The sequence below is a fragment of the Hydra vulgaris genome, chromosome 10, assembly GCF_038396675.1.
Source record: "Hydra vulgaris chromosome 10, alternate assembly HydraT2T_AEP".
Lineage (NCBI taxonomy): Eukaryota > Metazoa > Cnidaria > Hydrozoa > Anthoathecata > Hydridae > Hydra > Hydra vulgaris.
The window spans coordinates 18,990,727-19,062,815 of NC_088929.1; the positions used below are offsets into that span (position 1 = coordinate 18,990,727).

The following is a 72,089-nucleotide window of genomic DNA, read 5'->3' on the forward strand; positions in this document are numbered from 1 at the left end:
GCCTAATAGATGAAGAAGGGGTGCGAGGCTGGTCAACAGATAGAATCTGTTTACCCCTTAAGTCTTTGCCTAGGAGGCCTTCTACAAGACAGTAGCTGGGTGCATTTAACATCTGCCCAAGATGAGTATTTTTATCGAGACACCATCTCTAGCCTTTACTCAACCAAGAGCCCCAAGGCAGGGGGTGTTTTAAATCGGAGTTGGCATCTGTTAGCCTTTGCCTAAAAAGGCGTATCCTACAAGGCAGCAGGACATGAAGCAGATTGTACTGGGTAGCTATTCCATAAAGCTATTCCAAACTCTAATTTGGTTGTTAACAAGTATACTGTTATCTGTGAGTTACACTGACCTCCAAATTTTGACACAGTTTTAGTGCGTGGAGGAAAATAATATCCAAAAAATCCTCCTTCTGTTTGGCTGGGAATACCTTTATCTCAGATTTCAACTAATCCAACTAAAAGAACTACCAAAATATTTTTAAGTGGCATTAGAAGTACATTAGATGATAAACTAGACACATTTCTTAAAAGGGGTAAAGCTAATTTTTGTGACATTGAAAACAAGTTTATCGATAGCAGCGATCACCAATATCCAGTTATATTGTTTATGTTTGATGGGTATGTTGTTATACGGTCTTTGCAATTTTTTAATGGAATGCCTTTTTTTGTACTTAAAATTTATGAAAATCTTACCTTTAAAATATTTCATTTTGGGATTAAGTATCACATCTAGCTTAACAGTGAATCAAATCATAACTGTTGACACCTGGTCTAAGTTTGATGAGATACTTCGTTTTTTAAGCTCCTTGAAAATGGGCAATAAAAAAGAAGTAATTTTGCAACATATTTCAATTTTGGGACCAAAAACAATTGGAGATTTTTTATACACCTGAAATAGTAATACGCTCTTTTGTATATTTTTCAACACCAAGGGCATTATATAATCGCTTAAGAAATGATTATCAACTTCCATATATTTCAACATTCACTCAAATTACTTCAAAAATTTCTAATATTGATGAAAACAAATTTATTTATTCAATTTTTAACTCTCTTCCGAATAAGCAGAAATTATGTATCATACTACAGGATAAAGTATATGTTAAAAAAAGTTTGCTTTACCATGGTGGAACTGTTTTTGGTAGATCAGAAGATAACCCAGTGAAATTGTCCAAAACATTGTTAGGGATTATGGCTGTTTGTTTAAATGGGGGTCCAAAGGTGTTAATTAAAATGATACCAATATCAAAATTACGATATGATTTTTTGTTTGAACAGATTAATTTAACCAATCAAATAATTTATTCAGTCAGTGCAAATGTAAAATCTATTATAATAGATATTATAATGTGATGGGAATTCTGTCAATCAGACTTTTTTTTAAAAAATATTTCACACTCGTTCCAAGAAAACCATGGTTAACAGTAGATGGATTTTGTACACCTCATAAAAAATATTTGTAATCTTTGGTTAATTGAAAAAACTAAACCAGGATTGCAAAATGGACTCATTTAAAGCAGCTTTACAGTGCAGAATCCAGAAGCTTTCTAAAGTTATCTGACCTGAATGAAACTTTTATTTCTTCTAAACTTGTTGAACAACAGTTTGTCTTGATCGTGTTAAGAGTATTTTTTGAAGAAACTTACGCTGCTTTTTTGTAACATCCTGACATGATTCATAGTGATGTTAACGACACTGCTATATTTATCAATAAAGTTATTATTTGGTGGAAAATTTTTAATGTGAAAGCCATTGGTGCTGATAAAAGGCATAATGATCCTTTGCAGGCTGTTATCAATAATCCTGATGGCAACCGTTTAAATTTATTACTACAATTTGGTGATATGGCACTTAAAATGGCAGGTCCAAAAGGTAAACGTATTAAACAGTATTCTAAAGATATTGCAACTTGTATTCACCAAACTTGTTATTGACTAGTAGATTTATGTAGATATTTATTTAACACTAAGCAAAACTATGTACTTCTTGCTCAATTTACATCAGATTACCTGGAAAAAGAATATAGTATACTTCGTCAAGGTTCTGGTGCTACATATTTTCTTAGTGTTTAACAAGTTATTGAAAAATTATATATCAAACATGCATCTTTACTTTTGAAATTAAATGTAGATATTAAAAATTTTAATGTGAAGTCTGGTCATCAATATGCATTATGCCGATACAAATTGTCTGAAGACTGCTGCGAAATTCTTGATAACTTGCAAGATCTGGAACCTCCTATTGCTGATGATGTCAAAATGTCACTTATTCACATTGCTGGTTATGTTACACGAAATGATAAAGAGCAAACTAATTATGAACTTTTAGATAAAACAATGTTCTATTATCAGAAATATGGTCAGTTTTTCTAAATTTTTGGATCCTGGTGGATTAAAAATTCCAACTGATAATTCGTGCTAATAGACATTTTTTTGTTTTGTAATTTTTCAAATAGTTAAAAATCATGTTTTCAGAAAATCTTCAAGTAGTATTTTTATGCTTATATCAGACTATTATTTATTAGATATGGAAGAACACCATTGTGTATTATTGAGCAATATTTAAAAAAAAATTATTAAAAGTCTACTAAATTGTCTACTATTTATATTATATAATTATGTAAATGTGTGAAGTTTTGAATTAGAAAAAATTTCTTTGCATTTTATTTACAGTGTTTATTACTGAAGATTATTTTTTATTTCTTTTTCTTTTTTCATCAAAAAAAATTATTAGGCTATACAGAGAATTAAAAATACTTCTTAGTTTTCAAGTTATAAATTTGTTGTTTTTTTTGCCATAAAAAAAGTAGGCCTCCACAAAAAAATCCGGTTGCGCGATGAATAGGCCTCTAGTAGAGAACACTATGTATGAAAAATAAAAAATTAAAATATAAAGTTTATATACAATACTGAATTAATTAATAACTTTGGAACAACTAAAATGATTAGAAATTAAATGCACATAAAATACAGGTTGGACAAAAAGACTGATAGATGTTGTTTTTTGCCTGACAAGTGCCAGACAATGTCCGGTGCTTATTTCGAGTCCTGTATATATATATATATATATATATATATATATATATATATATATATATATATATATATATATATATATATATATATATATATATATATATAAATTATGTCAGTGTATTTTACAAATAGAGTGCTCAATGTTCTTAAAGAAAAGAGCAATAATAAATTATTAAAAAAAAAAAGATTAAAATCTAACTTTTATATTCAACATAATGTTTCTCCATCAGTAGGTTCATCAGGAAGATTGTCTAAACATCAAAAAGTTCATATTATAGAATAATTATTTCACAGGAACTTCCTGTGAAATAATTTTTTTATAATTTGAACTTTTTGATGTTTAGACATTCTTCCTGATTAACCTACTGATGGAGAAACATGTTGAAGTTAAAATTTATATAAGTGTTTTTATTAATTTAATTTATATATATATATATATTTATATATATATATATATATATATATATATATATATATATATATATATATATATATATATATATATATATATATATATATATATATATATATATATATATATATATATGTATATATATATATATATGTAAAATATAATTTATACATATATATATATATATATATATATATATTATATGTTGTCTGAAAGTTTTCTTCCATATTTTTTTGACAAAAAGTAAAAGTTAAAATGCAAGACTGGATTTTTTTTTTTTTATTAATTGATAGACTGCCTGCCCCAACCAAACCCTCATGAGATGTAGGAGTACTCCCTTGCAAGTCAGGCTAAAAGATAGTAGATGTAGCAGCACTCCGTTGCGAGTCAGTCTATTTGTCAGTCGATATAGCAGCATTCCCTTGGGAGTCAGGCTATTTGTCAGTCGATGTAGCAGCACTCCCTAGCGAGTCAGGCTATAAGATAGTCGATGTAGCAGCACTCCGTGTATGATTTACAGTAAAAAAAAAAAAACATTTTAATAAAAAAATAAAAAATAAAAACATTGTTTATATTGTTAAAAACATTCAGAATGTTTTAAAAAACATTCTGGTCAATTAAATTTGCGTTTTTGCGGCTTTTTTAAAAAATGATTAATTTGTTATTAAATTAATGGTTTTTACTTTCTGACAACATGCAAATGTTGGATGAAAGTCAAAAGTAATTAAAAGTGACGTATGTGTTGGCGTAAGAATCACTTTTTTCCTTTTGCTCTTCCCAAAGACAACAAACTATAGATCTATATATATATATATATATGTATATATATATAAATTAGTGGAAATGACTTTGGAAACACACACACTCACACACATTGGGGTTATGACATTTTTGCAATCTCATATGGCCATGGTCCTGTAAGGTGAGTTTTTGCATAAAAACACTTAAACACTCATTTATGATTTCATTTCAAAAACTTCTCCCAGGATCTGAAAATATTCTTTTGGAAATATTGTGACTATTGTAAAATTTGAATAAATTTTTATTTATGACTGCAATATTATATAAAACACAATTAAGAAATAGTAATTGAATAATATAATAAAATACAATTCTTTTTTTGATAAAATAAATCTTTTTGGCACTTTTACACTTTATTTCATGATTTTAAATACTCTTTTGACACAAATGTTTCTTCTTTGTGTTTGAATTGCTGTATTGTCTTTATTCCAATGAAATTCCTGAAAACTGTTTGTGTTTTCTTATGTTCCTTTAAACTGTTGTCTAAATTTTCATAATTGTCTTCTTTATAAAAGTAGACACTAAACCAAACATTAAATTAAGTTCCACAATATAATTCAAAAATTCCAGCATGATCTTGGTAATATTGGTATGCATATCCCAATTCATATAAAAAATACGTTTTGTCATTGGTACGAAATTCCCAATTCATATAAAAAAAAACATAGTATCATTTGATGTTTTTTAATTTACATCAGTAAATTAAAAAACATCAAATGATACTATGTTTTTTTTTATATGAATTGGGAATTTCGTACCACTTTTTTATATGAATTGGGAATTTCGTATCACTTGGTCGAATTTCTTATATTTGTATAGTTGACACTGACTTCTTGCTCAAAATCATATGATATATTGGAAAATGTTGTCTTTCCACCACGAGTTTAGTCAATTGAATGCTTTACGACTAAATCCAATACATGATGTTGACATCTTATTTAATGAGGTATAGGAATGCCTTTTCTTTAAATTTCCATTGAATCAGTACAACAACTCTATTTCTCACTCCAGTATTGACACTTGTGGTATTACAGATTATAACTTTAATGTTTTCCCACAAATGGTATTGGCTTAACACCTCAGTTATTCCATTAAATATTGGTAATGCTTTTCCATCACTAAGAGTTAGTGTTGCTAGATGAACTTCACGGTGTTGGTTTTTTAATACAATTTCTTGCATTCTTTCTTGTTTGCTATTCTTTCTTTTTTACCATCAAAGTATAATAAAAAATGTATAGATTTTCATTTTTAAAAGATTCTTCAAAATTCTGCTGCATTTTCTGTGATTCTCTAATAGATACTTTATGTAGAGATATCAATACCTTGGTCACAAGCTCTTGCTGATTTAGAAGAACTTAATTTACCCTGTTTCACTAGATGAACTGCAGTTTCTATAGTGAAATATTGCTTGGTTTTTCTTTTTTTAGTGGAGGTTTCAACGGTATATTTACAGTTATTAGTATCATCATCATGTTTCTGGATATTCTGATATATATATATATATATATATATATATATATATATATATATATATATATATATATATATATATATATATATATATATATATATTAGATTCTACATTTCTATTTAAAGAAGGAATTACGTGCACTACTGCTTGAGGTATTTCCTTTGTCAACTTTTGAATGGTGCACTTAAACTTGTACTGTTGTTGCATAGCAACTCAAACTTGTGATTTAATATGCATTTCATAAAAAAAATTTTCTTCAGTTGCCAAGCAAATGCCATCTGTTTTTGTAATATCCAACACATTTGTAAATTTAACTTGATCACATTCCTAATAAGTTATCATGATTTTTAATCCATTGAGTGGATCATTGATTGTTGGTAACAATTTCCTTTGTGTGACACTCTTTTGGTATAGTGAAGTTTTTTTCCAGGTATCGGATATTTTTCCAGGTATCAGATATTTTTCCAACAGCTTCTAGGCTCTTAATATGTAACTTTTTGCAGAAAAGGTAACTTAAAAGTAAACACACAGAAAACAATTCCAGACATGCAACAACTATAAGCAAAAACAGATAATATTCTAAAGAGCAAATATTCACTGAGAATTAATAGTTTCCGAAAAAACTAAAATTTTTTCATGTTTATTTATAGTCCCGCATTTCTAACAAAATATTCAAATCTGTATCCTGGGTGAGGTTTTTGTAAAAGCAAAAACATTCTACTTATCTCTTTTTGACACTATTGCTCATCATGTAGTGCTTGGGCTGTATTAAAATTGAAAAAAATTGAAAATGTTATAACCCTAATATATATGTGTGTGTATGTATATATATATATATATATATATATATATATATTTGTATATGTATATATAGTAAGCGACTAGGGCTATGACCGGGGCTAGGTTTGATAACACATAGCCACGACTGGGGCCAGGTTTATGACCAGGGCTGCATAAATATTGATAGAACCTATAAAAATGTTATTTTTAATTAAAATTTACGACATGAATTTTATTTAAAAACAATATTTTATAGGATTTATCAATTTTAATGCAGCCCCGGGCGTGTTATGAGCGGGGCTGCATTAATATTAATAGATCCTATAAAAGTATTGTTATTTATATGTTGAGCCTCATTTACCCATATGTTTCTAAATAACAAATGAATGTTGAGATTAGTTTTAAATTCTTTTCTCTAATATAAATATTTTTAATTTCATCAGGTATGCACAACTAGTAAAGTCATCTAGCTGTCAAGAAGCTACGGTTGCATTTGAAATTACGGTAAGAATTATTAAAGTATTTTTGAAAAACAAGAATTCGCAGTTACTTATGAAGTTATGATAAGAATTATTAAATTATTTTTGAAGACCAAGAAGCCACTGCTACTTATGAAGTTACATTGAGAGTTATTAAATTATTTTTATAAAAAATGGCTTTAGTCCTTGCTAAAAGTTAAACACATGACTCCGGTACTCAAATGTTATTTTCCTGAAATATTTAGCTTAACAGTACTAATTTTGTAACGGATTTGATATATGGTTTCCAAAAAAAATCGGAAGTAAGAGTTAATCCCAGAAGATGAAGGGTAGATGACTCATTGAGTACATTACCATTCATAAATATAGGAAGATCTAAAATATATTCCTATGTAATTTTCCCCACAAGTTCTGTATCAATTTATGTTTGTTCAATAATTTAGTTTAACAGGCTGCAGCGCTTATAGAACGTAGTTACACTGGATATAATAAATACCTTAGTACTTCTTTTAGTTTCTTGAAATTTTTAAATCATAAAAAAAGTAAAATATCTGAACAATGATAAATTAAAGATGCCATTTCCGAATTGATATATATTAGAGGTAGTCATTTTGAGGGAATTTTTGAAAACAATTTACATGCATTAGAGTAAATGTGCTAAAATTTTTAAGATCAATCAGATGACTTTTAAGTTCCCCTAAAGACAAGGCATGTTAAAATTGCTGACTTTTTAGAATTATAAGGTGTAGTGATCTTTAGTAGGAAATATGTTGCCTACAAAAATTAATGTATCCATTCCAGTAGGGAGTTGAAAACTTTAAGAAAAAAGAAAAAAATTTCAATATTTTTATTATTAACAAAAAATTTAAAATTTAAAGCAATTTATATATTTTAAATAAGATATGTACAAGTCTATTACAGTAGCGGATACAAAGGGGAGGGGAGGGGGTAAGGGGTAACTACCCCCTCTCCCTCCCTCTAAGAAATGTCAAACTTCAAAATATTATTAAAAAATTTTTAAAAGAAATAACAAAATACAAAAAATTATTCTGAAGATAACTATTTACATTTTTTTATTTATTTGCAAAATTAAAACTATTTCAATGCATTACAAAAAGCATCTATTGTTGCATTTTCAATATTTTTACAATATTGACAAATAACGATGAAAGTTTCTAAACAATTTAATGTTATCATCATTCATTCATTCTATTATATAATTAGATAATAATAAATAAAAAAAATTACTATCGTTCTATTTTGAAAAATTTTTTAAACTGTTTTTAAAAGCTATAGATTTGGTTTTAATGGTAAATTTTTTTTTTTTAATTTAATTTTAATTTGTAGTATAATTTATATACGCGATGCCGTATTTAGTATTTACAATTTCAATAAAAAAAGTATTTATTTTTCAACAATTGAAGTTGTAACATTTCAATTTATTTTACACTTTTATACACTTCAAGTTGTATTTAAAATAAGATACAAAGAGTTTTTTTTTATAAATAGTAACTGAATGAATTTCTTATGAATTAGTTTCTTATTTAGAAAACAAAAGTGTGTTTATTAGTATTTTAAATAAATGAAAAATGATTTTTACTATTTTAAATGAAATGATTTATATTAGCTACAATGACCAACAGGGTCAAGAGGACAAGCTCTTTAGATGACTACTTTGTCAAAAGAATTAAAATTTTACCAATACATGACCATGGTGGTACTATCGTTTTGCCTTTACCTTTGGTGTCATCATCCGAACGATTTAATTGTGTATTTTTTGGCGGGGCTGAAAATAATCAAATTACAATGAAACTTAGTCCTTTTTCTCCAGAACCTGGGCTTGGTATATAGCTGCTAATTTTACAAGTAAAACTAATGCCGAAATTGATAAAGAAGGTTCAATACCCACGACAGATGATAGCTGTTTACCTATAGACATTGGGGCATTTTTAATACGTCAGGTAACTGAACAAGATAAATACCAAATATTGAAATGCAATTGGTTTCCTGGTCCAAATTACAAATATCCATATAAGAATGTTAATTGTAAGTATGTTAATTACATAATTTTCCGTGGATAATGATTTCAGAATGCCTTTATGGAATTTTTAGTATGTATTGCTTTCTTTTTGCAAAAGTTGGGGGAATACACGGTCAAGTGCAATTACTCAAGCTAGTTACTTTACCTCTTAAAAGTTATTCAAAGCTTTTGGGTAAGGACATAAGTAAGTTACACGATTGCAATGCATATCACAAGTTACTATGTTGGCAGCATCAGACTTCATCAGAACATATGAATGTCCATCTACAGATGTACGTAATTTAGTTAAAGAAGGAAGACTTAAACAGGCTAAAGAAAATCGAGAACAATTAAAGCCTATAATTGAATCTATAATATTTCTTGGTCGACAGAATATTACTCTACGTGGTCATTACGATGATGGGCAGATCTTTAAAATAGAACAAAACTCTTCAGTAATTAATGATGGCAATCTTCATGAATTGAGTGAGTACTGGGGACAATATTTTAAAAAACCATTTAAATAACTGTAGTTCTAAAGCAACATACATAAGTAAAAGTATTCAAAATGAAATAATTGAACTATGCGCTCAACAAATTCAGGACTTAATTAAAACAAGAATTTTTAGAGGAAAATTTTACAGCATTATATTTGGTGGAACAATGGATACCAGTCATAGTTCTCAAATGACAGTCGTATTAATATATATTGATGTCAATACCGGTGAGATCCGTGAAGATTTTATTGGTTTTGTAAACTACCATACTGAAAATTATTCTGATTTTACTTATAAACCTGTATTAACTGGAGAATTGCTAGCAAACACAGTTGCAAACACATTGACAAAATTAGGCTTCAATTAAAGGATTGTGTCGATATAAGTACTGAAGTACTGATGGATGCAACCTTATAGTAGGTGAAAACAACGGAACCAGAGGCGTGGTGGCCCCAGAAGTTATGCAGGATTCCCGCATGGGTTTTTGACTTCTATCTAAATATGGGCCTTTTGGCAAATTTTAATTTTTTCTACATTTTAAAGAAATTCCACAATCATTTACAATATTTTGCACAAATTAAATTTTATTAATCCCTTGATTTTAAGTCTTCAACTTTGTGTACAATTATATTAGTATTTTGCATAATAATAATATTGCTCTGAAAACGAAGTAGATATTTTAAGACGTATTATGATATTTTTTTCATAGGAAAAATTATGAACCCATAAATGGTTTTTAACAATCGTAATGTTGACAAAATAAATTTAAAAAAGTCCGCAAACTCATATTATTATTGTTTGACTTGAATAACTTAATTTAAAATTTAACCCCAAAATATTTTTTTAAATGAATTAAAACGCAATACAATTACTATATAGTAATTGTATTGCGTTTTAATTCATTTAAGAAAAATGTTTTGGTGTTAAATTTTAAATTAAGTTTTATATAAATAAATATCATGTTTTGCATTTTGTAACGTTTCGAAATAGATATAAACTTGTTTTATAATAATTAAAGTTTTTTATTTTTATACAGTTTATATTATTGTATGTAAATAAACAAATCACTCTGTAATATCCTGTCCTAAGGCAGATTAAAAAAAGGATGATGGTTGTGCAAAAAGTACATTTAAATAAGATATGTTTTATGCAAACTTTGAATTATGAACTATATAAATACACAAATAAAACCTTTTAAAAATAGCGTAAAACCATATTATTTATTGAATTTATTTTAATTGAGGTGTGGGAGTGCCGCAAATATTTTTAAATACAATTTGATATTACACCTTAACAATTTACTTATTTACGACACATTTTTATTACTTTTAATTATAGGTAAGTTTAAAATAATTTATAAAGATTCCATAGCTTTAAATTTTTTTATTTTCATTACTTTAATTTGGTTTTATTTTTGAAACAAAAAAACAATAAAATAGCATTTTTGGAAAAAATATGAAATACTTTCAATTAAGTAAATGCTAAATGAAACCACGTTATAAAAACTTTTATGTTTAAATTATGTCAATAACAGCACCATTTTTAGAGCGGCATTTTTGCTGTTGTGATTTTATGCGAAAATGTTAAAAAAAGTTAAAACACTGAATAAAACAAAAACATAAACTATCTATAAAAAGAATTTCTTATTTTTGAAGATTTTCAATATTTATTTTAGAAAAAAAGTTATTTAAAAAAATTTATATTATTATATAATAAAATATATATCATTATATAGTAATAGAAAATTAAAATCTTTGATTTTAAATTGTGTTTTAAGAAAATCAGAATAAAAATGTGGTCGCTGCATCGTATTGTTATCATTTATATATTATCGTATTGTTATCATATATATATACATATACATATTTTTTTTCGTATGGGCCTTTACATCAAGCATATATGGTAAAATACCGCATATATAGGCCTTTTAATAAAAATCCTGCATGGGCTTTTTAGAGCCACCACGCCCCTGAAAAGAGCAGTCACAAAATTACAGAAGATCCTACCAAACGCAATAAAAAGTCCATTTTACAACCATCTTTAAACTTATCAATTTCCAAATGTTCATCTGTGCGAGCTGTAAGAAAAACAAATGGCACAAAGAAAGAAGTAATATCATTTTTTAAAGCTTCGCCAAAGTAACGTTTCTAAATATATAAATAAGGGAATGCTTACAAGCTTATGCGAAACAAGATGGATTGAACGGCATGATTCTGTGTTTAGTTTTAAATCTTGCTTAATAAATATAGTAGAAACACTTGATTTGATATCTCAGTTGAATGAACGGGGTTCTTCAATAAAGGCCGCATTACTAAAAAATGCAGTATCTGAGCCCTTATTAATAATAAAACTTTGTTCATTAGCCAATGTGTTAAATACCACAGTCTCTTTAAGTGAGACTCTTCAAAAAAATTATTGGATAAGGAATATGCCAAAACTATTCTTAAACATATCATAAAGGTATTAAATGAAAGACAACAGAATGAATAAAACTTTAATATTATATTTATGACTGCATCAAAGTTACTAAAAGACTTAGGTTTAAAAATCAAGATTCCATGAATTACAGGGAAACAAACTAATCGCACAAACCTCAATACCAATGATCCTCTAACTTACTATAGAGTCAATGTTTATTTACCGTTACTTGATAGCATACTTCTAGATTTACAGTTCAGATTTTCTGATGAAACCTTAAACTTTTTTGAATTAAATGTAGCAATACCTAAAAATTTATTAAATAAAACAAAGACAGAGTTAACAGCATCCATAACTAATATACTGAGTTTTATGAAAGAGTTGCCCAACATAAATTCTGTTGATGAGAATGTCCAATTAATGAAAGTTTTTTCAGAATTTGAATTTCGGGAGCTAAAATGGAAAGACGCAAAAAACGACAAAACCTACCTGAATGTGCCCTGGATACATGCAAGCAATGTGATGATGTCTTCCTTTTAATTAAATATATTTTGCAACTGCTTTGCACACTTCCTGTTAGCGTTGCTTTTGGAAAACGGAGTTTCTCGGTTTTAAAAAGATTTAAAACTTGGTTAAGGTTTAAATAGTGATTAAATAGCTTGACTATGATGCATATACATAGAGATTGAATCATAAATGTCGAAAAGATTATTGATACCTTAGCATCTTCAAAAACTAGAAAGCTCAATTTTATATTCTAGTTAGTTAAATTTATAAAAGTCTTTATTAAAAAAAAGAGTATACTAAAGATATTATTTTATCTTTTGTTGCACATTACAAACAGGGCCAGGTTTACTTATAGGCAGACAAGACTGCAGCCTGTGCACCATGATTTTAGTGGGCTTGATTTTTAAATAAGGTATCGTGGGAAAAAAATTGTTGTATTTAGGAGTGTTTTGGGCCCCATTTTCTGCCTAGGTCCCTCAGGGATATAAATCCGTCCCTTATTACAGTCTAAATATTTATTTTCAATGTTTGAATTTTTTAAGATATCTATATACAGATACATTCAATATATTTATTAGCAAACTTTTCTAAAAACATTTTAAATAATCAAATAAAAAAGTGGTTTATCTGAAGAAAAAAAAGTGGATTCTTTTTTTGTTGGTCAAATTATCCCCCCTAGGACAATGACCTGGATCCGCCACTGGTCTATTACATGGCTTTATTTATGATAAAAAGTTTGTTTTTGCTTGATCTGTGAAATTTCCTGTTCCCAATATCTTTTACGATTTTCCTTTGTATTTAGTATTCAATCCAAGTAGATTTAATGGTCTGTGATTAGGTTGACATTTAATAGTGTAGTAATACAGTTTTACTTTATATTGTATTCGATTAATAACGATCACTTAAATATGAAAGGTATTTAAAAAATAATGTAATACAGTTCGACAAATTGTAAATAAAAACTCTGAGCTATTTAAAAATACAGTGCAGGATCTTCTGCATTATTTTCATAGAATTTTTTATCATTAGTCGATTTTGGTAACCTAATTTTTTGTTTTTCCCTTTCGTAAATATTGCTTTTATTGAGAATATGTAAAAAACATGATGACATAAGACTAGGTGAATAAAAAATGTCAATTGCTTTTACTTTTATTTTTATGTGAATAAAAATTTTACCCAACTCGCTCAAATTTTTATTATTCATGTAAAGCTAAGCAGTTTACTCCAAAAATGTTGAGTAATTGTTCAGCTTTACGTGAATAAAAGTTTGAGCCAAATTGCTGAAGTTTTTTCCAATATTTTACATAAAACTGACTAATTACTGAGTAAAAGCATTTGCACAACACAATATTCATGTAAAACTGACCAATTACTGAGTAAAAGCAATCGCATTTTTATATTCACCCAGCCTATACCCTTTTTAAAGGAAAATATAGATAATAAATGACTTTAAAAAAAAATTAATAAAGAATAATTTTTTCATTTAAATTGCCCTCAAAGACCCTGAATACACCCTATTTTTAGGGTGTATTCAGGGTCTCAAGACTCAAAGTTGTTAAGAACTTCTTTTTTTAAGTGAAACCTAAAATTCAACTGATTGATCTAAATAATATTTTGACAAAGTTTTAGCACATTTGGTCCAACTTTTAATCAATATATATATATATATATATATATATATATATATATATATATATTATATATATTAAATAATAGATTCTAAACGATAATATTATAAATGTATTTCAGGAAGATGGTATTCGTGATTCTCAATAATTTCTGAAGAAATCAGGTTTGCAACGCAAGAAAAGTTTTTTCGAAAAAGAAAAAGAAAAATGTTATTACTTCAGTGCAAGATTTCTGCTTCAAAATACATTTCGTTTAAAAAATGATTTATAATATATATATTACAAATTTTTAGAAAATAATTTCAAATTACAAGAAAATAAAAGTTTAATAAAACTTGAATAATGTACTTTATATTATCTTATATAAATAATTTTTACAAATATTAAATAAAGTATTGGCTATTAATAACAATCTAACATGTTTTTTTTTTATATCCATCAACTTTGATTGATATTGAATCCAATGATGGTTTGAGTCTTTTTAAATATAAAAAGTGTAGATTAATGAGCATCCTATTTTCCTTCAAATAATTATAGATATAATTTTTTTTTTTTTTTTTGATACATCTCATAATTTAAAATAATTGTGATGGTCAAAATAACCAATCCACCCTATTATTTCAAACTTCCTTCAAAATAACCAATCTACCCTATTATTTCAAATTTCCTTCAAAATTTTATTTGTCTTTAAGTAAAACTTAGAACTTATTTGCAAATTATTTATAATTATTTGCGAGTATTTATTTAAATTGTTATAAATATTTGAGTAATTATAAGTAAAATAAATTAGAAAAATTAGTATCTGATTAGCTAAAATATATCAGTAATAAATTAATCAAAATGACTAAAAAAAATGACTGGAAAAACTATCAATAATATGACAAAATGTAAAATCATAGCATTGAATGAACAAAACATCTTAATGAGACAAATCGCTAAAACCATTTAAATACAACTGTATCAGAATTATCAACCGATATCAAAAATACAATGCAGTTAAATTTCTTCCGCGTCCTGGAAGACCCAATATTCCAAATGAAAGAAATAAACGTTCCTTGATTCGCAGAGTGAAAAAAATAGAAATTTAACATCTACTGATCTAACTCGAAAATGGAAAAAAATTTCCGATGTTACTGATAGTGCTCGATCAGTGTGGCGAGTGCTTGCAAAAAACCACATCAATCGAAAAAACATCAGAAAGCAAGAAAAAACTGGTGTTTAGTTCATAAAAATTGGTCAATGAGCATATCCAGTACGTTCTTTTCGGTGATGAAATGAACATATATACATATGCATTGAGACATAGCGATAAAAAATTTGTATTTACCCACTAGGGATATGACTTTTTTGCAACCTACTAGGCCTGTATCGTAATTCAATGAACTTTTATGTAAAAAGAACGAATAGATGTTTCATTTTGACATATTTTGAAAAAAGGTCACCCCAAAACCAAAAAATCGAATTTTCAATTGGTACACTTTTGTACAGTAAATGAATATTAAAGGCTGAAGATGTTGTAAGAGTCATACTCCTGTTGTTATTTTATTTATTTATGCAACATGTACTGTGATATAACAAAAAACATATGCCCACTCATATGAAATGAACCTGCAAACCTTCTCCAAATTCTTTCTCGCTTCAGGCATAAGAATGAACGCCAGAATGGCGAGAATGGCTCTTGAGTTCCATCTGGCATTGCTCATATTAGGAATGTTCTGAAAGTGAATCAGAGGGAAGTTTTTTTGTTCTTCATAGAACCTAAACACTCTTGTTAAATGGTACAAAAACTTCATATCGTCTCTCCACCCTGATTTATCAAGAATTTCTACAGTTCCATTCACAAACTTATCCTTCAGTTCATCATACTTATTCAACAGTTCAGACACAAATGGGTATTCAATGTTTGGAGATTTGGTATCACCCCCAAGTTCTTCGTCCATCACCAGACGGAGAATCCTGTCTAGTACGTGATGCTGACAACCGATAAATTGTGGTATTGTGACACCCTTTAATTTAAACATACGTTGCAACTTCACAACAACTCCATTTCTCTTCCCAGTATTGACGTTTGTTGTATCAGTAATGATCATCTTAATTGAATTCCACAAATTGTATTCATCAATAAGTTTGGCAATTTTTTCAGCAACAGTTTCAGCTTTGCCATCTTTTAAACGCAGTGCATCAAGTTTCACGTCAGTTCTTTCATTCTGAAGTACAACTACCTGATATTCCTTATCATCTATTCGTTTGCCGTCAAAGTGTAAGGACCACTGTTCCATTTTAAGTTGTTGTATCATTTCTTTTTTTAATTTACCTGCCTCTTTGAATATGGACTTGTAAATTGCTGATTGACTTGGAGTTGGAATATCAATACCTTGTTGTGATAATACATTGCATATTTTAGCAGCTTTCTTTGTGGAAACTCCACTTGATGTAACCATACTTACAGCAAATTTACTTTTGTAGTGCTTTCTAGTTTTTTTCTGAGTGTCCTCATCATCGTCTTTATCACCGTCGTCGTCTTCATCATCTTCACTCTTACTTTTGCAGTTTTCAGATTCAGTACCACTGTCTGTGGTAGACAGGACTTGTGATGTGGAAGGTATTGCTGTTCCAGACTGGACTTTCCTTCTCTTGGAAGGGTGAATGGTTTCTTTACTTGCCACTTGTCCTGTTGAGTACCCCACCTGTCCTTTACTTTCTTTTTGTAGGTGGTATAGACGTTTATCTTCCGAGGATAACCACTGGCCATTCACTTTCGTGATGTCAAATAATGCATTGAGAACATCATATTTTCCACGCTTGACACATTCATCATAGACCTTCAGCACCTTCATAAGCTTTGCTCTTATCACTTGATCAGACACACGTGGAAAATTCAGTTTATTGTCCCACAATTTTGTAATTTCCTTAGAAATTTGGTCTATTTGTTCTTTTCTTCCTTTAACATATGCTCCGAGAAACTGGTATCTTCCTACGATCTGCAATTGAAGTGGTATTCTGGATTTTTCATCGAGTGAATGTTCTTCTACAGCCACGCTTCCTCTTCTTCTGTGTGACTCTTGAAATCTCACCAAATTTTTAGTCCAAGTCTTCTTGTTCTTTGTTACTGTGGTATGACTTTTCTTGTGAGACATCATATAATATTGTTACGACTTTACGGATAGCTGAGCGTAAATATCCGTTTAATAAAGTCGTTTAATTAATAAAATACTTTAACTGTATAGTAATCCAATCATAGTTCGATAATCCAGTCAATGTTGATAACAGTTCGACAATCCAGTCCGTATCCTAACGATAATGCTACAACTACTTATACTTCGTACACTTACAGCGTCTTTAGTTCGCTACAGTAGTTCCTTATTAGCTCAGTTACACGCAAAGTACTTCATAGAACTATTCACATTATCAACACTGAGCTCTGACAGCAGCTCGATTATATAATTATTTAGAGCTTCCAGAATGTTCTACTAAGTTCTATAATCTTCTACAGTCTGTTACAGTCGTCTATATCACCGTGGTAACACAATGACGTCATCACATAACAATTCCAAGTATTTGCCGGCACACGGCCGTTTCGTTGCCATGGTAACGTGTGGCGTTATATTTATAAATTCATAACAAAATAATAAAATAAATAGAATTAAGCTGAGAATTAAGCTTAAGATTAAAACATCGGTCAAAAATGAATGTATAAAAATGGTAAATCAAATTTTTATTTTGGGGTGACCTTTTTTTGTTGCAGAAAGCTATTTGGACCTTTTTTCATGATTTTAGGTAAAAGTTCATCGATTTATGATACAGGAAACATTTTATTTGAAAAAAAATTAAAAAGTCATATCCCTATTACCCACACAATGTTATAGTGAAATCATAAAGCTGTATATTAATTTAGCTGTACATAAAATTAAAAAAATCTCTGAGCAACTAGTTTTATGGGTGATTAAGAAATTTGTGGGTAGCAAGCCCTATTTTTAGAAATTTTGAAAATTATTCAACTTAACTGAAGATATTGCTAGTTTGACCCATTTGCTAAGGTTGTAGAACTCCCAATATATTCAAAACAAGCCAAAACTCATAAATTTTTATAATTTTGTTTCAGAAGAAATTTTTAAAATATGTGAGAACTAAAAATAATAAAAGATATTTATCCTTGCTTATGTTATGCTTCATGCTTAATAACACGACTAACTATATTGAAAAATATAATAAGCCATGAATAAAATATTTGTATCTCATAAAATTATTTAAAAAAAAAAAACGGTTCTCGATAACAAGACAAGATATTAAATGTTTCCATCGACCTAATAAAATACACTGTGTTTACATATATATATATATATATATATATATATATATATATATATATATATATATATATATATATATATATATATATATATATATATATATATATATATATATATATATATATATATATATATATATATATATATATATGGGTAGAATTCAATAAATACGGCTGCGTATAAACTTTTTTTTAAATATATATATATTTTTTAATAATATATAATTATTTCGATATTTCGCTGATCTATCGTGATCAGCGTCATCAGGTATAATAAATAAAATAGTTACAAAGAAATCGTTATAGTAAAAACAAACCGTTAAAAAGATAACACTAAAAAGCCAAAATATAATACAAAAAATTTTCAGCAGATTTTATTAAAAAATGGCCCCCAGGTTTTAGTTGTCACGTTATCACCTTCATCCCGATTGAGAACCACATCACCATTTCTCAACTCCTGTCGAACCCTCGCTTTGCTTATTTCGAGTGACTCTCTGATTTTCCGAGTTCGATATTCTGGGGCTACAGATAATGTTTTGGGGTGCAACCAATCAAACTTACCATGGCATGTTTTGGAATGTTCAGTTGCACCCGAACTGGACCATTTTTCTTTTAAGCTGTTTTTCTGGTGTTCAATACATCTCGATATTACCTTCTTTTTAGTTTCACCAATGTAAATCGAACCGCATGAACATTTAAGCTGGTATACGCCAGGGTTTGTGTTTAGTGGTAGTCTAGTTTTATTGTTGCAAAAAATATTTTTTAAATTGGGAGTTGATGTGAAAATAACCTTTATGTTTTGTTTTCAAAATTCTTTACGAAGTTTTGGACCAACAATTGGTATCCAAGGTAGTTTTATAAAGGGTTGGGTATCTAATGGTTGACATGTGGTATTTTTTGAACCGTTTTTTAAATAGTCTTTAGTAATATTATTTAGAATGTTCTTGTCGTGGCCATTTTCAACAAATATGTCTATTAGAAAATCAATTTCTTTTTGAAGGTGTTTTTGAGAGCAAATTCTTTTTGCACGATATAAAAATCCTTTGATAGCGCCAATAATAATGTTAGGATTAATGTTCGAGTTAGGTTTAAGTTGAACATTTATAATAGCTTCTTTTCGATGTATTTGAAATTCATAAGCTCCAGAGCCTGTGTTCGTAATATTAATACCTAGGAAATTGAGTTGTTTGAGGTCGTTTTCAAGTTCCACTGTGTATTTTATGGCAGGATGTTGTTCATTAAGGATGTTCAGGAACATTTGTTGTTGTTTTATTGAAGCGAAGCGAGCGTGACAATTATCTACATATCTCTTGTAAGTTTTTGGTTCGGATGTATAAACACTTGCTATGTTAAGGGCCTTTATTTCTATATTTTGTAAAAACGCTTCCGCCATAACAACCATAAAGATAAACCTATAGGACCTGAATTAGGTATTACTCGGATATTGTTTTCATATAAAAAATAGCATATAGTTAATGAAAGTTCAATTAATTGGTGAATGTCTGCAAGAGTAAGCTTAGTTCGAGTTTTTAAGTCATCAATGTCAGCGTTCAATATATCAATAATAACCGGAATTGCTTCGTCAATGGGTATGGATGGATATAAATTGACTATATCAAATGAAACTTGAACTTCGTTAGGATCTATTATCCATTGCTTAGCTTCATTTACAAAACTATTAGAATTCATAAGTCTACTTTTATTTGAGAGATGCATCCTTTTGGTTTAATAATGCGAAACCTGTGCCTTTATCGAAAGGGTATATCTTAATATTAGAATTGTTTTTTAATTTGTTTATGGAAAGACGTTGTTGCTTAGTTATATTATCTTTTAATTTTAATTTTAGTGAATTTGTTAAAATTTGTGAACAGTTTTGTCGTAGAGTTTCTGCCTGTGTTGGTTTTTTAAGTTTTTTAAGTTGTAAAGCGCAAGTTTCGATATTAGTTATAATATCCATATAAGGAATTTTTTTTGCAGTGGTTCAAAATTTGGACCTAAATTGAGTAGCTCAGTTGTTGATTTATCCAGGGTAACATTAGTTAAATTGAGTATAGCAGGTTTAATAACTTGATTGGGAGGATCAAAAGTATTTTTTATATATAAACGATGACTATAATTGTAAAAAATAGTTATTTTAATGCAGATAGAAACCAATACTTTTTATTATGCAAGCAAGAGCAATTAATTTGAGTTAACTGCAAAACGATAACAATAAAAACTTTTTCATTCTATTCGAAAACTGAAAACACCAAATTAGAAAAAAATATATATATTTATTATTACCAAGATGCCGAGCGGATTTGTAGAGAATGAGAAAAAATATCTTCAATTCATTGAGTTCTATAAAAAAGTGTATTCAACGCTTGAAAAACAAAAGCAATATCAGCACGCACAAGAGTTGTGGAATGTAGTAAAAAATGATCAATCCTTGTATGAAAAAAAAGTAAACGAGTTAAAAGTGAAAGCAACAAAATCGAAAGGATCAATTATGTCATTCTAGGAAAATGCCTTTTCACCACCTAGCAAAAAAAAAAAGATATTCATCCAATGCCGTCTTCATCAAATGAAACGCCAAGTTCTCTAAATGCAACTACGATAGAGCCTGCAAGCATTGAACTTGGTAAGCTAATTTCTGTAATATTTTAAAACATTTTCTATACATTGAGTTCAACCAAATTATAAATCAAACTTTATCGTACGACTATAGAGCAGTCACATAAACTTATTTATCATTAGCCACTAGACCTATTTTCTCTATCCAAAATAAATCGATTAGTATCAACTGCCAAGAATTTATAATCATTTTTCAGTATTTTTTAATTTAAATTTAACATCCAACAACAAGAAAAGAGAAAATCCGGCACAAATTAGGAGTCGAACGAAAATCTCAGATCTTGAATCGCAACGTTCATCCTTGATAATCGTACGCGACTCTGGTTTGTCTACCGTATCAAAGGAACAAATAAACACTGTGAAAGAAAGCATAAGAAAAGAAAATACATAATTGGACAGGTGAGATAATTTAATTGTATATAATTTCTTTATTAAACATTTATAATGTCTAACTATCAGGTTTCTAGTAAATATCCAGAGATATATTCAACAGCGCTTAATTGTGCGTATAGAAAAGCGTCTTGGCCAAAAAAACATTTTTCAGACAGAAATTTTCATAATCTATTTGTCAATAATAATTTCTAGTTTGAAATGAGAATTTGCGTACTTTTTCTTTTGCAACATCAGCCAAAGTTCGCAAAACCTTAAGTATAGAAGTTTTTATAATGTAATCAAAGATTTTCAGGAATTTATTTTTTCAGATTGATTCGTGAATCGGCTCGTCAAAGAAAACAAAGACAAAAACCTAAAGAGAGTATCGAAACTGTATGTCAGAACAACCCTGAAGCGTCAAGTGCCTTGAAACAGTTTATTCGAAACCATCCTGGACGTCCGCGTCTTGAAGTTGATCAACCCGAGCTTTTATCAACAATTATAAAAATTGTGCGGAACTCATCAGCAGCTGACGAACGTCGAAAAACAAACTGCCTTCGTAGCGTCTCCACTTTGGATGACCTTCAGACAGAGTTGACAAAAATAGGCTTTACCTTGAGTAGGAGTGGTTTGTACCTTCGTCTTTTACCACGACGTGGAAACACTTCTGAAGAAAAAAAACATGTCAACACGGTTCCAGTGAAGCTATTACATCCAGAAAACTCAATGTGAAAAAAAAACAACGATAGAATGTTTTCAAAGTCATTTATTGACGACATGTTTGAAGTTTGCAAATTATTTGGACCAAAAGCTGTGCTTTTTATTTCCAACGATGATAAAGCCAGGGTTCCATTGGGTCTTGCTGCAGCAAGCCTTTAAGCGCCGTTGCTGATGCATATGGAATACAAGGTCAAATCATCATGGATCACAACTTTGTCGTTGGCCCACAGCACAAATTGATCCCATCAGTGTATGGCATATGCGAAGTTAACAAAACTGGAAATGTATCTTATAGTGGGGACACTTTCATACGCATAAGAAGTGGGAAACACGATACATCAAATGCTTTTACACATGCTTTTGATGTTAGAGAGCTTTTTAAAACCAAGTTGGTTGAACGTAAACCAATTATGTTAATGGAGACTGATGGATCTCAGGATGAGGCACCGCGCTTCCCTAAAACCTTAGCAACTGCTGTTGATCTCTTCCGCTTGCTTGATTTAGATGCCCTTCTTCATGGTGTAAATGCAGCTGGGCTTACAGCCTTTAACCCCGTCGAAAGAAGAATGGCACTTTTTTCTCATGATTTGGCTGGAATAATTCTTCCTCATGATTATTTTGGCAACCACCTTGATTCTTCAGGAAAAACAATCGACCAAAAATTGGAGCTAGAGAACTTTCAAAAAGCGGCTACCGTTTCAGGCCCAAGTTTGGGAGAAAACAGTCATTGATAAGTATCCTGTTCATTGCCAGGCTGTACCAGTTGGAAAAGCATATGAACCACCTACTCCTGATCCTGTTTGGGTAGAAAAACATTTTCAGCAATCGCGATATAGTCTTCAAATCGTAAAATGCCAAGACAAGTCATGCTGCACACCATTTCAAACAAACTGGATGAAAAACCTCCCCCAACGTTTTATTCCATTTCCAGCCATTTACGAATACTGCGAGAGTGGTTATAGAGCAATAGAGCCGTCTACAAATTTTTAAAAAGTATCAAACCAATCAACATTTCCACCACTCACACATCGCCTTTTGCTACATGATATACCTGCAGAAGGAATAAAATACAAAATAATACCATTTGGTCTGATGAAAGAAAAGCTATCAAACGGAGTTTGCGTTAACTGCAATAAATACTGGCCAAGTGAGGCTGCAATGAAACGGTATAAAAAAGCACATAAAAAACGATTGAATTGGAGAGTGAGGAGAGTGTAAGTGAAAGTGAATATATTAATAAAAGTGAAGATGTCAGTGAGGAGGTTGTCGATAAAAGTGTGGAAGCTGAGTTCATGCCTGTATTTGATAATATGTTTGACTTATTTAAGTCACCATTTGTGAAAATATAAAATATAACATACTCGCAAGAATCCTTTTTTATAATATTATTCTTTATTTTTATTATTAAATTCCCGGTTTTTATTAAAGTACAGAGAATAGTCGAAATAACTAGATATATTTTGGTTTTTAATGTTTTATAGCAGCCGTGGCGCAGTGGTTAGAGCATTGGACTCGTAACCCAAGGGTTGCGGGTTCGATCCACGCTCGAAGCAAATAAACGTTATCGGTAAAGTTGGAAACTGAGAGCTAACTTAATAAATGAAATTCTTCTTGTGGCGGTGCTCTGTGATAAAACCATTAGGACTTCTTAGAGCACCTAAATAACTAAAATAAAAGTTATGCATTCAGGAAGGGGGGCTTTATTTTGGAATAAATAATGCGTACGTACGCAAAGGGAGGAGGTCGTCGAAAGCGTACAAGTGCGTACGAGGGGGAGGGGGGGGGGGGTTCAAAATCAGTACATTTACTGCGTACGTACTTTATGGATGGCCTCATAACGTATACATAAAAAATAAAGGAAAAAGAAAACTCTACATTCTTATTTATTATCGGTAAAAAAGATACAAAAATATGAACACCTGACCTTGAAATAAATTTGAAAATGGTGATGTTGAAATTGGTGGCACCATAGTTTAACAATTGTTTGAAAGATTCAAAGAATATTGTCTACCGATTAGAGATCTTGTTTTAGCAAGGAGAAAGTTTTTTATACGAAATCTAGATGCTAATGGTCCCTCAAGTCTGACTCAAATATATAAAAACCGTCATTTATTTTACAAAATAATTGAAGTCTTTAAATCTGACAAAGTCTGAAATATTTCGAAAAGAAGCGGATTTTACTCTTACTAAAATGATTGACATATGCAGAGCTGAAGAGTTTGCAAATGCAAAAATGAAATCATTGAAATACGAAAAAGATATTGAAGTGGTAAAGATATGCAGAATGTCAAGACAAATAAATGCATCAAACGAACAAAAACAAAAATGTTTAAAAGAAAACGTAGATTGGGTTAATTTAAATCAACAAAACTAGAAAAAAAAAACAGTGAAAAAAGACAAATCAAAAAATCAAGACTCTGTCTGGTTCCGAGAGACTTAAATCAAACTGTTCAGCCTCAGAATAAAATATTTAAGAAATTAAAATAAATACTCTCAGCGATGTTACGCTAAATGTAGTTTTATATAGCACAAATTACAAAGTGAATGGATGGCCTTAGGATGAAATAATGGTTGAAGAATCAGTAAAACTTTATTGATCGTTTAAAGAAGAATTGACACTAATCAACGGAATAATTTTTAAAGGAAAAATAATCAAAACTCTAATATCGATGCGAAAGGGCATTATTCAAAAAATACATTTAGCTCACTTGGTAGTTGAAAAGACTAAAACAAGAGCAAGATAAATTGTATTTTTACCTGACATTAATTTATAAATAGAAGATTTAGTCAAGTCGTGTGAGACATTTTTGGAAAACAAGGGAAAAAACACTATGAAGTGAAATTCAAAATTATTCATTTTAAATTGTAGGAAATGGTTTACTTCTCTGGAATAACCAAGGTTTCACAACACTGGTCAACTACAACTGTTGTTGTCAAGAAATTAAAAGATTATACAACATCTAATCACTGACAGTTGAAAAGAAACTAAAAAAAACTTTTTCTAAATTTAGTATACCGTAAGTAGTACTTAGTGACAACGGCACAAAATTTATCCCCTTCAAATGCCAAATATTCAGCGCAAAGTGGGAATTCAAGCATACAACTAGCACCCATCGGTATAAATAACCAAATATAATGGGTGAGAGGCATGTGCAAACAGTAAAGACCAAATCAAAAAGACTAAATCAAGATTTGTATCTAGCTTTACTAGAAATGAAAAACACTCGTGTTGACGGTTTTGCATCACAGCCTCAACTAGTAAGTGAAAAAAGCTTAGATCCACTCTCCCAACTGTCACTACTGCAAGCAAATTCAATTGAGATAAATAAATTTAAACACAATTGAGAAAAAAATTCAAAAAAAGATGTATAACAACAAATGCGAAAAAAAAATTGAAACTATAAGTGATTGAGATTATAAAAATTGAAATTATAAGAGTTTTCAAATATATGATGAAAATGAATGGCACCAGAAAAATTGTCGGATGCAAACAACCACAATGTTCCAATACAAAAACATAAAGCAGAAACGTCGTCAAAAGAAACAAAAGATATTTACTAAAAATAAAGGAAAATAGTGATTGGGAAATCGACGATTCAGACAATGACAGCAATAAAAAGAAATCATAAGCAAAAGTAAACAAGTTGTCTCATCGAATACTGAAAAATGAAAAAAATACTCAAAACAAAACTGACAAACGTTAATTATAACAAGATTATCAAGAGTTTTGAGTAAATATAAACACTATACCGCACACAATGAATTTTTTAAAGAAGGAAGATGTAATGATTACTACATACAAATCCGCACAAAAAAAATTCTCGTATGAAAGCACTTATAACCTGTAAAAAAAAGCACATATGTTAACTTAGTAAAAATCCAATAGTTTGGGTTAAAATATTATTGTTAATTGTTGCTACGGCAACAAAGCAATTAGCCGCGCAAACTTTTAAGTTGGTAAATTGCACAACTGCGAAAAACATTGCACAACAATATGTCCAAGACTTTTTACTCTCTAGCAGTTAAAATTTTAAGCAACAACTTCAAAACAGTTTAGAACTCGATTCTAGTTTTGATACAAAGTTTGTGTAAATTATTTTAGTGGGTGATTCCGGTCAAATTAATTTTATTTGAACATAGAAAAAAGCAACGTAAATTAATTCTTGCATTTTTATATCTAAACAGAAAATTAGAATTGAACCCAAAGTTAAGTAAACTTCTTAAAGTGTTTTTCATAACATCGGTTTAAAGTAAACATTGTTTTTAATAACGGATCAAGCATTTTTTGGTGTTTGAGATTAAATTAACTTACAGACATGAAGCAAACTCCAAACATTTGTATGTTTATACTTATGTCAAATGATGATATTTTGGGGCTTTTTTTGTTCCCAGCCTCCAACCACCGCATTTTTTTGCAAAGCATGATTGTTTGACATAAGTATAAACATACAAATGTTTGGAGTTTGCTCCATGTCTGGAAGTTGATACTAAAAAGACATTTTTTTGAACCTTCAAAAGACGTTCAGAACGTGTTTTGAACGTTCATAAGACATTTTTTTAGGTCTAAATACCGGCTGGGTTAGTACAACTGTCTTCAATCATCTAAAAACTTCTTGAAACTTCAAGTTAATACTTTACATAAGCAGAGTTATGACATATTTTTAATTTATTAATTAATATTTTAGTTGGTATTTAACTCCTAGCAAACATTTATTTTCCGAAGTTGAGAGTGCTGCTTTAGTAAAATGTATCATTTAATTAAGTGATGAATTTCCATTCGATAAAGAAGATTTACGTCATATTATGAATAGCTATCTCATTAGTTTGGGAAGAAGAGCAAAAGAGTCTAAAGTCTTTCCTATTCCTTATTTTATCAACTAATTTTAAAGAAGATATCCTGAGCTAACAAATAAATTTTTGCCAAACATAAAAAAATCTCAAGCAACAATTAATGAAGTAATTTGAAAAATAAAAAAATTGCATACATAAACTTATTTTTGTGTCATTAGTTTTTAATATAGTTGGGTTCATTATTATCGAATAATGAAGAATTAAAATAGAAGAATTCTTTTATCTTTACACGTTAAATTTTTTATTAACCAAAATATTAACAAAATTGATCTTGTGATCTTTTTAGGCAAGCTTTAATAAACATTAGAAAAGTTTTAGGCACATCAAAGTTACCGCAACCATAGAGCAGAGGTTCAGAAGATCCAAGGTTCAATGTCTTTTCCGACCGTAAACGCGACGTCGGTAAGAAAAGTGCCATAAACTTTCCGTTAGGTTCTCTTAAAGTGCATTAGCAATCTATTTGTACAAAAAAACAATTATTTTTTAACGAAGTCTCTTTAAGTTAATAATTAAAAAGAAAGTTGTTTTAATTTAGTTTATTCAGAGTTCAAACTATTGTAAAAAACTGTTCTTTTTAAAAATGCGTTGCTGATACGTTTTTTAAAAAACGTTTATAATAAGATAAACTACTGATAAATAGTGAGGAAATTTTAAAATTTATTTAATCGTTGCTTAAAATGTTGAACATTGATTATTTACAATAAAAAAATCTTCTTAATAAATAAAAAGAGCTGGAGCAAGCAGAAAACATACACTGTCTCATCACCGAGCCCCATTTACATTGAAGAATTGTCAGTTTATATACAGTAATAAAAAGCAGCTAAGTAATTAATAAGAATTTTAAACACGTTTATTTACACGTGTAGAAATATAACTTAATATATTAAAGATTAACAACAACTTAAATGAATGGTAGCTTTTCAACAAAAAATTAAATTAGAATTATTTAAAATTACAATGCAAGAGAAGTATTGTCAATAACTGCTTTTTAGATAACTTTTTAGTATATTATTATAATAATAAGTTATCTAAAAATATATAGTATTATTTAATATTATTTGTGTATTTATTTTAAAAGAGATATTTTAAATCAAAGTTGTTTTGTAATTAGAAACTCTTCTTTCCTGAACTGTTCCAAAGTTTCCTTAAAAAAGGTTCGCAATGAAAAGTTCTGTGGGTTCCAAATACAATTCTGCATGCATGTTTTTGTTTACTATAAACCTTTTTTATTTTACCATAACTTGTACTACCTCATATATTGTAGCAGTTTGAGATAAAATTATGAATATATGAAAAGTATATTTTTTAAAGATTCAGTATTTAGAAATGGTTTAGTTTTATATAATATGGAAATATTTCTTGAGATTTTATTTTCAATATATTTTATATGTGGTTTCCATAACAAATTTTCATTTAGTATTACTCCTAGAAAATTAACGATGGGTTCCCTTTTAATAAATATTTTATTGATTAGGAGATTACGTAACTGCTGCAGGCTACTGAAGTTCACTGCACATAGGTTCCATAACTTAATAAAATTTGCACAATTATGCTAATAAAGATAATGAAAATTAATGAACGTTCATCAAATGTTTTCACAACAGTTTGAAATTTCCTTAGCCTCGTAGTGAACTTTTTCAATATAACGCGCCACGGCAAAAGATTTGACGGCAAACTTTTTTTATTTCGAGCATTCTGGGATAATGTTATCTCGGCGTAGACCTCTAAAGATCGCACGCTGCACCTTGTAACGACAATCATCATATTTTTAAGTGGCAGTAATCACTATGTCCCAACAGTGTAAGGGTTCATGTTTTGTGTTTGTAATTTAATAGTAGTTTTTTAGGTGTTTAAAATTTAAAATAATCGGTTTATCTCGTGAAAATATTTTAGAACATTAAAATAAAATGTTATAAAAGTCAATTCTTTAAAAGAATATTTCATAGGTTTTTTGTGTTAACATGATGGTATATCGTTGTTTTAACACGATAAAAATAGTGAACTTTTTTCAAAATATAATTGGTTTAGCTTGTGAAAAAGTTTTACCTTAAAATAAAATGTTTAAACAACTATTTTTTTTAATTTGGTCTTAATTCCTAACAATCATTATTTAGAAATGACAGTTACAAAGATAGCTGCAGTAGTTCGAGATTTTTTTTTCTAATAAAATATGTGTTTATTAAGCAACCATTAACCGTTTATCAAGTATAAGCGACCAAGAATCAAAATCAGGGTTGTTATTGCTTGAATTATTACTATATAAAGCTTGCAATTATACATAGAGTCTGTAGCAATTAAATTAATTTTTTTTTAATGTTTGTTACAGGTTTTGAACAAACAGTAAAATTTTCATTACTTTGTTTTATTAAATTATTTATATTTAAGCTAATGCATACATGATATTTTAAAATACTATTTTCAGATTCTCCTTATCCACCGCAAGGAGCTGTCCCGCCATCTGGTCCTGGGTATGATTTTTAAATATTTTTAAGTAATATTATGATATAATCACACATTTATATTTTTTGTATATTATGTTTTATATTATATTGTATTGTTATATGTTTTATATTGTATATTATGTTTTATAAAGCTCCGTGTTAGGGTTGTGTCTTTTTTTACTTGTTGAACTCAATAACTATCCTTAAAATTTTTAACAGCGTACCATTTTACTGCTTGCATTAACAAATTTTCAACAACAAATATTATAAATTGTTGAAAAAAAAATCATGATTTATCCAATCTTCGTTAGTGGTTTTCTACTAATTGTGTTCTGTGTTCTTAATGCACTAGCCTTCATACATTTGTCATTGCATATATTCTCCACTAAAATGAGGATTTCATGAAACTAGACATGTTAAAACTTTGTGTAATAATTACCCTTGGATTTATTTGACATTAATAAAATAATTGGTTTAAAGTTAAGATAAGTTTTTTGGTAAGCAATAAACTTAATCAAGTAGGTGTAGTGATCTATTTGATAATTTGACTGAGTAAGACTTAACATTTAAGTAAATTAAATGTTTTATTTGACACTTTTCATGGTATGTTGGTTATCTAGTTACCAAAATGGTATTATAATAGTTATAATAAATGTTTTAATTTGTTTTAAAATTCAAATTAAATTGAATTCTGTTATCAATTAAAGTTTCTCTTACAAAAATCCAGATGCCTTGTTTTGTCAAAGAGCCTACTTTAAAACATTTTTTTTAAGTAGGCTCTTTGACTGAAGTGACTTTGACTTGGCCTAAGATTAAAAATTATATTAGATCAATACTGATTAAATTTCAATTGAATTATTTTTGAATTGACTTCTTAATGCAAGAATAATATTTTAATTACTTGATACTAATGAGTAATTGTATTGATAATTTACTTAATGTTTTTTCTCATGTTTGAAATTATTATCGCACTACAGGTTTTTAATTTAGTTATAAAATAAAGTCTAGTCAATGGCATTTGTACTGTATTTCAATATCTGCAACTTATTATTTTGTAAAAAATTTGTATAAGTTCCCGAGGATATTGTTGGAAAAATTTACTGACTTTTGTTGTTTTTATTTATTATTTTCTGATATTTTCCCTAAGTTGTTTGGCTTTTATCTCCCTAAATTGTTTAGCTTTTGAAAGCTTTATCTTGTTCCTGAAAGTTTTGAGTTACTTATTTTGAACTTGTGCTAATAATATATGTTGCATTTATTTTTTTAATTTTTTTCATTGACGTTTTTTTGTTTTAGTGCTGGTTATGGACCACCCCCTGGTTATGGTAATTATGGTCCTCCTCCAGTACAAAACTATGGTGAGAAAATTTTTTAATCTTTCACAAATATGTTAATCAATGTTCTAGTTTCATCTGATATATTTTCACAGATATATGTTTAATAAGTTATTTATACATTTAATTAGTTACAGGGTTCCTACGCTTGGTAAAAATTTGATTATAGACCACTATTCAAAATACTTAGTAAACCTGGAAATTACTCTGGTGAAAATTTAGACTCTGAAAATATTTTAAAAGATTTTTTTATTATCAAAATATATTTGTTAAAATTATAGTACAGAATATTTAGATAAAACATTTAATACAAAAATATGAGGAAACTTTAGAGCAGCAGCGACTCAGACTTTTCAATTCTGTGACCCCATGATATTATTTGCCAAGTTGTGGCAACAATAAAGTTATTATTTTTATTAGGCTGGGTATGTTTTTTTTATATTTTCAGTGGTGTACACTAGGATTTTGTTCGGTCTTCCGGCGGGCGACTGAGAGTAATAATTTAGGTAATCGTGGTCGCTCTCCATTATTTTGAGTCGTCCGTTATCTTTTAAAAAAGGTTTTATGTTCTAAATGTCTCACATTTATTTTTTTAAAGTGTGTGTTTTCACTATGAATGAAATTATATTTTCAAAGTTTTTTCATTTATAAAGTAGCATTTAGCATTTATAAAGTAGCGTTTGTGTTTCCACTATGAATAAAATTATATTTTTAAAGATTTTTCATTTATAAAGTAGCATTTGAAATGATTGGTATTTTTATTTGCGCCACCTTTTATGTAATTAAACTTTAAATAAATGAGAATTGTGAAAAAACTGTTGACACATTTATATAGTAGTGTTTAAAATGTTTTGGTATTTTTATTTGCGTCCATTTTATGTAATTAACCTTTAATTGAATGAAAAATGCGACTTTAAGGACTTTTTAAAAAAAAGTTTTTTAAAAAACATTTAAACTAGCGTTTTAAACAACTTTTTTTTAAACAACTTTTTTTTGTATTTTTATTGCCCACTCACTCTTTTTTAAAGAAAGAAAAGTTTTTTTTGTAATTAAACTTTTAATGAACGATAATTGAAAGATAAAATAGCTTTCAAACAAAGTTTTTTTGAAGTTATTCTTTAAAATAAAAATTTATCATATTTAAATTATTTTTATTAATATAACAATGGAATGTTTACTCTTATAGAGCTTATAAAAAAACTTTGTATATTAAAATTTTATTATATTATTTAAAGAAGGTGTTTTCAACAAGCGTTTTAACAAAATTAAATTAAAAAAGTTTATTATTTAAAAGTGTTTGATAAATAAACTTTTAACATAAGAAATTTTTATAATTTAATTTTGTAAAAATGTTTGCTAATTAGCAGCAATTATGACTTCAAAACTTTCATTCATTTATAAAAAACGAAAACTGGCGTTCTAATTTAAACAGAATGACATAAGTTAATAGAAAAGAAGGAAAATTTCAACAATAAGATTGTAAAAATATTGGTTTATTGTTACGTTAGATTAAAAAGTAATTATCAAAAGCTGTTTCAATGGTAAAAACTAATATTTTGTTGATAAAAAGTAATAGTCTTTTGAAAACAAAAGAACAAATTTACCGTTAGTGGCAAAAATGTTACTTAGAAATGCAAACTGCAACAAAAAAATAAATTTGAATAATAAGTAACATAAATTTAAGTAATAAGTTACAAAATGAACCAGTTTTAATAGTCGCCTGGCCGGGCAATTCAATTGCATCAAAACATTGTTTCCAGTAGCCCTTCGAAAGATTTTGTGGCATTTGCCATTGGGCGACCGCAAGTGTACACCACTGATTTTATATAATATTTTAAAGATAGAAACTTAACTGACTGGTGTTTAAATTTTTGTTTTTTAATTGTTTTTTTTTTTTTTATCATATAATTAAGGATTATTTTTTACCGGATATTTCCAGAATTTCGGATATTTTTCTTGCCTTTTAGTTTTTACAGATATCCAAAATGTTTTCCATACATACCAGTTTAGTTATATATTTGTTTTTTATGTTTTTTCACTCATTACACTTACAAAAATTAAAAAAAGTTGAGAAAAAAAATTAAAAACAGCCCAGCTAAAAGCAAAATTAAGAGGAATATAAGGGAAAATGTATTCCTGATTTTTTCCGGATATTTTATCCCAACAGTTTTCTGGATTTTGAAAATATGACCTGGATGATCTATGTATAATAAAGTATGATGGTCCTAGTTTTTCAAGTTTCCTTTTGTGTGATTTATATGCCTGTTGTTTATATCTTTGGTAAGTGAAGTTAAAAAAAGATTTATAGTTTTGAGCTTTTTATTGGTTATGCGATTGAGAAAAAATAAAAGGAGAAAAAAACTGGTTTCTGTTTTCATGGAATTTTGTGGGAACCCTGAAGTACTAGTCCATTAACAGGTTTCTGTTTTCAATTTCCATTGTTCTCCATGTAAAAGTCTTGGTAAGCAGATTTGTGTTTTCAGGGAATTTAGTGGGCACCCTGAAGTACCTAGTAAGTAAGGAATAAACAAATTTTTATATTAAACAAGTCTTTATAAAATTTTCAGTCGTTTGACAAATTAATTTGGTGCATTCTAAGCTTCCTAATTACAGGCCTTGTTAAGAAGCGTTACGCAGCTCGCATTTTGGCTGCAAAAAGGTGATTTGCCTACGCATTCAGCAGTTTTGCGCTACGCAAAAACTTTTATCTTAAAGAATATTTAAATTATCTTTTTATGTTGTTAATGTGGCGTTTATTCAGAAGAAGAAAAGTCGTAAGTAAAAGCATTTAACCGCAATTGTAAACTAATAGATTTTTTGTTAAAGAAACAGTTTATTTAATAATTTTTTTGTTGTTATTAAAAATTAGTTAAAAAAAAAATAAAGTGTTGTAAGTTTTATCTTAAGGAATTAAATATATAAATTCCTTTTAAATATAAAAATTATTTTTTGTCATAATAGTTTAAAAATGCACGATTTGTTTTGATGTAAATTTTTTATTAATAAGATATTTTGTTTATTGTTAATTCAATAATGTAAAGTTTTAATGAGTTTCGTTTAATTTATGAAAATAAATTATGATCACGAATATATTATCGGTAACTGATAAATAATAAAAAAAAACTCTTTATTGTTTAAAAACATTATTAAAAAGAGTTCACAAAATAAATAAGAAAAAATTTATTAACAGTTAATAAAATAACAAAAAACCATCTGTAAAATTATGAGAAAATAAACAAATATTATTTTACGTTTCATGAAAAAAATATTTTTTTTTAAATAAAATTTAGTTTATATTTGAAAAAAATAATAATAATGATTTTTCAAACAGGAACTTAGATTTTATTTGTAACTTTTGTTATAGTGAAAAGGAAAAAAAAACTCTCTGTATGGTTTTTAACGCGTTAATAAAATAACTTTAATTACAATGCGGTACTTGAAAAGACGCTAGTGATGCAATATAACTCCTAGCAATACAAATTGTATTTGTTGAGTTGAGTTACTTAGAAATGCGTTACGCGTTTTCGTTACGCAGCAAAATCTCGTAACAAGGCCTGTAATTGCTATAATACACACAAGCTTAAGCAAAACGAGAAGCATTTTTTCTTTATTTATAAAAAACATATAAGCATTAATGGTTGATTTGAGCCTATTTTTCTTTTCTAAAGTTTTTGTTTTATGTAATGGCTTTAACTAAATTAAAAATTAGGTATGGTCGTTTAAAATGAATGCATTTTTTTAAACTTAAATGTTATATTTAAATTTTATTTTTTGTAGGCATGTATTTTTATACAAAATTTAAACATTTAAATTTTTTTTAATGTCTTTCTAAAAATCTTTTAAAATGTTGTTTTTTAAGTTACTTTGAATTAAGAATAAGTTAAATTAAAATCTTCCTGTTGCAATTCAATGATTTGATAGATTTGTTTTATTTGTTTCTATTTTTACAAAAAATTGTTTAAGAGCTTTTTGAAAAAAATGCTTATACAATTTAAAAATGTTATAGTTTTTTCTTTTCAATGATTTAATTTCACTTTACAATAATTTAATTGTTCACATATTAAACAATCATAAGAAGTAATGTGTTAATTGTTTTGTGTAACTTTGATAAAACATTTCAAAAAATAAGTTTTCAAGTAATTTATTTCAAGCACAATTAAAAATGTATCAAAAAGAAATTTTTTCTTCGAGTTTGAGTTTTTTGAGTTTTATTTTAAAGCTTATATATTTAAATCATCACCTCTAAACACTTGTGGTCAAGTTGTCAATAAAAGAATCATTTGCGTGTTCAGCAACAGCGTTCGATCGCACATCATTTCTGTCCAAGCCTGGTTCAAATAATTATTTGTCATGCATCACATTTAAAAGTTATTCTGAAGTTATTATATTAACAGCTTAATGCTGTTTTTTTTTTTTGCAAATACAATTTCTAGCCACAGGATGTTTATGATATATTTTAAATTAAAATGTAAGGAATTTTATTGTTAGTTATACTTTTCTTAAGGTATATATCCTGGTGTATAGACTTTAAGGTTTATTGAATTAAAGATAAACTGACCTTAACTTATACATCAGGATTTTCAAAATATTTGTTGGAGAAAATTTTTTTAATATTATTTTCTCCTATTAAGATAAACCAAATCTTCAACAGCCGCCATTCAACCAGCAGTATCCACAAGCAGTAATGTTTATTATTTTTATTAACTTATTTTTTACTGATTGTTTTTGTTATTTTATATTGTTTTCAATTTACTAAGTTACTGATTTATGCAATTTAAAATCGAATTCTAACATAGTCTTTTTTTAAACTTTAAAGTTTAATGTCCATAGTTCCACACTTGTGTGGTCTAGACATGTAATTTTTTTACTTATATATGACATAAAGTAGTTAGTACAATATTTTGCATCTGATGCCTTCCCGAGTGTTATCTTGTTTTGCAGATCAAAGCTGAGTATTTATTTATATTACCTCTAGGACTATCATCTAAGGTTAACAAGTCCTGCCTCTACCCACAAATAAATTAATGGTTTTATACCATTCCTTTTTTGCCCAGGCTAAGAATCCTCACTTGCTCCACCCTCATTGGCTCTTTTTCCTTCATAGAATTTAATTCTTTTTGAATTTATAGAACTTATATTCGTACTAAAGGTATTAACAGATTTTGTTAAGCTATTTTACAAATTTATGCTGCAAAGATTTTACAGTGATAAACGATAATAGATTTTCTTTTTGTTTAATGGTCTTTTTATTATTAATTTTTCTAATTTAAGAATTCATTAGATGGTGAATATATACAGGGTTGTCGAAATGAAAGTTTTTTTATGGCTTGACTCTGGCTCCTAAAAAATGTCCTACTTTTGGAATATTTTTTTGATCACATTTGCCGACCCAAATTCAAACTAATTACAGCAATTAATTTTTAACTAACTTTCATGATTACTAGGTTAATGTATTACTATCACTACTCTTGCATCTGAAAAAAAAAATGTTTTTGGTAAATAAACAATTTTTTCATGTATAATTACGCAAAACTAAAGTTTTTAATTCTAATTTTAGTTCTAATTTTACCCAGTGGGGACAATACCTAAAAAAAGACGTCTTTTTTGAACGTTTCAAAGACGTCCAAAACATTCAAAAGATGTCCAAAGCGTTCAAAAAGTATTCAAAAGACCACTTTCTTACGTCCCGTACTCACTGGATAGTATTATTTATATATGAATAACCTTTGATAATTAAATTGCGCATCAAATATTTAACAACATAATATCAATATAAAAATGTAACATAAGGCAATATATGTAATACTGTAAGAATGTTACCATATATAATTTACTTGTTTGTTTTTTCTTCATAATAAAGCATATTAAAAAGTGCTTTTAAAAGATAGTATTTTATTGAGTACAAAATTGTTAAAATATTCGTTTTTATTACAATTTGGCAAGACTTTAACTGTTAAAAAAAATATTTTCAAAAAAAATAGAAGTTCAATAAATAATTCATTCAACAAATAGTTAAAAATTAATGAATAGAATTTGTCCACAATAAAAAAAACATACATTCAATTCTTTTAAAAAGCACTTATAATTTAAAAATAAGACAACCATCTAAATAACAGATTTTCACTGATTTCTTTTGGAATCTTTTGTTATATTTTTTTGTAGATTCTGTGGGTTTATTCAAGAAAATAGTAAATAAACCTGAGGGAAGGGAGAGCCGCTCTATTTTTGCGGCTCCAGTTCCGACTCCAAAAAACAGTGGCTCCACAAGCCTTTATATATATGTATATATATGGTTTATTAACTTGATTAGTCTAAGTGTGTCTTTACATCATTCAGTGGAACAATCATGTAAAGATATAACTATCAAAACCTGATTTAAATAGCAATTTAAATTAACTTTTAAATGAAAAAAGTTTATTTAAATAGCAATTTAAATAAACTTTTTTCATTTAGAATATTTAAACAGTCTTCTGAAATAGTTTATACTGAAAACATGAAGCAGTATTTAAACGTGGATAAAAAAATTTTACCGCATTTGTGAAATAATTTACTGCATTTATTTTTGATAAAAAAAAAATCAGACAGTTAAATGATTTTTTAAAGAGAGAAAAAATTCTTTTTACAAATTCTATAAAAATTTTTTTATAAAAAAGTAACTTTTTTATGTTCATTTTAAATTCAACTATTTTGTTTATTTATACAAATCAATAAAAAATTTTCATGCCATTACAAAAGTACTCAGTGTATAAATATAACTGTAAATTCATTGCCAGATAAATCATAATCAAGCCTTTAGGCAAAATTAACTTGGAGAATTTTTTTTTAGTAAAATTTATGTAGCAAATTCACGAAAAGATGTTGTTTTTTTGTTTGTTTTGAAATGGCTTTTATACAAAAGTTTTTTTTATTAGTTTTTAGTTTTTTATTGAGTTTATAGATTGACCTAAGAATAAATATCAAAAAAAATTGTTAACTAGTTCTTTTTACTGTTAAATTAAACAAGTTTTATCATTAACTAAAAATTTTAATTAAAAAAATATTTTATTAAAAATCAATTCAGTTATTATTTTCTCCTTCCTAATTTCAAACGTGATTTTATACTCTCATAAGCTGAACAAGTGTTGCTTATGGCGCCAAGAGGTTTGATCAGAACTTTAAACTGAATTTGGTAGAACATGCTAGGAAGTGCTGCTGCTACAGTAACTAAGGGTTTGGACTGCCCCATCCTCAACTCTTAGTTAAAACAATTAGAAAATCCATTTACTTAAATTTCATAAAATCATTCAACTTTTGAAAATGTTTGAAATAGTTTACAACATGCTACTTTAATTTGCTTTGTTGACAGATTTTAGATATGACGTTAAACTATACCTTTTAATTTTTTTTGCACTTTTTTTTTTTAAATTTATTTCATGCGTGGTGATAAAAATCCTTTTGCGTAAATGCTTGAAGTTCTAAATTTTATTTTTCGAATAAGAATATTTAATGCATCATTTTAATATTATAATAATATATAATAATTATTGTATTTAATTCAGAATATACATATTTTTAATGCTTTTTATTTTTCACTTGTTTTTCTTTTCTTTAAATCTTTTTAATAAAAGTTTTTATTTTCTTGTAAATTTTTTATTTTCTTGTAAAACTTCAGCAGTTTTTAATGACTATAATGAGCAGAGAAATAAGATGTGCAGTTTTTTTCTTTAGAGTTGTTACCTTTAAAGATTGAAATTCTTGTTTTGTTATTATTTGAAATTGTTGCACGTTACTAAACATTTTCTCGCACAACTGTACTTTTTTTTCTTCTTCTTCCTATTTAATCTTTTTATTTAATTTTCTTGAAGCAATAAATAAATTATTTTTGCATAAATTTAAATTTATCGATAGCACATTTGCACTTTTTTTTCTTCTATTAATGAAGTATTTTTTTTTTAATATTTTACAAAAATTGGTTTGATGTTTAAAAAAAATAAATTTATATTAAATTATTTGGATGTTATCAAACTCAACCCTCGGAATTAGGGAAAATGAGGTCGGCAATAATTTGCTGACCTCAATTTTTTTGAGGTCGGCATCAGTTCGGCAAAAACTATTTGATACAAAGGTCTAACCATAAAACATAGAAACAAGGTTGGGAAAAAATTGCCGACCCTAATTCCAAGGGTTGTCAAACTTCATTTTTTAATTAAATGGAAATCTGTGCGCACAAGATCTGTTTTAAACTATTAACATTCGCTTGTAATTTGAATGTTAGTTCAAATTACCAGCTAATGTTAATAGTTAGGATTTCTATTTTAAAATGTATTAAGTTTATTTGAAATTGTTTTAAAATGGAATACAAATTCGTTAATTTTTAAGCGTTGTCCATTATTTTTGTATATAAAAAATTCAGTCATAAAAGAACTAAGGTATAAATTTTGACCATCCAAAAAAAGCAATTGACCCTCAATTTCATGCGTTAGCCGGTCAAATTAATCGCTCACCTTTTTTTTTATTTTCCACGCTGTATACACATATATATGTGTGTGTATGTATATTTGTATGTGTGTGTATGTATATATGTGTGTGTGTCTATATATATATATATATATATATATATATATATATATATATATATATATATATATATATATATATATATATATATATATATATATATCAAAATAACAGTAATAATAAAGTTAATCATAAATTACTTATTTTTAACATTATTTAGGGTAATTACCAAGCTCCACCACAGCAAAGTTATGGAGGCGGAGGAGGTGGTTACAACTCGTCTGCAGGCAATTATTCCTCTAGTGGAGGGAACTACAATTCTTATCCACAAGATGATGCTGTAAGTGGTGATGGATATAATTCTTATGGAAGTAGTGGCATTGGAGGGGGAGGTGGTAGGGGTGGTGGCGGAGGTGGTAGGGGTGGTAGCAGAGGATATAGTGGTGGTTATAAAGATCATTCTGATGGTGATAGTAGTGGAAGTGGTGGTGGCTACAACTCAAGAGGTGGAAGTAACAGGTATTTTTTTATGTATTAAATTTTATTAAACATGAGATTTATTAACCTTTTTCTAATTATAATTTTTCATAAATTAGTTTGTGGTTCCATGATTTTTTAGAACATTTATTATCGATGGTTAAATCTACCAAATATTTGGTAAAATAAAATTGTTTTTTTGTTGGCTGTATTAATTTTAAGATCAATCTTGGGAGACTTAACTTTTGCAACCAAGTTCCTTAAGAAAATCCAAATAAGAAATCCCTTATATGATTATATAAAATAATAATAAATTCCTATAAAAAATTCCTCTCCTTATAAAAACAAAAACAAAATATATCTGGACTTTTTAATAATTGTAAAATAGTAAAATACCATAAATTGTAAAGTATCATGTTGTAAATAGTGCTAAAATGTTCTATGTTAAAATGTCATATGCCCAATGTTATAACTACATATTATATAATACACAAATTTAGTAGGGTAAATAGTAAAGTTGTAAAATAGTAAGATTTCTTTAAAACATTACTATCATATATAACATTTACAGCAGGAATTAAGTAAAATAAAGCCAGTTATCAAGATGTTTATCATACACTTTCAAGAGATAAAAGTAATGTTAAATGTTTGAGGGAGTAGGACTTTGTGGTTTAAAATTTTGGAGTCCATTTTTTATCATCTATAATTCAAAAATTGTTTTATTACTTCTTGGCTTCTTAAAAGATAAGTAATGGACTTAAAAGATAAGTAATGGACTTAAAAGAGACTTATTTTGGAGTTCTAAGTATAAATCACAAGGTCCTAGAATACTCATTGACTGAGCAATTAGATAAGATTTTGGTGGTTCTCAACCCAAGAGTCCTGCTTGAATCTTTTTTATTTCTAGTTTCTTTTATTATTTAATGTGCTTATTTTTAAAAAAGCTTCAAATTTAAAGAAACAGTAATAAGGTCTTTATTTAATATTATTGAATAAATATCTAAAGTTTTACTTGTTTTATTAAATATTTAACTAATCTTTAATAAACATGGTTAAATATTTTTTAAATCTTTTCAACCAAGGTTTTTATTTAAAATATGAAAACATGCAAGTGGTGTTTTTAATTTTTAAATTTTGATTTAAATGATTACATTTTGTTGATAAACAAACTATTTATTTTCATAATAGTTATTAGGTTTTTGTAAATTTAACACATTTGTCTCAAGTGGATGTCTTATTTAACAAAAAAAAAATTCTTTCAATGAAATGTTAGTAAAAGATTTTTTATTAATAAATTTACTTGAGACTAAAAGTCATACATTTAAAATATTGTTTAAAAAAGTTTGTGTGTTAACTTGAAGTCTTATTAAGCTAAATTTGTAATTTTCTTTTTACAAATTATTTTACTAACTGCAAATTTTGAAATTCTCAACAATTATGATATATACTTACTTTTCCTCTGGTAAATGTGACACTTAACTTTTAAAGCATACTTAGTGTCTAGTTTATAAAATGCCTTATAATGACCAATTATAACATTTGCAGAAAATTATATATATTAAATAATCTGCTATCCTATTTAAAGTGATTAATTGATTGTTTTACGACTCAAAAAATGTTTTAACATTTTAAAAACAATAATAAAGTGGTTAAAATAATAACTGTTAATGTGTTATAATGCTATTAAAATGATTTAAAGCAGTAAAATCAACATAAAATTTTCATAACTTTAATTTGGCATAACTTTTGACTTGCCTGTAAAAAATTTCAATAGCTGTGTATAGATTATGCAAACTTTTAAATAAATATTTCTTATCCCCGATTTACTTAAAAACAGTTTAATTTAATAAGTCTACAATTTTTTATTTTCATGTTATCAAATTATGATTAGTAATTCAAAGATAAAGCTTGGTAAATATTTTATGCACAAAGCTGAAAGGTTTTTTAACCCTTACCTGCCTAGCCATAAAATTTATATGTTTTCACAATTATGCATTGGTTTCTTTTATTTGAATGTTGAAACATTTAAATAACAATGATAATGTGTAGTTGTGAAAACATAAAACATAAGTTAAAATATTATTTTGCAGTGTTCCCTTATGCAAATGTTAGGCAGGAAAAGGTTAAAGCTTTTACTAAAGCTGTTTTATAATGAATATTTAGCCTAAATAAAATAAAAGCTATGCTTTACCCAACAAAAATTTTTAAAATGTGATGTTTTGTTTTTGGGAGTTATGACTGTTGAATTTTTTGGATAAAATATTATACTAAAAAGTGAGCTATTTTTGGGTATAAAGTATTTGTTAATATGCATTACAAATTTATAATAATAAACATTACAAATTTTGTTAAAACCAACAAATCAACAATTTTGGCTAGTTCAATTTGTTAACTTTACAAAAAAAGTTTTATCCAAATTATTGTCTCAGTTTATCTTTGTATGGCCTGTGTATTTATACTGACTTAATGAGTTTTAGTGTCATGGGATATGGTTATCCCATTGTAAATGCTGTAACATAAACATGTATTTTTAACTCCATACAGTTATGGTGGTCGAGGAGGTTCAAAAGGAGGTTCTAATTTTGGTGGTAAGTTAAATAGAGAGGTACATAATTCCTTTTATTAAAACATGTCCATTTCTAATAGCTTTTTAAATATGTTTAATTAAATTGTTTTAAAATTTTCCTTGTAAATGATTATTTATTAGTTAGCAAGTAAGTTATCATAAAAATAAAATTGTTATCATTATATTAGTGATGAGTACTTTCTTAATGCATTTAAGTAGTAAATTTTTATTTAATTTAGAAAATGCTATTCTTAAATTGTATCCCAAGTTTAGAGATTTAAAAGTAAATAAAAATTTTCTTTAAAAAAAAAAAATGAAGTTTAAACTTTTTCCCACTTTTCATTTTTAGTTGCACTTTAAATAAGAGATAAAATTTTAAAATTTAACTATTAGAGTGCTCAAATATAAACAAAAAAAATTTTCTTATAAAAGCATATTAGTTATCAGGCCTTGTTTTAAATAAAAAAATGGCTTAGCACATTAGCTCTTTGTGATTTTGACGTCATAATGTTATCTTTAGTATTTTTTATTTATTTAAGGACATTAACTTCTTTTAAACTACCTCAGTAGAATAATTTACCGCAAAAGAAGTTTAATTTACTAAGAAAAACAAATCTAGAAGTGTTATTTTGTAATATATTGTACATATTGTGGAATGTCTATTTTGTTTCTTTTTTTTTTTTTGTTTTGCTTCTCTTTTTTTGCTTGTTTGTTTGTTTTAATTTGAAATTAAATTTAATATTACTTATTTTATTATCATTTAGCATAAATTAGTTTCATTCTTTTCTCAACATATATAAGGCGGTAGTGGTGTAGTAGGAAAGCGCTCGCTTTATAAGCGAGAGGTTCTGAGTTTGATTTCCACCACATTCCTGGTAGCACTGCGCTCAACTTGTTTCTCTGTGCAGCGTCCTTGTTTGTGTTTCGGAGTTATAGAATTTAGCAAGGGTTATACCACAAATAAGTAGCCTCCTCGTCTGTAGTGACCTTCTCACAAAAAAAATATACAAGTATAAATGAATTAAAATGTTTTTGTTTTTTTTCGCTGTTTCTCAAAATTCCGGCGTTGCAAATAATAATATTTTACTTTTAAAGTTATTAACAAACAAAAAATATTACTTGTTGCAAAGAAATAAACTTAATTAAAAAGTTAATTACTTTAACAGTGCCTTTTTCTTTTGTTTTGTTTGATGAAAAAAGAATTAAGTTTCCAATTACCATTTATACAAAAATATACCATTGTGCTTTCACTTGCCTTAAGACAAAAAGTTTAACGTACACTTTATGAATATTTTTGTTTCAGTGTTACATAACATGTTTACAAGAAATTTAAATTTTAATAATTAATTAATTTGTAATAATAATTAATAACTTTTTTTTTTTTTTTTTTTTTTTTTTGATAAAATCTATCCTTTTAACAAAACAAACTAAATTTAAAATATCAAGTGTTGCTAATATTAAGATAAAATTTAATGTGTACTTATTTCATTTTTTAAAGTTGGTAGTTATTTTTGTTATTCTTTGTTATGAGAAATTGTCTTAACCACTTAACGAATTTGCTCGACATATGTCGAGCAAACTTTTTTAGCCAAAAAAAATTTGCTCGAGATATGTCGAGCATTACCAAAAATTGGTATACTTTGAGAGCTAGCTCGCTATATGTCGAGCAAAGCTTCTGATTGGTTATTATGATATCTGATGCGCTTCCTGTACGATAAACTCTTCTTTTTATGACTGCCACGCGCCAGTGTTTACACATGGGCGGTTGGAAGTGCATTGCATTGTTTCGTGACTTTTTTTTAAGTGATTGATAATTTTGCATGAATTATCTGTTGCGTAACCTGCATTGTTGAATTATTTGTGCCCATTTTTTGTGTTACTTATAAATATGATGGATTCCGACAGTGACGAAGGAAGTTTATTGGGCGATACTGACTCAGTTCATGTTAGTTCGTCTGACGAGGAGAGGAGTGATTCCAGTGACAGTGAAGGTTTCTCAGACGATGATTCTGAAGAAGATGAGCCTACGCTTGCAGACGTGCGTGCATGGCAAATTGAACCTCAACCAACGATACCTCATCCTAGGTTTCCATTTGTTTTCGGCAACCAAAATATTCCTGCTGATGGAAATGCATTAGACTTTTTGAATTTATATTTTGACGATGAACTAATCAATATTATTGTCACTGAAACAAATCGGTATGCATTGCAGAAAAGCGATAGAGATTTTCCTAATACCAATGCAAGGGAGATTCGTGTATTTCTCGCACTCGTAATGTTGCAAGGCAACATTACGAGTGCGATAATACACGATAGTAATAAATGATACGATAATACGATAGTAATAAATATACGATAATACGATAGTAATAAAATCATAAATTTATAAATTTATTGAAATCAACTTTATATTTTATTGTTTAGAAATAGAGGAAATTAAGTTTGCAACTAGGTTCACTTCAATTTTTCAAGAATTTTGCAAGAATTTTATGCAATATTGCAATGCTCGACATATGTCGAGCAAGTTTTCAAAGGTCAATTAGGAAGGTCATAAATTATTAAAATATATTAAAATTTAATAATTATTATTATTTTCCTTTTTTGCATGGTTAAAACAGTAAAATCAATTAAAAAAAAAAATAGATTTGTTTTTGACACACTTTTGAAAATTAATAGGTTCGTTAAGTGGTTAATTAATATTCTTGCACTTGCAAGGTAACTTAAAAAGTTTCTATTATGTTTTCTTTATGATTTCTTATTTTATGCACCTATAACATCTTTTTTTTTTCTTTTTTCTTTTTCTATTACTGAATATTTTTGATGAAAAAGTTCGATTAATAAAAATAAAGTTTACTTTGTTTTTTTGAGTTATTTGTAAATAGCGCGAATATCAAATGTAATTGTCACACTAACTTTTTTTACATAATCCTCATTTGAACTTCATAAGTGTTATTATAAAGTTAATTATTTTTTTTATCTTACCGCTTAAATGATCTCTTTAGACTTAAAAATATTTTAAAATGATAAAAATTGGCTTACCGCTTACATTTAATGGCTTAGCTTGTACATAAACGACCAGTTTATGCTTTAAAACAAAGCCTGATTCGCATGAATACATAGTATTCGAAAAACCAAATTTTAATAGTTTTGTTGAATTACTTCTTAAATGCATTGAGTTAAAATGCTGTTTGTTTTCTAAAAATTCAATTGTTTTTATTTTATCCTATTATACAGAAAGCAAGCTTGGTATGTTTAAAAAATTATTAAAAAGTTACGTAAAATAACCTATAAACATTTCATTTTAGTAATATTTTACACTTTTTATTAAGTTAGACTCAAATCGATGTTGTAGGTTTCATTAATACATTTATTTAACTAAATGTATTAGAATAGAATACTCTTAAGAGAGATGGGTGAATGTGAGTTTAATAGACTCACAATTTAGTTCAAGTTTTACTTAGTAACTAAATTATTATAAATTGTAATTATTAGGCTAATGCAATTTTGTTGACCATCAATAAAATATTAGTAGAATTTTGTTGAGTTCAAATTTCACACAGTAACTAAATTATTACGAATTCCAAATAATAAGTTCAGGTATTTTTGTCGACCAGCAGTGAAGTAATATTACAATCCATTATGTCGTCATTATTCAAAGGAAATGTACTAACTCTAAAAACATTATTTTGAGATAATGAATAAGTAATAACAAATAAGTAATAACAAATAAGTAATAACAAATAAGTAATAACAAATAAGTAATAACAAATAAGTAATAACAAATAAGTAATAACAAATAAGTAATAACAAATAAGTAATAACAAATAAGTAATAACAAATAAGTAATAACAAATAAGTAATAACAAATAAGTTTTTGCATAATAGTTAAAATAAGTTTTCGTGTAACAGTTGAAATAAAAAATGTTAACTCATTAATAATTGATTAATTAAATTTGTGTGGTATATACAACGCTAGAGAATTTAAAATACTAAATAGTGGTATAAATAACTCCATACTGCCAAAAATGGACATTTCCTTTGTATACTGTCGATATATAATTAAAATAACTTTTTTTAATGTCAAGTAATATTTGCTTTTTACCTAAATAGAGATGGGCTCAGACATTTTACTATTTTAATATTAAGTTATGCACTTTAATAATAGTGATAGGATGTCTCAAAAGCACTCAAGTGTTTATTTTACGCTTTTACCAGGACTTCGTTCTGGTGCATTAAGTTAAGGAGTTTTGAAAATTTATGATAAGAAAAACATACTTAAGGAGTCCTGAAATATATATTATCTTTTAAATTGAGTCTCTGTTTCACATGAGGACTCTACATTTCAAAGTAATTAATTTCATTCCTGAAGTATGCTTTTCCATATAGACTTTAAAAGTTTTAAAGCTATTTTTAAGCTCTATCAAAATATAATGTGTATATGGGTAATAATAGGTATTTAATTCTAAGCCCTGGAGTCTTTTTTGTTACATCTTATTTTTGCCTAACATCTTTTAATAAACTTGCTGGTAAAATTTTTTTTTTGAAAAACCTTTGTCTTATATCTTTAGTGTTTGCTTCTGTTAATAGGGTAAAAATTAAAATGCCTGAAATGTTCTTTTTGTCTTCGTGTAAGAACTAAAAATACTAAATAGCATTTTGGTTTTGTGGAGTAGATTTATTCAAAACTATGGGTTGGCGTCCTGAAATTTTTGTGAAGTTTATTAGCAACAATTTTTCTCTTTAATTTTTTTTTAAAAGTCAGTACTGAGTTGTGAAAAGATAAAATTTTAAACATTTTGTGTAAATTTTTCTGAAGGTGCTAAACATTACACTTAACTGCAGTTATGCTGTTTTAAAGTTTGTTACATTAAATATATTTTTGTGAAATGTTTTATTTGCTTACAAATTTGCTGCTAGTAGTTGTAAGAATAATAATTTATCTGTAAGATTATATTTTTAAGACAAAAAGATATTTTTACTATTGGTAAAATTTCACTAATTAGTAGTTCTAAGAGCTCTAGTTTCATCATATTTGCGCACATTAGTTTGTAAAAAATTTATTGATGTCTTTATAATAAAAGGAATCAAAATTTATTTAAAGCATTTATACACTAAGCTCTATAGCACTTTAACTACAACATCTTGTTAAAAATGTAAATAAAACAATTTCCAGGAAAGATTTGTTTTTCATTAAATCATTTTGATACAAATTTAGTTGTGGACTTTTGGCTCACTGACTAGAGAAATATGCTAAGTTGCTTTTTTTTTGTACAGTAGAATTTAAACTGCTTTAGGTTTCAAGGCACCAATCCGGTATTAAAAAATAAACAGTTTTGACTGACATGAAAAGATGTTGTCATTTAGTTTTTTTTTCTACTTTTTTTTTTTTTAAGTTTTTCAAATTACTCAATACTTTTTACTTCGCTTTTTTACATATTGTTATTTTCTAATTATATAATGGCTGATATTATTTAGTTTTTCCTCAGATTTTTATGTCTTGCTCATAACAGTTTTGCTATGCCCAATATACATAAATGATGTGTGATTTTTAGTGAATTTGAAAACAACTCTAATTTAAAAAAAGTTGTAAACTGATTAAATTCCAAAAATATTGCCTAAATAACAAGACTACAAAATATTTAAGTAATATATTTATTTTTACCTTTCAGAGCTTTTTCATCTTTTAGTAGTTAAATCAGGCCTTCCCCGGAGAGGCGTGCGGTCGGTCGCTTTGAGTGACCACGCATATGTATATATATTTTTTGAGAGTTTGGCCACGGTTTTTTAGCATATATTAATAACGCATTTTTAAAAAGGCGCTGAAAAAACCTAACTAAATTGTCGTATTATTTTATTATTTTTATTCATAATTTATTCTTATTATTAATATAAAAATATGAACATAAAAATGAAATATATATATTTATACTTATTTAAAAAAAAAAATTTTTTCTTATTACAATTTTTTTTTTTTTATGTCTAGTAAACATAAAAAAAAAATTATTTATTTATATTTATTTTTTATTTATTTATATTATAATTATTTATAATATATTTTTAGGTGTTGATTTTTTCAGCAACGATATTTGAGACAAGTCGAAAAAATAAACAGAAAATGTGACCGAAAACTTTTTTAATCTATTTTGAAAAATATGCTCTACCGACGCGGGATGCGAACCCGGGACTCCGCGGTGCTATGTAATGTCTTGACCGAATGAGCTAAACATTCTTAACTTTGTAGATAATAATTCTTCTAGAACTTAGAAATTATTTTTTGTAGAAAGACATACTTATGCAAAAAAATTTAAAATTAGAAAAAAAAATATGTAAAATTAAAAAAAAAAATATTTTGTTATAAGAAAAAAAAATTCAAAAAATATATATATATATATTATTTTTATGTTATTATTTCCTTATTAATGAAAAGAATAAATTATTAAAAAAATTACAAAATAATACAACGAATTTAATTTGATTTTTTCAGCGCCTTTTTAAAAATGCGTTATTTTTAATATATGCTAAAAAAACGTGGCAGAGTTATCCAAAAAAAAAAAGTATATCCGTGTTCACTCAAGGCGTGCGACCGCACGCCTCTCCTGGGAAGGCCTGTTAAATGTAGCTCATAAGTTCTTCATATCAGCTATGTTATATTTAAAAAAAAACATAAGGTTTTGTTTAAAAGTATTTATTTTATTAATATATTTATGTCACTTTTAATGATTATTTTACATTAAATTTTAGGCAGCAACCAAGTTAAAGATGGTGAGTAATTTTAATTTTTATAGTTCATACACATACACACATTAGTACCTTTCAGGGTTTATTATTACATGAAATGCTAGATAATTTCATTAATAATAAAGTTGTGTTGCCCTTTAAGAACCTAAAAAAGACTTTTACTCTAAAATGGTTTTTAAAAAGTATTAAATTAATTAGGAAAGTTCTTTAAACTATATAGGAGTGTTTTACTTTTTTATTTACAAAAAACGCTTTTGAAAGGCAAGTAAAAAAAAGTAATTTTGTATTTAATATTTTCGTCTATCTAAACATTAGGCATGCACTAAATGCAGTTTTTAGCCAGACAACTGAACCTACGACCATGAACGTTAGCCTTAAAATTTTGTTTGAGATATTATGAGCAAACTTTGAAATGTCTCATTGTTTTAGTAGTGTAAATAAATTATTTAATTAAATGTTTAATAGTTTTTATTGGAAAAATAATTTAAAGATTTAATGAGTACTATTTTTAATTATACAATATAACTTATAATATAAACTTTAATATTTGTAGTTTATACTAAAATCTACAAATGTAAAAGTCAGCCAACAAAAATAAATGTACAACATTTAACGTAAATGGTATAATCACATTTTGTTTAAGTTACATGTTGCATATTTGTTATGTTTAAATATATTTAGACAAATTATATTTAAAATGCCTTATTTTCTTTTGAGTTGAGCTTCATCTTTTCTCACTCAGTGTTAATTTTTTTTTCTAGTAGGAATATAAAACAATGTCTTCCAAAAGTCTTCCGATGTTTAGGAATATTTTGAAGTTTCTAAGAAATACATTCATTTGCCTACTATGCAAAGCATTACTTTCTAGAGGTGGGAGTTGTCCTAAAACATTAAACACTAATGCAGTTAAGTGCCATTTAGAAAAAACACCTCGAAAAATATACGTTAGCTCAAAAAGTGCCTGATAAAAAAATTTTTTAACATCTTTCTTCTCTACATCAAGTAATCATCAAATTAAAAAACAATTAACATCACTAGATAGTATCAATAAAAAAAGATATGGGTTATTAATAATCATAGAGCAATCTAAATCCACAATCACATTAGTGGAGTAATGGCTTTAGACATTCAACCGTATACAATTGTGGATCTAGGTTTAAGAAATTAATTATAGAGATTTGTCCTAATTATCAAATACCCAATTGGATTTATTTTAGTGAAAATGCTCATTATATATGTGATGAGTTATTTAACTCTATAGAGTAATTTATCTACTGTGATTTATCTCTTTTACAACTGATATTGGACAGAAAATAGTTCAAATGTTGCCTTTATAAGTATGACAGCAGACTGGCTCAATAATGCAATTTTCCAACAAAGAGCAGTACTCAATGTTAAGCATTTTCCAAGAAGTAACAGAAAAAAAACCTGAGTATTTACAGAAAGGTTTACTAATTTTTGAAATTTCACTCACAAAAATTCACATTGTTTTACATGATAATGCTGCCAATGTTAGCTGGTGTTGAAAACAGTGGCTTTAAGTCGATGCTATATTTTATACATACAATACAATTATGTATACATGACTCAGTTTTGTTGTAAAAATCTTTGAAAGATATTTTAGCTTGTTGTGGGTGTTTGGGAACTCATTTACCAACAGCAGCAGCATAATTAGAAGCAATTTAGGAACAATTTAGTTCAAATAAGCATAGTTTAGTTCATGATGTTTCTACAAGATGGAATAGTTCCCTCGATATAATTGAAAGAACGCTTGATCAAAGAGTTTTTTTAGCAACCTATACAGCTATACAGCTAAAAATGTCACACCAAGGAGTGAGGCTTTTTTAAGTATAATTACTTAAATTGAACAATTAAATCGGTACAATTGAGTTGGTAGACAAACCACTAGATACATTTTTGCATAATAGATATTTATGTCTTTCTACTTTTTGTGACCCTAGATATAAATTAATATATCATAAGAAAGATAAAATTAAAATTAAAAAATTGAATAAATAAGCAGATACAAAAAATGCAGTAACAATTTAAAAATTGAATCCTCTGATTTTGATTGTAACGAACTCACAGAAAGTAACACAAATGAAGCTATTTCAAAACCAGGTTATCCAATATTTAAAGAATGTTAGTTCCCTGATAGTTCCCAAACTGAAAACTAAAGAGGGTTCTAATTTTGTAAATACTGCAAAAGATTGCAAAGATCAAACTAAATTATACATATAATTAACATTTTTGTAAATAGCAAAAGATTGCAAAGATCAAACTCAATTATACATATAATTAACTATAAAAATTGAAGATTACCTAAAACTTCCTCTTGTCATGGATAAAGAAAGTCTGCTTTTATAGTAAAAAAAGTTGTGGAAACTCCTTAAGAAATTTAAAAAAGCCCAAAAGTTTCTTTCAGCACCACAATTGATCTGTAGAAAGTAAGGAATTGCAGTATTGAGGAAAGTCAGTATTATATTTTGGTCAGTATTAATAACCAGTCACTACCAAAGTTATGACATTAAAATTTAAAGTAAGTTTTTTAAATATCAGCACTTTTAAAAGTTTGGTATTTAACAGTATCTTTTGAAAGTGTTTGATAGTATAAACCAGTGTTTCCCAGCTTTTTTAATGCCATGCCCCACCAAAGCTCATTAAAATTTAAAATATCCCCCATGTCAAATATGAAGAATTTTTAATATTATAAATTTTTCATAAGTAGCATAAATGATAAACTACAGAAAGAAATCACAAAAGTTATTTATTAAATAAAAAAATTCAAGTAAACAAAATATAGTAAACAATATATAAGTAAATAAAATAAAATACATCAGGTATTCGAGTCTAAAATAAACGAAATTTAATGAGATCCTTGTGCTTGATGCTGGTTACAAAGAGATTTTATATTGGGTTCCAATTTTGTTAGCTTCATTCTTAGATCTCCTTGTTGTGTTCATCTCCTTGTTGTATCAAAACGATTTCTTTTTTTAAGTATCAAATCAGTTATGGCACTTAATCTGCATTCAACTAAATATGAAGAAGGAAATGGTAATAATAGTTTTCTTGCTCATTCTGTTGTGCTTAGATATTTAATTTTGGTCTTCAAAAAACCTTGCCATCGATCCTTTTATATTAAATAAAGTTTTAACTGACTCGTCATTTTGCATATCTGCTAATTCTTGTTGGTACTGCATATTTGAAATATGATTTAAATTAACTAACATTGGCTGCATCAACGAAGTTGAAAAATCAATTTCTTTCAAATTGGAAAATTTATTTTAAATCTGCTGATAAGTTTTTTAGACGCTCAACAGTATTAAGTATAGTGGTATCAGTTACTTCACATTTTTGAAGCCAGTGAAACTTTGTGTTTTGGTAAATGTCTTTTTTAAATGGTTCAATAGACGTAATAAAACCAAGTATCTTCGCTTTTGCATCGACAAGAGTTTTATTTGTTCCTTCAAGCTCTTTATTCAATATATTTAGTTTTTCAAAAATATCAGTTAAATAACTCAAATATGCCTTAGAATCAATCGTTAACAGATATTGCATTTCAGTTTTGTTGCTTAAAAAATTACTAAGACTATCAAATAGTTCCATAAATCTTTTTAAATAGTTCCCTTTCGAAAGCCAACTTACCTCAGTGTGAAGTAAAAGTCTCACATGGGCTTCGTTGTTTTCTTCACAAAATAATTTAAAAATGCGCTCTTGTCTTGCACTTGCTTTAATAGAATCAATGCATTTTACAACCAAGTTCATTATTTTATTTAGAACAGGAGAAAGATTTTTAACTACCAAGTTTTCCCTGTGAATAACAGTGCACAAGAGGCATATCTGGATTTTAATCTTTCATCAGTTTTAAGCAACCGTTTATTTTGCCCGTTATATTAGGAGCACCATCAGCAGCACAGGACGTTATATTTTTCATCTGTATTTTATTTGTATATAATTAACTTTTTAGAGTAATATATGTATTTTTAGCGGTAGTGCTGCTTATTTATAATTTGCAAAATTTCTTCAGCAAAATCATTATTATCAATGTATCTGACATATGTAAGTAATGCTGCTTCGCTGTCTCTTAATGTTGTCCATTTGCACCAAAAAAAGCCTTGTTTTTAATTTTTCGATAAGTTGTATTTCAACATCTTTATTCATTTCATCGATTCTTCTGCTGACGTTATTGTTACTTAGTGGCATGGTTTTCACATCTTCGTCATCTTTTCCAAAAACAGTTTTAACAAATGTTGGTATTAAAGGCTTGCTTAACTGCTCTCCTATTGTATGATTTTTCCCAGATTTAGCGATGAATAATAAAATTTGATAGCTAGCCTGTGTGATTAATATTAACATTATGAGCAGTAAAGAGAGACTTTAAAGTTGCTTTTTTTTTTCATAATTTTTCTTTAAAATTTGAAAATAATTCAATTTTGAATTAATTTGATCTTTATGTTTTGCCTTCTAATGTGCTTCAAGACGACCTGGTTTCATTGATTCATTGCTCAAGCATTGTTGCTATAATAGACAAAACGGTAACCGTGCATCATGGACAGCAGGTATGAAACCAAATTTTAAATACTCTTCCGAGTACTGCCTAATTTTTTTCTTGCTTGCACTACTCATGGGCTAAAAAATGAATTTTAAAATCAATCAGGAAATTAAAAGTATATTTTTGTAATGTTTCGTATTCTCATTTATTATTGAAAGAGAATCCGCGCTGGGGTTTGTATTATATTTCTATATTTAAATATTAAATTATAAACAACTAGTTATATAAACTGTGTGTAGTCTTCTTGACTTGTTATTCCAACAGTTATTATGTTTAGCGCTATGGCTTTTAAGTGAGAAATCCTCGTGCGGAATTAGTCTCTCAAGGGAATACTTTTGCTATAAGTTTCCGTGCAATTCTCTAAAGGAAATTGCTTATTTTGCAATTGCTAATCGTTATCCTGAACTAGCGTTTGAAATGATTGTCCAGAGGAAATTGTTTTCGTAATAATCATTACATATTTATTTATTTTTCTATGAGGCATCTAAATTCTAAATAATTAAATTTGTTTACAATTATATTTACTTACCAATTATATTTAAATATCACTTATATTTATTTATAAAATGTATTAAAAGTTTGAAAACAACAATAAATTCGAACAACTGCTTTTATTTCTAGTAAGCACAGCACTGCTTTTATAAGCACAGCACTACTTTTATTTCAAATTAACGGTAACACACATTGACAAAACGATGCAAGCAACTGATAATCCTAATCTAAATTCTAGATTTCCAAATCAAATCCTAGTTTGCCGAAGCAAATCTTAGTTTTCCAAATGCATTTTAGCGAAAAAATTTTGCATGATGCACTTCATAATGGACATTTCCTGGAGGCTATGTGGTTAAATTAAGACTGAAAAAGTCCTTTTTTTTCCATTGCCCTCGAACAATCAAATTGCCCCCTGAAATTTTTCTATGCCCCACTGGTGGGGCGTGCAACCTATGTTGGGAAACACTGGTGTAAACTTAAATTATCACCACTATGAAAAGAACCAAACACCTCTTGGTTAGCCCGTCTACAAGACAATATATTATCTTAAATAATTGTTCATACTTTTTACAATACTCCACCATTTTGAAATTTTTAAACAAAAATTAACATTTTTAAATTGGTTTTTATTTCCCCAGAGACAAAATATGTATCAAGGCTTGATCAAAATAAAATACTTGTTTTACCACAGCAACAATAGACATCTCTATGAACATACTTGAGTTTAATAAAATATCTTTTTTATTTAATTTTCTATTTAACATTTTAAGTTTAAAAAATGGTGATTTATTTAAAATTTAACACGTTTTCATTATTTTGAATTAAAATTTAACTTAGTTTATTGTAGTTATCAGATAAGGTGCAGAATAAATTTGAAGTCTAATCTAAGAAAGCATGTTTTCTAAAATTAGCATGTTTGTTCGGCCGAACCAAACGTTCAGTGCATCCCTACTAAATATATTACAAATTTTTCATTTTATGCTTAATAAAATGCTGTTTTGATTTTTATTTCAAATAAGCAGATAAGAATTGTATGTCATCTATTTAAATCATCTTCAATAAGGAATTTTTCTATTGATTTTAAAAGTTTATGTTATGAATAGGATAAAGGAAATATTTTCATTTATTAGTTAATACACAGAATAATCTTCGTTCGTAATTTGCTATCCTTATGCATAATGCTCTTGAAATAGTAATGTTATTGATTTAGGAATGATAATTCAAGATGATACAGTTTTTGTAGCTGGGTTGCCTCCGTCAGCGACTGTAGAAGAAATAGCTACTTTTTTTGGACAAATTGGGATTATTAAGGTTACTAATTGTACATATATACAAATAAATGTGCGTATTGTGTAAGTTTTTATTGTGTAAGTTTTTATGTCATGAATTTTACTGTATTTTATTAACCAGATGGACAAACGAACCCGGGAACCAAAAATTTGGGTATACAAACATCGCGATGGAACTGGAAAGGTATTAAATTGTAATTTACAATATAATGCGAAAGTAGTTGAAGTCATTTCTAAAAAAGATATTTAATCTACTTCTAAATTTTATATTTTATATATATAATGATTCTAAAAATTCTAAAATCTTAATGACGAACATATTTTTCAAAACTTGGTACATTTTTATTTGATACAGACCTGTTTGACTGTTCCATTTATTGTTAAAGTTATTTGAAAAATGCAATAAAAAATTGATAATTGAATGATTGTTAATTTGTTTCTTTGCATTATTTAGTGGCAGTTTCTAAAGGTTGTTGCTGTGCCATGTTTTTAATCAGATTTCTTTAAGCAACTCAGCCTGGTCATGAGTTAATAAACAGCAATTTTAATTTACTCGTTCTTATATACATTTCTGAAGCACTTTTACTAAGTTCAATATTGAATTTATGATTTATAGGGTGAATGCACAGTCACATATGAAGATGCTGAAGCAAGTCAAGCTGCTGTTGATTGGTTTAATGGCAAGCAATTTGGTTCTAATTCTATTAAAGTCTCCATAGCTCAACGTAAAGCTCCTGAGGAAGGATTTGCTTCTAGGGGTCGTGGTCGTGGTGGAGGTGGTGGTCGCGGCGGTGGCGGCGGTGGTGGATCAAGAGGGCGTGGAGATGGAGGTAATGTTTTAAAATAGTTTATAAATAATATTTTATACACATACATAAATTAACTAAACTCTTTGTCCTTTTAGGATTCAGTCGAGGCGGTGATCGTGGTGGTGGTAGAGGTGGCGGTGGCGGAAGGGGTAAATATCTGTTGATATTATATAATTATAGATAATACTTTTTATGTCTATTCTTATTTTATTTATTTAAATCTATTTTGTTAATTAAAAACGGTTTTGATTTGAATTAATTAAACGGTTCAATTAATTTTTCCAGGCGAAAGTCGAGAAGGTGATTGGAATTGTCCAAAGTAAGAAAATACAAGACACTTGAATTCGATATGTATTTAAAATTAGTATTTTAAGTTATTTGCTAATTTATCCATGTTATTTTTAGATGCGATAATTCCAATTTCGCTCGTAGAAACGAATGTAATAGATGCGGCGAAAGCAAACCTGGAGGTGGTGGAGGAGATGGTGGCGGTAAGTTAAGTTAAAATGCAATAAAGGTATTTCTAAATGATTTTCTGTTATCTCTATACATTTTTTATTAACTTAAGGTTATGGTGGCGGTCGTGGCGGAGGACATGACAGGTTAATGCATAATTGATATTGACGAAGTTTTTTATTTTTTGTTTTATTGTTAACTTTATGTAAAGATTTATTTTTTTAAACTTTACAGGAGTGATAGATCTGATCGTAGACCACGTCCTTATTAAACGATTAATAAATTTGCCAATTATTGGGTAGCTGTTATGCGTTCTGGTATTTGTAGATATGAATGTCTAATTTTTTGGACACGTTGACCTGTTCTTATGTGTTAAAAACCGCCAAACTGACATTGGATATTGGCTTGTAATATTGTTTTCACGATTCGATTTGGTACGAATTCTGATATCGTTGAAGTCACTCATTGTTATCTCTTACTGTGTAATTTCGTCGTAATATGACTTCAAAAAATAAAAATTACGCTACAGATAAAATTTTATTGATTCTAGCCTACTAATTTGATTGTATAAATTTTATTGGCAAGAAATATATTTCGCGCCTTTGTTGCCTTATATTACCTTTTCGTTTTAGATTACCAAATAATATTAGGCCAATCACTTCAGCAAAAAAAAAACTAGTTGCACTGAAAAAAATTCAAAAAAGCTTAAATTTGGTGGCCTATAACTCAACCCTATTGAAATTTCCTATATCGTAAATTATGACGTTTTTGATTTTCAAGCGACAACTTGATTTTTATATTCTCACCTAACTTAGTAGTACATGTTTCAATTTTCACCTAATTGAAATATGTGCTACTGATTTTCGTTGACCTCTACTGCATTTTCAATTTTACAACTACGTCTGTCCGGTATTTTTATTTTGTTAATTTGAATATCAGCCGAATTTGATCAGCCTTGGCGCAGCGGTTGAAGCGCTGCACAGTGGGTCAGGGGTGAGCAGAACCGACTTATATTGATGTAATTATTTTTTGTAAATTTGTCTAAAGACCCCCCCCCCCCAGCACTTTAAAACAGATATAAATTTTTCCCTACCTTGACTTTTTTGAGCTCAATATATCAATTTTACTACAAAAATAGCAATATTTAATTTTTCAAATATTAGTGAAAATGTAGTTAATCATAGAAATGTAATATGAGGACAGCAAGACAATTTATTTCTTAAAAGTTTATATTAGTCTATTGACATGACATTAAAAAAAGAATAAATGTAAACTCATTTTTTTATGCTTGCTTTTTTTCAAAATGTTATTCAATAAAACCCCCTAAAATTTTCAACACTTTTTTTAACTCAGGCCAAAAAACACTGGGCCGTACATGTGATCTACTTCAAATTACACTCTTAAAGATATAAACAGGAATTATCCTTTCCCGTATATTATTATTGATTTAGTATCATTTCCGGATATCCAAATAGTTTTCTGGAAATACTATTAAAGCCCTAAAATAAAATAAGCTATTTTGGTTTTAAGATTTTGTAAGCAGAACTTGTATCATAATTTTTAATTTTACAAATGAAAGGCTTATTGAGCCACAAGAACAAATATTTGAGAATAATGTCTTTTAAGTTTTATTTAAATCTATAAAATCAGTGCTTACCTATTATTCTCTCAAATTTATACATCATAAAAATACTAATGGATATTATATATTGGACAAAAAAAAAAAAAAATTGCGTATACTATTTATGATTATAAAAACGATAACACATTTTTGAAAAAAGTGTGGCTTGTCATTGTTTCAAGTAAATCAAATTAGACTTTTAAACTTCTACTAAATGAGCTTGCTATTTTTATTCGTTTTTTTACGTTTTATAAATGGTTATCTACAAAGACATTCATCTGCATCAAGGCTGTCAAACTCGCGTCCCACAACATATAATTTGTTAATTAGTTTTTTAGGAAATTATTTAATTTTTTTTTAATATTTATTTCGTTCTCAACGATCGCCTTTTTGAATTTTTAATTGTTCATTTTGTAATTTCAGTTTTTATTTTAAAAAACGTTCATAGAGAGTGTGTTTTCTTTTTTTTTTTTAACCCATGTTAGGATTTGAGTTTGACATGTCTGATCTACATAAAAAATAATTGCAAAAGGAAAAACCCAAATAAAACGTTTTTAACTAGAGTATTTGAGCTTTTTTGCTTGACATCATTCAACTACAAAAACTTAACGCTTTTGTAGTTTAACGCTTTTGTAAAAAATCGGCACTTCAATTTAGAGATCGATTTAATTATTTTGACTAATTCACCTAAAAATCTAATTTAATTTTATTTATAAATAGAGACCGCCGATCCGTTATTGTTTATCGGATTGTCGTATTGAGCACCGAACTATCTATGCTGAACCGTTCAAATTACTTACGGATTGATTTGATCTGAAAATAATTTATCAGAAAAAAATTCGTTAAAGTTTTTTCGGATTATTTTTTCGGACTACAATCCGGATTCGATACTTTCGGATCGGATTGCAATTTTTTTTTCGAATTGGAATCCGAACCGATATTATTTTTACGGATTTATACGGATTCAGAATAAAGAATGCTTTTGAAATAAAATTCATTTTTATTTATTTATAATATTCAAATATACAATGAAACAAAATGATTTCCGTGTTAAAAAATAAAAAAAAAGTCAAAATTACACTGAAAGTTAATCATTTTTGAAATTCATTTTCTGTCCGCACAACGTCTTGAATTTTGCTGAGTTACTTAGTGTTTTCTTTCATATATACCAACATCTCAACCTTTGAGATTAAAAAATTGATCCTTCTAGAGCTGTATATATTCTCTGCTGTTGAGAAAACTCTTTCAGATGTTGATGATGCAACGGGTATACAGATATTTTTTCTGGCCAACCTTGACATTGTTGGGTGAATATATAGGTTTTGTTTCCCGAATTATAGTACATTTGTATTTGCTGGAACTAGTTTTGAATTCAAATACCCCTCAATTTCAGCTGAAATGGCTCTCTTGGTGCTTGTTTCACCTCCAGGATTAATGTAACCTGCACCAAACACTTTCTTCTTTAGTTGTTTAGTGAAATCAAAGTTTTCATCATTTTCATCATTCAACATTGAAGGGGAAAAAGTGCTTTGGCTAGCAAAAATTTCGTTTTTTTGACAGTTCTTCCATAGCTTTCTTTTCAAATTTTTCCCTCTCATCCACAACGCACATCCCCTTGCTGTTAGGATCTAAAAACTGAGCAATAGAAAATTCAATATTCATCAACTCACATTCGAATCTTTTGTTTAGATCTTCATTGAAGTAGTGAGCAATCTCTTATGACACCTCGGTTTTTGGCTTGACTATCTTCCTTGCTAATCTTCCTCTCATATTGTATTGGCAATTAATAACGGAACAGTTGCTAACATTCTTTTTGCTGCTGCATTTCTCCGAGAATTCTGAGAAGCCTCTCAGAAGCCGGATGACAGATTGAATATATTCCACTTCATCTTCTGTTAGTAAAAGATTTGTCAACTTACAACCACCAGAAATAGTAAGGTTCGGATTCTTAAAAGAATGCATCGCCGGAAGAAGATCCACCACAGACTCCATTTGATGGAGGTCAGCGATCCATCTTGTGGGGCATCTCTGCACTAACTTTGATCCGGAGTTATTCAAGGCTTTGGCAGCTTTAACTAAATTCATAGCTTTTTGAGAGAACTGGTTAAAGTGACCTACTAATTTTATTATTTTGTGGTTAAGAATTGGCCACTTCGAATATCATTATTATCAACTGCACTACTGACAACCAGATTTAGACGGTGGTCAACGCACCAAAGTGCACTTTGAACGCCAATTGATTTCCTAACACCTGCTTGGACATTAGATGTACCGTGTCAACTGTTATCCAGTCTTGACTCCAAAATCAAGTTTAAGTTTGTTGATATATTTATTGAGCTATTGTATATTCTATAATCTTGGCAATATTGTCGCCAGTATGTTGTATGGGGAAGTAGGACATTTTAATCGAGAAACGCTTAAACTGGAACTTTGAATCTATATAGTAGAGTGTAAGGCTCATGAAAGACAAATTGGTGTGATCAGTGGTCCACACGTCGGATGTAAAGGTCACCCCATCAAGATTTGACTTGTCTGTATTGAAAATGTTTTTTACTTGTTCCTCAATGAATTTAAAAAGGAAAGGAATGTATTTTGTAGATATATTTTTTGCTGTAATGGCTCTGAATTGACCGTTGGTTGCAGTTTTCATCATCCGAATGAATGCGTCAGTTTTTTTAATAGAAAATGGCCGACTGTCCTCATTCACCTGTTTAGTAATGTTAACAACAGTTCTTATTTGATTGATGTCAGTAACTTCCCATTCTGATTTGGTAGCCTGTTTTCTACCTTGCCGTGTCTGTGTGTTGGAAGTGCCACAAGTCCTTTGGTCTAGGCTGTGGCGATGCTGGTGCAACATTTTGTGTCTATGAACATCTCCTCTTTTTTCCTCTTTCTTGTGTTTGTTTAAAATCTGAGTCTTCAGAGGCAAGCTCATAAAAAATGTCTGGTATTATTAATTTGTGCTTGTCTTTCCTTTCTAATTGTTTATATAAATTCAAGTGAACTCTTTTCAAATGGTTTCTTAAAGGACTTGTGGTGCTTTCATTGATTAAGTATATTTTGCCACAGGTCTTACATTTTGCCTTGTTTTCCTCAACATTGTCGAAGAATTCTCAAATATTAGATAGCTTTGGCATCTGAAAAGAAAAAAAAAGTGAAATAAAAAAAAAAGAGAAACGAATCGGATTAAGTTTTTCTAGATTGGATAAGACGAATATTTCGAATTATTTATTGAATTTAAAATCCACAAAAACGGATCAGTTTATTAATACTGATTACTTTTCGGATTTAAAGTTCGAAAACACGGATCAAATTACATTTTCGGTTTACGACCTTCTTATTGAAATATTTGTCTCAATATTTCCTTAATATTTGCCTTAATAAAACGTGATTGATACATGCAAACAGTTTCCGAAAAAGTACTAATTATTTAAAAGTTATTTGAAACTTTTCCCTAATATTCGTCTTAAAAATAAATGATATTTTAGAGGCATGCATAAAGTTTTCAATAAAAGAACTAATTATTTGCCTTAATTGTTGAAATGAACGTAACAATTTTTCAAACTAGTTTTTATCTCTATTTCCATTTTTATTTCTATTTCTATTTCTATTTAAGTAGAAGAAATATAACAATATAAATTTTATCAGATAAATCCAATAATTGAAGCAATCCGCAAAGGAAATTAATTCGCAAAGGAATTCGATCCACAAAAAAACGAATTGTTGTAGGTTAGGATTTCCAAATAGGACTGATTGAAAATAAAATAAAAATTTATAGGACGCGCACATAATAAAAATGTAATTTTTTTGGACCGTGCCATTTAATGGTGACGCGAACGGAACGCGATTCGTATAATTCGCTAAGCAAATTAAAATAATAAAAAATAAAAAAAAGAGTTAAGTTAAATTACTTTAAAAATTAATAAAATTTAAAAATATCATATAATATCAAAATAAGTATGGCAGTTACAATTGAACAAATTAAGAAAATATTTCAAATGTTTAAGGAGTTTAAGAAGGAAACTGAGACATGATTAAACAGCAAGAAAAAAATGTTTTAAACATTATTAGTTCGAGTATAAAACTTTTATACGAGCGTTTGGACAGAGTAGAAAAACATATCAGTGAAAATAGTAAGGAAATAAAATCGATAGAAAAAGAAGTTGAAGACATTAAAGTAAGTTTAAAAAACTTTCACGAACAACTTATTGAAGAAAAAATTAAGAGCGTCATTATTTCGCAGGATAAATGTAGTTCAATAAGCGTTACCCGGAATAATGAATCTGCATTCACTAAAATTACTTCCAAATTAAGAGAGATAGAGGATCGATCCCGGTTTTAATACTGAGAGTAATGATGACTATTTCAATAAAAAAAAATTTGAAAGTGAGTATTATTCAATCTATGAATATCTACTCAATTTCTTAGTAAAACAAAAAATAGCAATAGTTTTTCAATTTTAAATCTAAACATTCGAAGTATTAATAAAAATTTTGATAATCTAAAATTATTATTGCGTGATCTAAATCATGATTTTTAAAATAATTAATCTTACGGAAACGTGGTTGAAAAGCAATGAACTAAATTCTAATTATGAGCTAAGTAATACGTGTCAATTCACCAACCGCGTAAAATATACTTTGGCGGTGGTTTAAGTAACTTTGTTCACAAATCTATAAACTTTGTTTTGCGTAATGATCTTAATGTTAACGAAATAGATTGCGATTCGTTATGCTTTGAAATTATTATTAAACCGACCAAAAATATTATTATCAATTCTATTTATAGAAAACCAGGTAATTTAAAATTATTTTAAATCCGTTTGGAAAATTTTTTAAGTAAAATTAACATTTCAAAGAAGCACACGTGTACTTAAATTATAATTATTAATTATAATTTAAACTTGTTAAATCATGCTTCAAATGTAAATATTCAATGCTTTTCAGATACGCTTATTCAGCATAATATAATTCCCTCAATAAATAAATCAACGAGAATAACTAAGACCTCGTCGATGTTACTAGATAATATATTCACTAACAGTTTTCATAATTGCTTCTTAAAATTAGGTATTATCAAAACCGACATAACTGATCATTACCCAATATTCTTAATTCCAGATAATATAACCCTTAACCGTTCTGTCTCTAAATCAACAATCTTAGTATTAGTAATAGTAATAGTAATACAAGCTGCTGTAACGACTATTGTCGCGGAGCATATGTTCTATTAAAGTTGGTGAATTAAAATTATTACGTATACGTGGTAAAAAACACGTAGATAAACGTGATGAAAGTCACGCATTAATTTATGGTTATTAATTTTAATGACTATTGTAGTTTTATAATTGTCATAGGAATTATAAATTTGTATTTATATACGATTTTATGCGATAGAAAGGGGTTGAAAAACACATCATTGTTTTTAATATATATAAACGAATACAAGAATGCAACAAGCTATTTCGGCAATTATGCCACCAGTATTCGATGGCAACCATCAACGGTTTATCCGTCAACTGCGAACATATACTGCAGCAATGGACATTGACGAAGCGAAGAGAAAAACGATAGCATTAGCATGTTTGCCACCACAGATTTATTCTGCATTAGAAGATCTATGCTTGCCGGCATACCCAGAAGACTATTCAGTGACTTACGAAGAGATCGAGGAAAACATTATGAAGCTTTTTAAACCAAAGTCATCTTTAATACTACGCTTTGAATTTGCAACAATTAAAGAAGCAAGTAACGAGAGTGTGACGAAATTTTCACGACGGATTGCAAGAGCTGCTGAAGGATGCAAATTTACGGATAGAGATGACAGGATGCGCGACCAATTTATCACTGGCTTTAACAATGGAGCTACGATCAAACGGCTATTACTGGAACCTGAAGAACTTACATTTGCAAAGACTGTTGAGGTTGCTGTTACTTTGGAGCGAGTGACTCAAGAAGCCCGACAGTTTGATGGTTCCGATAATGTGATGGTTGCAGCAACATCGCTACTTCCCCAAACAACTGGTTTTGCCGGAACAAATAAAATAACATGTTTTAATTGTGGGAAATTTGGACATAAGGCACGGAATTGCGAGGCAAAATGCAAGAACTGTTCACACAATCATCGAGCTAAAGACTGCATCAAACGATTGCAAGGTTTAAAAGGAAAAGGGAGAACTTGGAAATAATGGCATCCAGTATTCTCCCTGAAACAGCGTTGCCATCATTAAAAGTTAAAATAAACGGAATGTTACGAACAGCATTAATTGATTCTGGATGCTCAATTACAGTGGTCCATGCTAAATCTACACGTAGACTTGTTTCAAAAAGTGAAAAATTCATCACAACTTTGGGAGGAACTGTACAGGTACTAGGTGAAATGGTAATCGAATTGGAAATTGATGGAATAAATTGGATGGTTAATTCGTTAATTGTAAGAGAACGAAATAAACAAAGATAACGAAATAAACGAAGAGAAAGAATTAAACAAAAACAACGAAATAAAACATCAGGATTTTACGGCAAAGTTCGACGGAAAAAAGTGGGCGGCATCATGGAACTGGAATAAAGAGCCCGTAATTAATAATACGATCCGCGAATACAAGATGAGCGAAGAGTATGAACGTAGTTACCGAAAAAAAGTAAATGAATAGATCAACTCTGGCATTCTTGTGCTGTATAACGAGCAAGCATTGGGACCACCTAAAGTATTGATACCACTCATGTGTGTTGTGCAAGAAAATAAAGGTAGAAAGATACGCCCAGTGGGAGACTTCCGAGCTCTCAACGAATTTGTAAATTGTCACACTGCAAATGCCGACGTATGTCAAGAGAAACTGCGTCGCACAGTGACTTAAAACAACAAAAAAATGATAATAAACCCCTCACAACTTTTCTTTAAATTAAGTGCCCTTTTTTAAATAATATTAAATTGCAATAACTTTTTATTTCAAAAGTATAAATAATTGTTTCATAAAACTTTTATTTTGTATTTTATAGTTAAAAGAAGTAAAAAAATTTGATATTATTTTTACAGAAATCTAAAAAATGTGAGATTTTTATTAAACTAAAAATAGAGTATTTTTAATTTAAATAAAAGTGTATATTTATTTTGAAGATAATCTTTTGGCTCTATACATTTCAAATTTACTAAAAAGAAAAAAAAAAGTCTGATTTTTTTTGTTTAAATTTAAAGACTTTTCTAAAAAAAAGGTAGCAAGTAATTGTATATTTTTGGTTTATATATCAGCTAAAAAAATGCTCCACCGAGTTCCAAAAATATATACATTTTTTCTAGTTAACATTTCTACTTTTAAATTATAAAGGGATTACTGCGGTCTCCTGCGGTATTGGAAGTTATTAAAGAAATACAAATGTTGATAAACACTTTAAAGCCTTGTTTTCCGCCATTTTTTGAAAGTATTTTGTTATATCAAAACAAATAAAATTAGCGGGAAACTTAAATTTTAATTTTTTACTTGTATTACTTGCTCTAACATTTTTTTATCATGCTCTAACAGTTTTTAAATCATAAATATTAAATATAGTTTTTAAAAAAGGCTTTTTGTCATTATATACCGTGAATGGGGGTGACTATGAATGCTTTTTGAACATTTTCATCATGGAAGAAAACTGTTTGCTTAATCACTACCATTTTTTTGCATAAGAACATTATACTTTTCAGCTTTCTGTAAAAGTTTTAAGCCTGATCAACGCTATGAAGTAAATACCTTAGTTTTCTGGTTTTACACGAGCATATACGTATTTCCGAAAAGGGGTGAAAATGAACAGCCGATTTGGGGTGACTTAGAACACTACATATCGTTTTCATATCCTAAATTAAGGCTATACTAGAGTAATACAATGGGGAAAAATACTGTTAAAGATCAAAAAGATAACAGAAAGTTTATTTTATATAGAACTATTTTTTTTAAATTCAGTTTATGTTAAAAAATTAACATACTTCTTTTAAAACCAAGTTTTTTTAATATATCTACAAGTTATCCTACATAAAATAGGACATGTCTGTCACTATTCTTTAATTTCTCAAATGATTCACACATGCTGCATACAAAGTTGATATTTTCAATATTGAGCTCATAATAATAATCTTTATTATAAATGAGGCCACAACACCGGAGGTGATATGGTTTACTGCAATTGTCGCATTGAATCCATACATCATCGTTTAACTCTACCCACTGTGTTGTTGTTAAGCTCTGTTGAACTTGATGGCATTGATTTTTCTGAACAATGAATTCTTTTACCTAGTTCCACCTTTGGATCACGTAGTTTGCGTTTTGCAGGTAGATTTGCGCCTAATCCTAGATTATTTTTTAAAATATCTAAAACGGATTCGTTAAGAATCATTACGGTGTCTTTACCACAAGGATCTTTATATTTTCCTGGAAGGCGTTTATAACCTCTGTTTTATCCATAGAGTAGATCCCCGTTGCTCAAAATCCGCTAATCAAAGCTTCTGGCCGCAAAGTGTAATTCAATTTATTTAAAAGCATATGTAGGTGTTCATTTGGAATTGCTCCTTTGATACGACTTTCTACTCTCCACTTCAAAAGAATACTCCTCCACGACTGCTTTAATCTTTTAAATACAGCAACATTTAGTGGTTGACAGAGTTGAGTTGCATTTGGGGGCATTGTTATAAACTTGATGTTATGTTGAATCGTGACTTCAATAACTTCAGGAGAAAAATGTGAACAAAGATTATCCCCAATTAACAATGTTATTCCGGCTTTTGAAATAGCAACAGGTAAGTCCATAAACCATCTAGTAAATGTTCTACTATCAAACCACTCATTAGGAGCGATGTCATAAACAGTTCCAGGTGGTCTACCTTGAGTCGAACCCTGGTAAAGATTCTTTGCTTTATAAACAACCATGGGCGGCAAAAACTCTCCGAAAGCATTGCCAGAAAACATTAAACTGGTCGACTGCTTTGAATGTTTTTTTTTTTTTTTCAACACGGTTCCCATGGCCACAACGAACAATAACAGATTTGGACCCTGGATGTTATATTGGTCTTATCATAGTTGTAAATATTTTCTGGAGGTATGTCCTTTAAGTCTAGGTAAAGTTATCAAAATATTTGTTAAGGGTTTCTTCGTTTACCACGGCTCTACTATGTTTCATATTGTCTGCAACCCCTTTTTTTTAAAAATGTCTTTTCATGAAAGACTGAACCCAATCTACCCCAGGCATATTATTTTTGAATCGAGCGTCATTTATCTTCACTTTATTTCAATAAGATTTTACTAAAAGTCTTATGTTCAACGAATCAAATGGTACTCTCTAGTCAGTCATATGAATAATTGTTTGAACAAATAAGTTTTCGGTTTTACTATCAAGTCTGGTCTGTCCGCCATGCTTTTTCGGAACTTGATCTCCAAGTTCAATTTTTTATGTAATGTTTCTTATGGAATATTGTTCATTTTTAAAGCCTTCCTAATGGTAAATCCATCGTTTTTTACTTTAATTACAGCTGTTTCTATGTCTTTTTTTTGTGTAACTTGTTTTATAACTCGATTGATTTCCTTTCTTTTGTAATTTCGAGGCATAGTTCCTAAAATTAACAAAAAAAAAGCGTATTAAAAAAATATTGTTTTCAAATGAATTTAAAATTGGATACAGGCAAGCTATACCTTAAATTATTATTTTATTAAAACGTTATGTACCTGAACGTGATGCGAGCCAACTTTAATGACGTTTAGATGTGAGGTTCTTAAGATATTCTTTGATAAGTGAGTTAATTGCCCTAACCACGTAACTTGCAATGTTTATATGCGATGAAGAAAAGGTGGAAAAAGATAATTTTGAGGGCAGCAGAAAATTCTTCAACACATTACATTTAAGACAAGTGAGTAAAAAAATCTCAATTTTTGGCTATATTTTATGTGCTGCTTCACCATTTAGTAAAACTGGTACTGGTGTTCATTTTCACCCCGCTTTTCATAGTCACCCCCTAGATCACGGTAGTATTTAGAAGTTTGTTAAAGTATTTATTGACAAATTTAAAAAACGATTTATCATTAAATAAATACAACATGTTTGATAAATACAACATGTTTAAAAAAGCTTAACTGAATAACTTTAGTATTTCCAGTAATATAAAAGTTAACTTTATCCTATTAATATCAATGAATTTGATTTATATTGCACTGAAACAGCTAAACGTATAATGAGTTTGTACGACTGATATGTTATGCCTCCTACTGTACATAAACTGCTGCTGCATAGTTCTTCTATACCACATAAATTACCTTTGCCAATCGGGGTATATTCGGAAGATGCATTGGAGAGTTTAAATAAACAGATAAGAAATTCTAGACTTAAGCACACGGCAAAAATATCAAGGTTAAACACAATGATGAATCAGATGCACTACCTTCTAGTAAGATCAAATCCAAAAGTATCAAGCATATCTTTTAGAAAACATAAGAGCTATCGAGGGAAACCGTTACCAGATGAAGTTATTAAATTAATTATAATGTAAATAATAAAATAAATGTAATAAAATACAATTTTTTTTCTCACCATTTTTATAAAAATTTTATAAAAATTTTTTATTTTATAAAAATTTTATTTTATAAAAATTATTTTATAAAAATTATTTTATAAAAACCATTTTTATAAAAATATCAAGTAGAGTAATATATCAAAATAATGTGTTCGTCTTGAAGATTCTAAAACTTGAAAAAAAAACTTTTGTACGCGTATAGTCACCATAAACGCGCATTATACGGGTTAAAGCTGCGCGTAAAAATTTTTTTTTAACAAATTTGAAATCTTTGACCTAAAAATTATTATTTTGATATATTGCATTATTTATTTACAATTTATGTCAAATTTTATTTCATTTTTACCGTTTTTTGATCGTCCTGAGTCACTGTGCGTCGTTGGAGAAAAATTAAAAGAGCAAAAATTCTTGATCTTAAGAAAGCCTACCTTCAAATTCACATTGACAAAAAACTGTGGCCATATCAAACTGTGATTATAAATGGGAAACGGTATTGTTTTACCAGAATCTCTATTGGCATCTTGCCAAAACACATTCTGGTAAAACAAAGATATTAAGAGTAGTGTATTAGTGATTCCATCTGAGCTAAATCTGGCCAATCAACTTTCACGAATCCCTCAAAAATGGTGCAGAACAGTGTGTGCAACCGCATTAATCCAACAGAAAGGCATATGGAAAGTTCACTCAATTGGTCATTTTGGCGTTGATCGAACATTGCAACTTTGTTTACGAAACAACCAGAATGTATCACGTAAGGAAGTGTCAACAGTAATTGCAAGTTGTAACCAGTGCAACTCCATCGATCCTTATTCCTTAAAATGGAAGCATGGTCAGCTGAGTGTAAAGCAGAATTGGAATCGGGTTGCCCTCGATGTAACGCATGTAGGTGCAGAACTATACCTATCAATGATTGACTGCGGCCCATCACGGTATACAGTGTGGCGTAAACAGGTAACCAAAACAGCAGCTGAAATTATTGGAAAGCTGAAAGAAATATTTTCCTTATTTGGACCGCCAGTTTGCCTTCTAATGGACAATGAATTTCGTTCACACATGCTAACAAGGTTTTCTGACGAATAAGACGTTGATTTAGAATATCGAGCAGCTCATCGAGCCCAAGGCAATGGTATCATTGAACGCGTACACAGAAACAATTAAAAGAACAGTCGCCCGCTCACGTTGCTCAATCGCTCTGGCAGTATTACTGTACAATGAGACGATATCATCAAACTGTTGTAAAAGTCCATTGCAGCAATTTAAGCAAAAACCAACGTCGTTTATTCCAGGTGTCAATACACGTAAGAAAGCCGAAAAATATGAAGTAGACAACATATTCAAGGAAGGTGACAATGTTTGGGTAAAACCAGCTCAAGAGACAAAATGTGATCAGTCTTGTATACCTGGTATCGTACGAAAGCAAAATACCTGGTCGTTTGACGTCGAAACCGCAAATAGGGAATTCCCACGACATATCTCACCCTTGCGTCGCCGTATTCCAGACTCTCATAATAAAAATGACTCACTAAACAATGGTCTTGATATACCAAAAGATGAAGTTGGTAATGGTAAAGGAAGATATAGCGAGGATGCCGTTCAAGTTCGAAATGATTCTCAAGAACGCAACGAACAAACAATAACGCGCTCCGGACGAATAATAAGAGCCCCACAACGATTAGACTTATGTCTTAATTCACCAAGAGGGCATTTTCTATTAAAGTTGGTGAATTAAAATTATTACGTATACGTGGTAAAAGTCACGTAGATAAACGTGATGAAAGTCACGCATTCATTTATGGTTATTAATTTTAATGACTATTGTAGTTTTATAATTGTCATAGGAATTATAACTTTGTATTTATATACGATTTTATGTGATAGAAAGGGGTTGAAAAACAGATAGTTGTTTTTAATATATATAAAGGAATACAAGAATGGAACAACATAAAGTTTAAAATTTATACTTTAACAGCTGTTAACAAATGTTTATCTAGTCTAGCTTTAAAAGAATTTACTGTCATTGCAGAAACCATTTTTTCAGGTAAAACATTCCAATGAGGTATCACTCTGTTCGTAAAAAAATTGTGTCTCAGGGTTATTTTTGCAAATTCTCTTTCAAATTTCATTTATTGACCTCTTAGACTTTGGGAAGAAGCTTTATGAAGCTCTTAATACCACAATATCTTATCAATCCCAGTTGTTATTTTGAAAAACTCAATAAGATCACCTTTTTTACATCTTGTTTCCAGAGTTGTGAGATCCAACTTTGCCAACTTTGCCAATGACCTAGAAAAAATTCAAAGACGAGCAACTTTGTTGCTCGTCTTTGAATTTTTTCTAGGTCATTGATATCGTTTTTATTACCTGGACTCCACACTGGAACTGCGAATTCCAGGTGTGGTCTAACTAGCGATGTGTATAATTGCCTTGCCATTTCATTATTAAGATAAGTAAAGCTTTTTCTTATTTAACATAAGATTCTTTGTGCTTTACTTGTAGCTGCTTGAATCTGATGATTCCATTTCATATTGGATGAAACTATTACTCCTAAGTCTAATTCTTTTGTTGTCGTTTTTAGAAGAAAACTTTGATTATCGTGTTTCATAGTGTAGTTATAGTTAATATTTTTTCTTCCAATGTGCATAACACTGCATTTGCTTATGTTAAAATCCATTAACCATATATTTGACCATTTTGCATATTAATTAGATCATTATGTTCTTTTATAACAGATATGATTTTAGTATCATCAGCGTATAGTTTTGTAATTGAAGAGATACATTGAGGAAGATCATTGATATATAACAGAAGAAGAGGACCCAATACAGAACCCTGTGGCACATCACTATAAACCTCGCACCAATCTGATACAGCCTCACCCATTACCACTCTTTGTTTTCTGTTTTTTAAAAAAGAATCAATCCAATTTAAAATATTGCCTTTTATTCCATAGTTAGAAATTTTATATATAAGTCGATGGTGGGGCACCTTATCGAACGCCTTTGCAAAATCTTGGAACAATATATCAACTGGATAACCATCTTCAATTTCAGTTTTAATAATATTGAAAGTTTCTAATAGGTTTGTTAGGCACCCTTTATTTTGTACAAATCCATGTTGGTGAGGCGTTAACAGATTGTTTTCTGTTATATAAATTATCAGCTTTTTTCTAATTATTTTCTCTATTATCTTACTTGGTATCGATGTTAAAGAGATAGGTCTGTAGTTGCGTAATGTATGCTTGTAGTGGTGTAATGTATGCAGATTTCAATAATTTTGGGAGCTCTCCTGAATGAATTGATTTCTTGAATATTAAAGACAAAGGTTTGGATAATCTGCACAATGCTTTAGCACATAGGGGCTGATGTTATCACAA

At 28.4% G+C, this 72,089-nt stretch overlaps 2 protein-coding genes and 1 long non-coding RNA gene across 7 annotated transcripts in view; all 3 read left to right on the forward strand.

The window, feature by feature from the left end:
• The window catches only part of LOC100213046 (DNA repair protein RAD51 homolog 3), a 27,025-nt gene extending 12,566 nt beyond the window's left edge, over positions 1 to 14,459 (forward strand). For all 5 annotated transcript variants that reach the window (XR_010641212.1, XR_010641211.1, XM_065807420.1 and 2 more), the window contains 2 exons: positions 6,942 to 7,002; positions 14,169 to 14,459. Coding sequence is in view for 3 of the 5 variants with exons in the window: in XM_065807419.1 (XP_065663491.1) it covers positions 6,942 to 7,002; positions 14,169 to 14,195 (88 nt within the window). In the remaining 2 variants the exon portion in view is untranslated. The remainder of the gene's footprint in view (positions 1 to 6,941; positions 7,003 to 14,168) is intronic.
• A 6,184-nt stretch (positions 14,460 to 20,643) lies between these two features.
• Positions 20,644 to 23,421, forward strand: LOC136086522 (uncharacterized). The gene is made up of 2 exons (XR_010641392.1): positions 20,644 to 21,368; positions 21,671 to 23,421. It is a non-coding gene; the product is annotated as an uncharacterized LOC136086522 (long non-coding RNA).
• A 5,160-nt stretch (positions 23,422 to 28,581) lies between these two features.
• Positions 28,582 to 57,175, forward strand: LOC100197414 (RNA-binding protein cabeza). Its single transcript, XM_065807422.1, has 15 exons — positions 28,582 to 28,712; positions 29,335 to 29,380; positions 30,650 to 30,711; positions 35,319 to 35,368; positions 39,404 to 39,702; positions 42,205 to 42,248; positions 48,968 to 48,988; positions 55,219 to 55,319; positions 55,419 to 55,481; positions 55,914 to 56,127; positions 56,202 to 56,255; positions 56,392 to 56,425; positions 56,512 to 56,597; positions 56,675 to 56,708; positions 56,797 to 57,175. Exons 1-15 carry the CDS (start codon positions 28,700 to 28,702, stop codon positions 56,831 to 56,833), a joined length of 1,158 nt encoding a protein of 385 aa, XP_065663494.1. The 5' UTR covers positions 28,582 to 28,699; the 3' UTR covers positions 56,834 to 57,175.
• Positions 57,176 to 72,089: the final 14,914 nt, after the last annotated feature.

Bases quoted from the DNA above. Each gene is read 5' to 3' on its own strand.
- LOC100197414 (XM_065807422.1), top strand. The intron at 30,712-35,318 runs GTGAGAAAATTT...TCTCCTATTAAG, and splicing joins TCCTCCAGTACAAAACTATG to ATAAACCAAATCTTCAACAG. The intron at 48,989-55,218 runs GTGAGTAATTTT...TTATTGATTTAG, and splicing joins CAGCAACCAAGTTAAAGATG to GAATGATAATTCAAGATGAT.